The 72,089-nt window shown below is 37.5% G+C and overlaps 3 protein-coding genes and 1 long non-coding RNA gene across 4 annotated transcripts; all 4 read right to left on the reverse strand.

The window, feature by feature from the left end:
• Positions 1–971: 971 nt before the first annotated feature.
• Positions 972–16,983, reverse strand: LOC104100584 (dnaJ protein ERDJ3B-like). The gene is made up of 10 exons (XM_009607842.4): positions 16,721–16,983; positions 16,466–16,614; positions 15,469–15,595; positions 13,431–13,542; positions 12,692–12,808; positions 12,440–12,526; positions 11,404–11,463; positions 11,233–11,310; positions 1,683–1,754; positions 972–1,583 (listed from the first exon to the last, which is right to left on the reverse strand). Exons 1-10 carry the CDS (start codon positions 16,789–16,791, stop codon positions 1,425–1,427), a joined length of 1,032 nt encoding a protein of 343 aa, XP_009606137.1. The 5' UTR covers positions 16,792–16,983; the 3' UTR covers positions 972–1,424.
• Positions 16,984–32,783: 15,800 nt separating this feature from the next.
• On the reverse strand, positions 32,784–36,676 carry LOC138905872 (uncharacterized). The gene is made up of 2 exons (XR_011413594.1): positions 36,270–36,676; positions 32,784–33,403 (listed from the first exon to the last, which is right to left on the reverse strand). It is a non-coding gene; the product is annotated as an uncharacterized lncRNA (long non-coding RNA).
• Positions 36,677–41,501: 4,825 nt separating this feature from the next.
• LOC138906305 (uncharacterized) lies at positions 41,502–42,978 on the reverse strand. The gene is made up of 4 exons (XM_070194839.1): positions 42,827–42,978; positions 42,164–42,640; positions 41,690–42,016; positions 41,502–41,517 (listed from the first exon to the last, which is right to left on the reverse strand). Exons 1-4 carry the CDS (start codon positions 42,976–42,978, stop codon positions 41,502–41,504), a joined length of 972 nt encoding a protein of 323 aa, XP_070050940.1.
• A 684-nt stretch (positions 42,979–43,662) lies between these two features.
• LOC138906306 (uncharacterized) lies at positions 43,663–45,238 on the reverse strand. Its single transcript, XM_070194840.1, has 3 exons — positions 44,684–45,238; positions 44,254–44,621; positions 43,663–44,071 (listed from the first exon to the last, which is right to left on the reverse strand). The coding sequence occupies exons 1-3, from the start codon at positions 45,236–45,238 to the stop codon at positions 43,663–43,665; spliced, it is 1,332 nt and encodes a 443-aa protein (XP_070050941.1).
• Between the last annotated feature and the right edge of the window lie 26,851 nt (positions 45,239–72,089).

Raw genomic sequence — 72,089 nt, forward strand, 5'->3', positions numbered from 1 at the left:
TACTTGCAAATTCAAGTGTATTAGGCTGGTACCATGTTAGAGAAAGCTTATTTTAATGTGTACTGATCATGACTAGCAAATGTGACGTGTACTGACTATTCTATATGATACTCCGTCTCATGTGTCGTGTTTCTCTTTTACACGTCATTTAAAAAATATTATTTAGGAAATAAATTAGACTATTCTACCCTTATTTATGTCTTAAGATATAATCTCTCTTCATTTAATATTTATTCTATTTATGTGTTATCTCCATCCTCAAGAACAATTATTAGTAAGGGTAAAAAAGGAAAAAAATAATTAGTTTTGACATGAACTTCTAAAATAAGAAATAATTTGAGAACTATTTTTGGTAACCACAACTATTAGTATGAGACGGATGGAGTAATAAATAAGGGAGATGACAAAAAGAATCTAATCCTAACTGCTCAAATTGATAAAGTGCAAGATAATATAATCTACGGATACATGTTTAAATTTTATTCACTGACATTATAAAAAATATTTATGTACTTAATTCACTTATAAAATAATTACAGATAATTTTTTATGATAAATATTAATTGATAACTTGATGATTATGAATCTGCTATCACAATTTAAATAAAAATAACGATCCCTATTTTTTCACAATCAACGTTTATATTTCGTTTGGCTTTGAATTGCAAAACAAAAATGATTAAAATTTACCTTCGATTAGAACAGAAAATGCCAAGGTGATAGATGCAGTTCTGTTGTTAGTTAATATGGTATTAGAACAGAGAATAACTGCAAATGAAACAAACAGTAAAAACTTTCTCGCACTTGGTATTTACTATTTACGCCAAACCAAGCAACTTAACCCGTATTTACTATTTACGCCAAACCAAGCAACTTAACCCTGACAGTTACTCCTACAAATTAAAGTGAGAATACATATCATATAGCTATGATTAAATGATAAATGTATATGAAAGGCATAAGTCTTGCAATTCAGTATAAACACCACAGCATATTGAGAAGAAGACTTCGAAATTATGCAGCGGCTAATATGCAAGTCCCTCATCCAAATATATAGTACATGTAAATGACATTCCGAAAATTGTGCTAACAAATGTACGTACTTCAATCTACTCTATAGTCAAGGTCCAATACAATGTCAATAACACAATGCAGCAAATTCACTGCCAATCTGCTCAATCGTATCCTTGTTAGTCAGTTCAAATGGCCTGTAAACTACACCTCAAATGACTTGGGGAAAAATGCCTGGACACAATAGAGCCCCGAAAATTTGATGATGAGGACGCCTGGAAGATTACTGCAAGTTCCAATACATTAATGCAACGTTCGTAAACAAGAAAAAGTGTAAAGGGTTGAGATAAGGTCAACCCCCGATTCTTCTGAATTCGTTGCAGGGGAGAAAAAAGATCAGACTGTAGTATATCCTAAACAAGAATTTGCTTGATCTGTTTCTTCTGGTCCTCTGTTAATGATGTGGGGAAAAGAACCTCAAATTTAACATATAAATCGCCTTTCTTGTTACTGAAATGCAGTGGCATCCCTTCACCTTTAATCTTTCTCACTTCCTTTGGCTTAGTGATCCCCTGAGGAATAACAAACATGAGGAATACATTCATCACCAAAATTATCGGGTAACCTATATGAAACTGTAGCGCTCTTAGAACTGCATGGTAAGAATTTACCTTTGTGCCAATATCTACTAAATGGTCATCGAGATGTTTAATGGTCTTTTCGAAACCAACCAGCGCTTGCACCTGCATGGAAGAAAAAGAAAGTTTTAAGATCAAGTTAAAAGGTGAATCGAATATCAAAATAAATTAAATGAGTGATGTTAGTGATAAGTCGCATTACTAAGATTTTTCAATCGTATTGGATGGAAATTGAGTAAAACTTTGACCCCTTTAAGGTTATAATGCATGTAATTCTACTGATATTCATTTGGTTATTACCTATTACTCTGCATAAAGTATAAAGTGGAAACCTACAAGTGACTCATCAAGAATAACTTGTGAATACAAGTAGACAAACTGCCTATTTTTTCGGGCCATCAAAAACGACCTGAGGAACCATAGTCACCACCCCACCATGACCGTTCCTCGTTTTTTGGTGTTTTACGGCCATAAGACTATTTGTAGAACAAGTAGAAGACAAGTCTCACAAGCAAAATGGATCTGAAATATAGGTTCTTTAAAAGAGCATATTCACCTCTGCTCCGCTAGGACAAAGTTAACTGTGTTTCTATCTCCAATGGAGATTGAAAGATTGCTAACAAACTGAAGATAAGGCTACAACACATTTCAAATTAGGCGTTCACACATCATTCAAGCAATTTACTAATGCTCTTCTCCTCAAACTATCGATCACAGTAAACGCTCCAATCTCTTTTCCAGGAGCTAGAAAAGTCTCAGTGTAGTTTCATCATCCACCTAAGTCTTAAGTATTCATCATCCACCCTCTTCCTTGGTACAGTGAGAATTCTTCAAAGCAATTGGTGCATACTCCAACTCTAATTGAGCAATCCAAGTGGTCAAAGTTCACTATGGTCAAAGCATGCAAGGTTTTTGGGGTTAATGTGACTGGGTTTGAGCATGAATTGCTAGACATAATTTTGCGAATGGAGCAGAGAAGGCAACAACAAGTGCAGCAGCAGAAGCCATGCCATAAGTCAGGAAAAGATATCAAAAGCAAAGGGGAGGTAGAACGAAAAAGATTAATATGTGGGATCAATTATGACGGAAAAGAAAAACAGGCAAGTGGAAGTAGGGGCAGGTACTACAAATCCTTTTCAGGATGAAAGTAAAAATTTTGAGTTGGAATGTCGGGGGTCTGAATGACAACAATAAAAGGAGTACACTCAAATCTCTTTTACACATATGGCAGGCAGACTTAGTATGTCTACAGGAAATCAAAATAGAAGAATGGTCAGCTAGTCTCTTGCACCAGATATGGGGAAACAGGTGGATTGGTTGGGCTGAACTAAAGTCTTGTGGCACAAAGGGGGGAATTATAGTGTTGTGGGACAAAAGGCAGTGGCAATGTATGGATATCCGGGTGGGTACATTCTCCATCTCATGTATGATGGAGTCCCTTCAGGAGGACTTCAAATGGTGCTTCACTGGCATATATGGCCCTCATACCAGTCCTAAGAGAGAAGAATTATGGCATGAAATTGCTGGAATAAGGGGAATCTGGGATGGTCCTTGGGTATTAGGGGGTGATTTCAACGTATGCAGGTTTGAAAGTGAGAGGCTCACCTGTGTGAGAAGAACAAAAGCTATGAAAGACTTCTCAGAATTGATCCAAGACTTATGTATCATTGACTTGCCACTACATGGTGCTCAGTATACTTGGTCCAGGGGAGAGAATCACATACAAGCATCAAGGATAGACAGATTTATGATTTCAACAGAATGGAATGACAGCTTCAAAATTGTTAAGCAGATGGCCTTACCAAAGGTTATTTCTGATCACAGACCTATTTTGCTCGAGAGTGGTGATTGGGAGGCAACACCCTCATACTTAATTTGAAAACATGTGGCTTCAGGCTGAGGGGTTTCTTGACAAAGTGAAGGCTTGGTGGAAAAGTTATATAATTAGTGGTAGTTCAGATTTCATACTGGTTCAGAAGCTAAAGAATCTCAAAAAGGACATCACACACTGGAACAAAGAGGTCTTTGGCAAGCTAGAGGCCAGAAAGAACAAAATCTTAGACGAGCATCTCTCTCTTGAACAAATTGCTGAAAACAGAACACTTTCCACAGCAGAGAAATCACAGATGTTAGCGCTACAACAGGAGTATCAGCAACTGATAAAGGCTGAGGAGATCTCATGGAGGCAAAAATCCAGGTGTTTGCGGTTGAAGGAAGGGGACAGGAACACAAAATATTTTCAAAAGATGGCTAACTCTCATAGGAGGAACAACTGTATTGACAAACTCAAAGTAGGACCAGAGATTATCGAGGACAAAGACTCTATCAAAAGGGAAATTCTGGAATTTTATGAGAAACTATACACTGAACAGGAGAGCTGGAGACCTTGTGCTGAATTTGAAGGTCTAGCAAGCATTTCAGAAGAGGAGAAAACAGATCTTGAGCTGGCATTTCAAGAGGAAGAGGTCCTAGCAGTAATTAAGTCATGTGCTCCAGATAAGGCCCCTGGTCTTGATGGCTACACTATGTCATTCTTCCAGAAGGCTTGGGAGTTCATTAAAAATGATGTAATGAATGCACTTGATCACTTCCATCAACACTGCTACATGGTAAGGTGCACAAATGCTTCTTTCATAACTCTAATCCCAAAGAAAAAGGGAGCAATTGAACTAAAGGATTTTAGACCAATTAGTTTAATTGGCAGTGTATACAAGATTGCAGCCAAAGTTCTGGCAGAGAGGATAAAAAGAGTCATGGGGAAGCTGGTCTCTAACCATCAGAATGCTTTCATAAAAGATAAACAGATTACTGATGCAACCCTAATTGCAAATGAAGTCATAGATTGGAGGATGAAAAGTGGGGAACCAGGCATCCTATGCAAACTAGGTGTAGAGAAGGCATTTTATCAACTCAATTGGTCATACCTCATTACTATGCTAAAGAAGATGGGATTTGGAGACAGGTGGATTAGATGGGTCAAGTTCAGCATCACAACAGTTAAATACTCGGTGCTGATTAATAGGAGTCCAGTGGGCTTCTTCTCCCCTCAGAAAGGCCTAAGGCAAGGTGATCCATTATCACCCTTTCTCTTCATTCTAGCCATGGAAGGTCTTAGCAGAATGTTAGATAAAGCCAAGGAACTACAATGGATCAATGGTTTTGATGTTGGCAACATGACAACAAACTCAGTCAATGTCTCGCACCTTTTGTATGGTGATGATACCTTAATATTTTGTGGGGCTGAATCAAGACAAGTGCTTTACCTTAATATTACCCTACTAACCTTTGAAGCTTTTTCTGGACTTCATATCAACATGCTCAAGAGTGTTATATACCCTGTCAATGAGGTTACAAATCTGGCAGAGTTGGCAGATATTTTGTGCTGCAATACTGGCTCCTTCCCAACAACATATCTGGGACTTCCATTGGGTGCTAAGTTTAAAGCTACATTCAGTTGGGGCAGTGTGATTGAAAAATTTGAGAAAAGGCTAGCCTCCTGACAGATGCAGTACCTCTCGATGGGTGGTAGACTTACTTTGATTAACAACACTTTAGACAACATTCCAACATATACTATGTCATTATTCCCTATGCCTAGCAAGGTACTGAGACAGCTTGACAAAATCAGGAGGAACTTTTTGTGGGAAGGGAATAGTAAGGAACACAAATTCCACCTTGTAAAATGGTCTAAATGCACAATGCCTAAGATACAAGATGGACTGGACATTAAAAATTTGGCTACACATAACAAAAGTTTACTAATGAAGTGGTTATAGAGATACTCTCAGGAAAAACAAGCACTTTGGAAAGAGGTAGACACAGCTAAGCATGGAGCCCAAAGTCATTGGTGTACAAAAATCTCCCGAGCCTCATATGGAGTTGGACCTTGGAAATACATTAACAGACTTTGGGATGAATTCTATCAGAATGCCTACTTCTCTACAGGAAGTGGGACACTCATCAAATTCTGAAAAGATAAATGGCAAGGGAACTGTCTTCTAAAAGATGACTTTCCAAACCTCTATCACATCTCTTGTGATCCCGACTCATCCATTGCTCAATACAGGGAAAAAACAGTTGGAACATTCTTCTTAGAAGGTATACACAAGACTGAGAGTATGAGAAGCTGCTAAATCTACTGTCAAGGGTAGAGAATAATGGAATCAATGTTCATGCAGTAGACAAGCTAAAGTGGGGCAAGTCCAAGGAAGGTCTCTATTTTGTCAAGGCTGGATATACATCTTTGACAGCACAAAATGAAATGGTAGAAAGCTGGCCATGGAAGCTTATTTGGAGAACAAGAGCTCCTTTAAAAGTCACCTGCTTTTGTTGGACTGCACTACAAGATGCATGCCTCACTCAGGATAATCTAAGGAAAAAAAGCTTTCAGATTGCAAATAGATGTTACATGTGTCAGAACAATGAAGAAACCAACAACCATTTGTTTCTACACAGTCCAGTAGCTGCAGATGTGTGGAACATGTTTCTCTCAGTTTTTGGACTCAACTGGGTCATGCCTCGGAGCACCAAGGAAGCCTTTAGAAACTGGAACACATGGAAAGTTGATAAAATCATCAAGCAAATCTGGAGAATGATCCTTGCTAGTATTTTTTGGTGTTTATGGACAGAAAGAAATAGGAAATGTTTTGATGGTGTATCAACTCCAATTCACTCTATTAAGGCTAGGTGCTTAATGTTTCTTTTTAGTTGGCACAAATTGTCTCCTGTAGACACTCCTGATAGCTTTCTGAACTTTGTCAGAACCTTGGTCTTAAATTAGCATTTCTTGTATTAGAGTTGACTTAGTTCTTTTTGCTGTATTATCTTTTGTACTACTTAAGAGTGGCATGTGGGCCGGTTAGAACCGAGACCGTCCCAGGACTGCAAGCCCATATGGGCGGTGGGCCTAAACGGTCCTAATCGGATAGGACTGGGACCGTGGGGAGGTGGGCTGGGTAGTGGGCCGGTCCTATAGGGGAGACCCGCGAAACCGGGACCGTTTGGGACCGGGACCGGCTGAGAAGTGGGCCGGTTCAAGCGGTTCTAAACGGGCCTATCCGGGCCCAACGGATAATTTTAATAAAAAAAAATTGACCATTTGGCCATTTAAAAACTAGCCGTTTGGTCTGCCAAAATAGTCGTTGGCTATTTGCAAAATAGCCATTTAACCCCCCAAACTTTGTTTATAATTACACTTTTTCCCTATTTTCAACTATAAATACCCCCTCATTCTTTCATTTTTCTCACAAAATCATCAATCTCTCTCAATCTCTCTCAATCTCTCTAATATTCTTCTATAATTGCTTACTTAATTGTTACATTTTGTGCAAAATTGTGAAGTTGGTGAATTGAAGTCTTCAAGTTTTCAACGATAATTAATTTTCAACAAGTTGTTCGTCAATTCAGTAAACTCGTTCTAACTCTTAAGTTTTAATATTATAGTTTTGTTTGTTTTATTTACTTTGCTTGATTAATTAAGATGGCTTATTCCTTAAAAAAAATGTTTAGTAAAAATAAGGGAAAATCCAAGAGTGGTGAATCTAGTGGCCAATCTGTTCCTCCTCCACTTCCCCGGCTCCCCGACCCAAACCTGTTACCCGTCCTACACCTCCTATTCTTGATAGCGATAATAGTTTATTACAATTTACCGAGAGTCAATTTTGCCATAATATTGCACCCGGTGAACAATTAAACCATGAATATATGAATGCTCTTTATGGTAATCCAACTATTGATGAAAATGATGATGAAGAAATAGATTTTGATGAAACGCAACCGGATGACGATACACCCACTAGTCCTACTCCTGAAGTTAACCCAACTAATAATAATCCAAATGATGTCCCGTCTGACCCTCCTGTTACTGCCCCTACTTTTTCTAGACAACCTTCTAAACGGGCAGAAACATCTCTTGTTTGGCCATTTTTTACTCAACTAAAAGAAAAAAATAGGGCTAAGTGTAAAACTTGTGGCAAAGAGTTAGTTTTTAAATATGTTGGAAGTCGGGGGGAGGGAAGTTTGACTAGACACATATTGCTACACCCTCAAGATAAAGCTAGATATTTTCGTATGAAAGCTTTGGCCGAGGGGACAAGTGCACCTAGTCAGGCTGACCTTAGTACCGAGTCAAATCAATTTCAACCGGGAATTAACACTGTTACCGGTGGTATTTTATATTATGATCCAAAAAAAGATCGGAAAGAATTGGCACAAATGGTTACTGTTATGTGCTTACCCTATAGTTTTCCTTCTAACCCTCACTTTGTGCATTATATTAGAAAAGTTTATAATCCTACTTATAAAGGTTTTCCTCGCACAACCGTAAAGAGCGATATTTATAAATATAAACATGAATATGAACAATATTTGCGCTATTTATTTACTCATATAAATTGTCGTGTTGCTATTACAACTGATATTGGTAGAAGTGGTAATGACTGTGATTACCTTACTGTTACCGGTCATTGGATTGATGAGGATTGGATAATGCAAAAGCGCATTATTGCTTATAGAATAATTAATTCATGTCACACAGGGCAGTTTATTTCTAGCACGGTTACGGATATTTGTAGATATTTTTGCATTAGTGATAAAATAATGTCAGTTTCAATGGATAAAGCTACTAGTAACACAAATGTTGTATCCTTGCTTACCACTACACTAAGTCCTGCATTTAGTAACATTTTTCATGTTAGATGTATTTGTCATATTTACCATTTACTTGTGGGTGATGGTATGCGAATTTTAAATGTTAAAATTGAAAAGGTTAAAATGGCTCTTAATTAGCTTTTTTATTCAAACCGTAGAAGTAGACTTAGAGAATATTTTAAAAGATAAAATGAATTTGGCCTAAGAGAAAGAAAAGTTCCTAAACCTTGTCCGACAAGATGGAATTACATGTATGAAAGTTTAGTTGTTGCATATGAATATAGAAACCCCATAAACTCAACGTTTAATGCTCATGTAAGTGATGATGATGAACACCTTACAAATGCGGATTGGGCTAATGTTAAAATGCTTGTAGATTTTTTAGAAAAATTTCATATTGCTACAAATGAATTTTCTGGGCAATATTATCCTACTATTTCTAACTGTTTAGTTTATATTGCAGAACTTGCAAATTTATTTGATCATTTTTCAGAGGGTGGGAAAATTTATCAACTTGCTATTGATTCTATGAGAAAAAAGTTTAAAAAATATTTTTTCCATATTCCCCCTATTTACGGTGTTGCTGCATTGTTAAATCCTACTATGAAATTAGGAGGTCCTCAATTTTGGTATGAAACTGTTTATAATGGTTTAGCACTTGAAGATGAGGAGTTGTCTAAACTTCCGGACGCAATAGCCTCAATTAAAATAAATGTTCAAACAATTTATAATGCTTCTCAAGTTGCATTAAATCATGCTAGACCAAATGTTCCAACTCCTTCTTCTTCTAGTTCTCTATCATCTAAAAGAACTGCGGGAGTAAGAGCACTTGGTGCTTGGGCAGGGTTCGGGGGTTCTCAAGGTTCTAGTACTAGTGATTTTTCACAACTAAATGAGCTTGAAGTTTACTTGTCACAGGGAATTGAGAAAGTGAATCCCGACGGCTCCTTTAATATTTTGGAATGGTGGAAGGACAAAGAAAAACACTTTCCGATTCTTTCAAGGATGGCCCGAGACATTTTAAATATTCAAGCTTCAACAGTGGCATTAGAGAGCGCTTTTAGTCAAGCAAGACTTCAACTCGGTGATTATAGAGCGTCTATGAGGGAGAGCTTGGAAAAATCAGTACTTTTAAGAGATTGGATCCGTTCGGAAAGAAGAAATTTTGGACTTGCTGAATCACAACCAGAGGTAGACGAAGCTTACGAAGAAATGCTAGCTGAACTTGCGGAGGATGATGCTTCGCCTGGAAGCGGTGATGACCAAGCTTCTTTTCCGCCACTACCAACGGAAATTCCTCCGGACTTTGAAGGATTTATGAAATTTTTAAGAGATACCATGTAAATTAATATGTAACTTGTATTTTGGCACATCTTGATTAGTTTCTTTTTCTTCTCAATGGTGGTATTAGCACCTTGTTGTGCTTATTCCATGGGGGGAGGAAGACTAAGAAAGATATTGCCATGATTTTTTAATGCTATAATAAAATTATAACGCATTGCTTTGAATATCTCTTTAGAATATTTTTGTCTTTTTATATAGTATAAATATCTTAAGCTGTATATATAGTATAATATAGTGTATATATATATATATATATATATATCTTAAGATGTATATATAGTATAGTATATATATAAGCTTATATACATCATATAGTATATAAATCGAATATAGCTTATATATATTAAGATGTATATATAATAAATCGAATATATATATATATATATATCTTAAGATGTATATATAGTATAGTATATATATAAGCTTATATACATCTTAAGATATATATATATATATATATATATATATATATTAAGATGTATATATAGTATATAAATCGAATATAGCTTATATATATTAAGATGTATATATAATAAATCGAATATATATATATATATACATCTTAAGATATATATATATTATACTATATATACATAGTATATAAGCCATATTCGATAGTATACATCTTAAGATATAATATATATACATCTATATAGGTGAAAATTCTATAATATAATTTAAAAATTGCCTTAGATATTTTTATTACCATTTTTTTTCTCTAACTTGTATAAAAAAAATTTAAAAAATAGAAAGTATCAGTTGGGCCCACTTAGGCCCGCTTAGGATCGGGACCGGCCCACTTAACCCGGGACTGTTAGTTCGTGGTCTCGGTCCCGGGCCGGTTCCAACAAGAAGCCCGCGAAGCCCGGGACCACTTAGGACAGGCCCACCTAGGACCGGCCCACTTGGGACCGGGCCCGTGAAGCCCATTTAGGACCGGGCCCGGCCCACATGCCACCCTTAGTACTACTGCATCTTCTTGATGCCATCAATAAACAAATTACTTTATTCAAAAAAAAAAACATGGACCACCACCACTAAGGGTTGTTCCAACAGAAATATAATTTGGTCAATATTTTGTCTCAACACATTGAAACTCCAAGAAAGGATTTACAATCTAGCGAAGTCTTTATATTAACGAACAAAGTTTTCTGCAGGGTTAATTGAGCTCGACATCAGTGCCAGTCACCATGAAACTAGATACTTCTGATCCATTGAGACTGATACAACACATAAAAGAGGCATCTACACACTGTCGCTGCAGCACCATTAAATAATTTGCCCAATCATTCTTATATGTATATTATATCAGAGAGTTGCACAAGCATGCGCAATTGAGGGTGAGGTGGACAAAGACAAAACACAAAGGCTGGAGATATAGTGAGGTGCCTCTGCAGGAATTTTTAGAAGCTTGAATTAGAGGACATTTATCTTTGTGATTTCCAGACGGTCAATGTATGTTAAGACCCAATATTCCCAGCATTTTGTTATACTAATTTCTTACCTTAACTCTCCTTCAACAACGTTCATAGTTTGATAACGATGTTGAATAAATGGGCTTATATTCTCGTAAATGAATAGAAAATATTACCAGAGTAATAGTAACAGTTGTGTGTAGGTCATTTCCTTCCCTTTTGAAGCGGTCATGAGGAGCTGTGCGAATGCGGAACTGTCCCAAGAAATAATAAAGAAAAATATATGTCACACTCAAATTGTACATAAAAACAAAGTCCGTTCTGTGTAGCATGGGATAAAGTCAAACCTTCAAGTCTCCGGGTTCACCATCTATCTTAGGCTCACCATCCTCATAAAATACTACTTCCTGTCAAAAGAAATTTCTTATTATTTCAAAACAATGTTCCAAAGACTTATGAGAGGAGAAAGACAATCAACAATCAGAAGCAGTTTATTGATATTCCTGCTTTGGTGTAGTAGGACATGACAAGAGAAAAAACATTTCGAATAAGTTAGTGCTGCTCAAAGCCCCACAAGTTTCTGAAAATTAAGAAACAGTAACATTTATGTTGTTGAAGCCTCTTTAGAATGAAAGAACATATATCACCAAACAAGCGCTTATGATTCCAAACATGTGAACCCTAATAGCTGGAAAGGCCTTTGATAGTTAAATAGCTAGAGATTTATACTAAAAAGAGTGTATACAGGTCAATTTAGCAAAAATAAGCTGAAACAGTGAGAAATAGAATTTCATAAGAAAGACGGATCAGAGAAGCTCTAAGAAGACAATAATAAAAGGAATAAGTTGCTTTTACATTTGCTGCACATAGTTATGCAGACAAGAAGAAATGGATAATTGATCAACTTTTACTTAATGTTTCCTTTAATTCTGCTATATTGATCAAGCCCTTGCAAAAATAGGTCTCCGATGTACTGCTACCAGGCCATTTTAGGATGACCATGAGGTGCACTTCAGATCAACATTAAATTCGCCAGTCTTATTTATTAGTTGCAGAAACGAGGTTGACTGTAAGGAGCATCTCATATCAACATCTAGCAATGGCTAATCTTTACTAGTAGTTGCAGCGCTAAAAGACTCAAGTTCCTAGAGTGCAACATAAAAGTCAAGCTGACCAGAAGAACATAGAAAGTAAATTGCACTGTATATCATAATGAAGCTCCTGACAATACTAGCGGGCAAAAAGGGTACAAGGAAGTATGTCAAAGTGTGTACAGACAAGCTTGAGTTAAAAAAAGTTCATTGCAATGGAACGTTTGCTAACAAATTAAGTATCACTAAACCAAATTAAGCATATAAGTAAGAACTCAAGACGGGAGCTTACTTGTCCGTCTTGCATTCCTTTCTCGATATCTACAGTAATTTCATAGCCCTCCCTTTCAAACTTCACATTGGGGCATTTGTCACAGACCTAAAGAGCACAATTACGGAATTTAAGAAAATTCAGATGCTGTACTTTAAAAGTAGATGAAACACCACACAAAACTAAGTTTTATTTTCTCTGAACAAAGTTCAGGTGATTGAACTAAAGAGATGATGCTGTACATCTGTTGCATAAAGGATCAATAAAACACACCTGCTCTGTCATCTGCTGGAACATTCCCGGACCGATTTGTCGGTGATACACCTCATTGCGGCAGTTGCAACGCCTCTTACCAGGGGCTGGCTTTAAAACGTTTTTCTCTCTCCACACCTGTTTTATTCACCAAAACATAGGTATGAAAATGCTACAAGCCAATGTCACCAGAAAAGATAAGCTGGCTAAAAAGACATACAATTTGGTCACTGAAAAGCTCCTTTAATGGAGTTAGCATTTAGTATACTGATCAACAGAATAAGCTAGTGGAGCCCGTTTCATGACGCCCCCACAGTATCACAAAAACAAAAATAAGCAAGAACTTGCACTGTCTAACATTAGGATTTCAACCATTTATGTCAAATCACAATTCTAAATATAAAGGTTGTGCCCAAAAGGACTTGTACTTTCCCACCTTCTAGGGAACAACTTATATACAAGACGTATCTCGACCAGATGTGGGAGAAATAAATTTTCTGGCTTCTTTCAAATTCGGGTTGATTATTAGCTGTTAATAAAAACAAGGATGATATAGTTCAGATTAGGTTTTATAAATTGCAGAGAAGTGGGGATGTGCCTAAAGCTTTTAATGACTTTTTATAACAGAAACCATAAATGGTGTATTTTACTAATCCAAGCATGTTAAAGATTAGTGATAAAGGCCGCAACAGAAAAATGTCTGTATGCTAACTTGAGGAGAAGGCTTCAGCATTAATATACAAAATAAGTAAAGGATTACCTTCAAGGAACCCCCCATGTATAAATCTTCCAATGTTGCATCCAAATCAACAATCACATCATCTCCTTTGATAATTTTCTCTTCCTCTTCCATTGAGCCTCCGCCAAAAAACCTTGCAAATTACTGCTTTGTTAGCAAGAAATATTGCCATTTCATACCAACGGTAAGGGGCAAACTCTCCAATTCAGTTTTCTTTTAGTTCTCAAACTGAATAATAAAAGGAAATTATCAGCTTGTAACTCAAATTTCCCAGAAAATATCAAGCTTGAACTAGCCCGGACAGTGAGGATTGTTCCTACAGAATGCTAATATGAAAACCCAAGAAATTCTTCTCCCTCCACTATCTTAATACATTTCGGATCTGGTTTAATGTCTTCCACAGTACCAGATGACTTCTTCAAGCCACTGTATCATTAAGAAACTCTTTTTAAGCCCAAGCGTTATACTAGCTAGCAGGTAAACCGCCACATCTTCCACTGCAAGCCATTTAACCTCAAACGCTTTTTAAGTCAGAGTTGAGGGTCTATTGGAAACAACCTCTCTATCCTCACAAGGTAGGGGTAAGGTTTGCGTACACACTACCCTCCTCAGACCCCACGGTGTGGGATAATACTGGGTACGTTGTTGTTGTTGCTTCCTAAGCCAGATCTTATTCCACTCTATATCATTTATCTGCTTGCTTATACCAGATTCTCTTTGCATTTCTCATTTGTTGGAAATGCTAACTGAAAATAAATCTATCTAGGGCTCCTACTTCACCAAAACGCCCCAAAAAGAAAATTCAAAAGTACGTTCCATCACAGAAGAGTAAAAAGAGAAGGTAGTCAACATCCCAAGATTGTTATCCATATATAAATCATATAGCTTGAACGTAAACGAATTCACACTTCATTCTTTCATATCCATCAAAAATAAAATTTCATTGGCTTTCGCTACATTTTTCACATGAACTTACAAGTAACTGAGGTAACTTATACTGTATACAGAGATTTCGCTGGACAGCTAAACGGAGGGAAATAAGTTTATGTAGATGCCTATAACCTCAGGTTATGAATAATGTACCAGGTATGGAATACCAACCAATCTTTGGTGGTGTTGAATAATAAACTGTAAATTAAACCAAAAACATACTATTTAAAAGAAAAAATGATGAATACCCGTTCGCCGTACATAAATCTTAAGGTTACACTTATAACGAGTCAGTAATCAAATGAACAATATCCTTTTGACATAGCTTTACCAAAATCAGCTAGAGATTAGTCAATTAAAGCTGATGAATGAGTTAAAACCCAAGATTGTTATCCATATATAAATAATATAGCTTGAACGTAAACGAATTCACACTTCATTCTTTCATATCCATCAAAAATAAAATTTCATTGGCTTTCGCTACATTTTTCACATGAACTTACAAGTAACTGAGGTAACTTATACTGTATACAGAGATTTCGCTGGACAGCTAAATGGAGGGAAATAAGTTTATGTAGATGCCTATAACCTCAGGGTATGAATAATGTACCAGGTATGGAATACCAACCAATCTTTGGTGGTGTGGAATAATAAACTGTAAATTAAACCAAAAACATACTATTTAAAAGAAAAAAATGATGAATACCCGTTCGGCATACATAAATCTTAAGGTTACACTTATAACGAGTCAGTAGTTAAATGAACAATACCTTTTTGACATAGCTTTACCAAAATCAGCTAGAGATTAATCAATTAAAGCTGATGAATGAGTTAAAACTTAAAAGTCTCACCTCATGTCTACTTATATCTTGTAGCTTTACGCAAAATACAGATTATAGTTTGTTTCTTATAAGTTGTAAAAGTAGACAAGTTTCTCAATACAAAGTCGATCAATATCAATCAACTTCGCCTCAATCCCAGAAATAGTTTGAAATCTATATGAATCCTCTATACTCAGAGTTGCTGCGCACCAGGTATATTGCACTAAATTACGCAGGTACAATGACCAAAGAGAAAAACAGTACCAAATGAAGTTGGGGAAAGCATGGAATAAAGGGTATCAACTTACTGGCTAAATATGTCTTGCATGTTCATTCCTGAACCTCTGCCTCCGCTGGCAGCATGTTGTTTAAGACCTTCTTCTCCATACCGGTCGTATATATTCCTCTTTTCACTATCCGACAGCACTTCATAAGCTGTTAATCCCTCAAGAATATGAGTACCACAGAAAACTAATCTTTCAAAATTATACAATTTAGAACTAACAAGCCACATAAGTAACAATAACAACGCCTCAATCCCCACTAGTTGGGATGGTCTATATGAATCGTCTATATCCACATCACTCTATAGGCACCCATTATTTCTTTTCAAAAACTACTCTAAAAATATCATCTAGTCAGTTCCTAGTAGCGCCCATTATCACAAAATCTTGCAACAACAACAGCTATACCATCAATTATTTCCCTATATGAATCCTCCACTTCCACTCTGCTCTATAAGGACCCATTTAATTATGTTAAAATATCATCTAACAAAGCATTCAATATCAAAAAAATTGCAACAACAACAATTATGAGTCAATCTAAAACTAGTTTAGGTCAGCTGTGTAAACCCTACATATTCATTCCACTGTATATCAGCACATCTCATTGCATAAACAACAACAACACCTCAATCACAAGCTAGTTGGGGTTGGTTGTATAAATCCTTATTATCTAAATGCTCCATTTAGGTCCATAATATTTCAATACTATGCCCTTAAGGGTAATCTAACACTAGGGATTCTCTAATATACTCTAGTAATTATATCTCTAGAGGATTCAACTCTAATTTTACGGTTATAGCAGGTTACTTTTCTACTTTCCAGGTTACCATATCATGCTTGTTTCTAAAATTTACCTATGGCACACTAACGGTGCACAGAACTTAAAATCATCTCTAATATACTAAGAGTCTTCCTAGTAAGAACTACCTTCTAGCTGGTACCGCATATACAAATTTCTCATTGCAATACTCAATAATTTCTCTAATCAACAACTTCTAATAAGTTATAAGAGATATACCATTACTGATTTCTGCAAATTTCTTATTAGCCTCTTCATTTCCCTGGTTTTTATCAGGATGATACTTCAAAGCAAGCTTCCTATAAGCACGTTTGATCTGTTCGTCCGAAGCGCCTTTCGGAACTTGCAATATGTCATAATAACTCTTCCTGTAACGATTGAACAAATTTCATGAGAATGAAAACAAAGCACATTTCGCACACCAAATTAACAAACAAATACATAGTGAAATTAAATTAAATTAAAAATGCTTACGACGCAATGGCAATTAAAGTGTATGATAAACAGCACAATAAAAAGAGCAATTTTGATCTTCCGTGCGCCATATCGATTGATTCCCTAGAAAATCTAGGGTGTGTAAACAGATCTACTGCTCGAAGAAATCGAACAATCTGGAATTTGCTTTTTTCAGTTTGCAATTTGTTCTATGAGAGATTCAACAGGATTAACTGTCGTCTCAGTGAATTTTTGCTGAGCTGAACCAGGGACTGGGGCCCGATGGTTGAAAAATGAAATCTAGCGACTGAATTAAACTGCGACGTGGTTTTAATGCTAAGTAACCAATAAGAGACGACTCCAACATGTTTGCCCCGATAGTAAACGGCCACGTGTTACCGTGTCTAACCTTTTTTGAGCTTTCGGTGTTTGGGCTTCGCGAGTTGATAAAAACCCGAAAAATCGAATTAAACCGAACAAATAATTTTTAGGTTGGTTTGATTTTATTTTGAATTTTAAAAATCGATCAAATTTGGTTTGATTTTGGTTTTAATTAAAAAATAATCAAAAAAATCAAATAGCTATTTAAATTTATTATTATACCTATATATGTGTATATTTTTATATAAAATTTTTAAAATTTTATGGTACATATTAGTTGTTTGTATTTTTAGTCTAGTTTTTTATTATTATAATAATCTAATTATTTGCATTTACATTCTAGTTTGATTGGTAATTTTTTTTGCTGAGTACAAGAATTTATTTCATGTTAAAAATAATCGATTTTTAATTGACTACTTAAATTATTCATCACTGGTATTTGATTCAATTATCATCAATATATCTTGATAAATTATAGATTTATACATTTCTCAAAAAATAATTGGTTTGATAGTGTTACGTTGAAATTGTAGTCGCCAGAATATGTGTTTAGTAGTGTATGTCTCATATATAAGAAAAAAATCGATAAATAACCGAAAACCCGGCAAAAACCGACGAAAGCCGAATCGATAAAAACCACTAAATAATTTGGTTTGATTCCAATATTTGAATAACCGACTTACTTGATTTAATTTCTTTTTAGGGAAAGCCGATCCAAACTGAACCATGAACATCCCTAGTTCACAGACAACCCGTTTTGGGAACCTTGTTTAAGCCATTACCTAGATTTTTATAAATATAGCCACTTTAGAAACAACAGTTGAAATTGCAAAATTCACAATTTAAATTATATATTTTTATTGAAGTTTGGTATTTTGATTGTGCAGACAAACTTACTACATATATGTCTGAAGTTTCACTTTTTTATAATTTGAAATTCAAGGCTCATTTCTTCATGCTTGCAATAATGGTGATTTTTAGATGGTATTTTAATTTACTCCACGAAATCTAGTATATAAGAGTTGCTAGATGAAGAGAACAAGATTTTTCAACAACACCCACTTAATTTAAACTTATTTTTGATATTCGAAATTCAAAATTTACTCTCAAGTCCTGCCACAATGGTAAATTTAAGAGGAATTTTCAGAAACCACTATTGTTTAGTGGTTATTAATTTTCTATAGCTATCATATATATAATTACTTTCTATAGCTACTATTCAGTTGGTACGGTAGTGTATTCGCATGTATTCGCGTTGCTGTATTAATAAATATAACGACAAAAAATGCATAAAATCAGAGCAGTCCAGTTGTACGCACGTGTATTCACAAGTATTCGTGCCATGTATTCATGAATACAATGGTATAAAGCGCCTAAAATCAGGGCAATCCAGTTGTACGCGCATGTATTCACATGTATTCTGTCACGACCCGAAATTTTTCACTGACGGGACCGTGATGGCGCTTAACATTTTACTTGCTAGGCAAGCCAACATTAAAGAATCATTAAACCAATTCCTTATTCTCATTCAGTAATTAACAATAATTAACTAAGATAAAATATAATAAGTGCGGAATATCATAAAACTGTATTAATTACTGCCACCCGGATCTGGAGTCACAATTCACAAGCATTCTAGAATTTACTACAAGTAATAGTGTGAAAGAAATACAACTGTCTGAATGAAAGAAAACCGTAGGGCATAAAAGATAGACGGGGACTTCAAGGTCTGTGAACGCCGACAGATCTACCTTGAGTCTCCGGATAGCGGACCAATAATAAAATCTCGATCAACCTGAGCCGGTATCAAAATCTGCACAAAAAGTGCAGAGTGCAGCATCAGTACAACCGACCCCATGTACTGGTAAGTGTCGAGCCTAACCTCGATGAAGTAGTGACGAGGCTAAGGCAAGGCACCTACAAATCAACCTGTACAATTTAACAGTGTATATACAAATAACAGAAATGAAGAACTAAACAGGAATTGTCGGGAGGGGAACATACTGAGGGAAATACAAGATAAAGAACTACAATAGAATGATTACCGGAGCAGTCAATATACCATGAATCAATAGGAATAGTGAATACAGTAAGAAAAAATGCACGGCATCACCCTTCGTGCTTTTATTCTCGATCTCACCATAAAATTAATAGAAACGGCACGGCATCACCCTTCGTGCATTAACTCTCATATCATGGCACGGCATCACCCTTCGTGCAGTAACACTCACAATATGGCACGGCATCACCCTTCGTGCATTAATACTCACAATATGGCACGACATCACCCTTCGTGCATTAACACTCTCCCTTACCATAATGCAATACATAAATAATAACAGGGAGATAAAATAACAAGTACAAACCTTACTTCAACATTTGGTTCCATAATATCAATCTCAACTTTGAAATAAAAACTCAATTATCACCAGAAAATCCGTAAACATGATAAGAACGATAAATTGAACAACACTAGTATAACACGTAGCAATTTGGCATAGGAAAGAGACAATATAAGAAAAATAGAGAAACATGGAAAATAGGTAAATTGGCGGCGCATAAGTACTCGTCACCTCACATATACGCTGCTTACATGGATTTCACTTAGCAAGTAATCTAAGGTTCCTAATTCCCTCAAGTCAGGATTAGACACAACACTTACCTCGCTTCGAAGGCCACTTAATTCTCAATCACAGCTTTTCCTTTTGGGATTTACCTCCAAACCACTCGTATCTATTCAAAAATGACTCAATAATATCAAATACTGCTAAAGGAATCAATTATATTGCATAAATTAAATTTTTTAAATTTTCCTCCAAAAAGTCAAAAAATCGACCCGGGCCCGCTTGGTCAAAACCAGAGGTTCGGACCAAAATCCATTTACCCATTCACCCCCAGCCCGAATATATAATTGGTTTTGGAATCCGACCTCAAATTGAGGTCCAAATCCCCAAATTTTCGAAATTTCTAGTTTCTACCCTAACCCCTAATTCTACCATGAAAACTCTAGATTTTAGGTTGATAATTTAAGAAATATAATTGGTAATTGAAAAAAATGATTTAGAATCACTTACCAATACTTTGGGGAAGAAAATGACTCTTGAAAATCGCCTCTACCCGTTTGATTCTTGAAAAATGTTGATGAAATGGCTTAAATTCGTGTTTGATTCTGTTTTATGCACTGGGTGACAGTGTGCATCGCGTTCGCGAGGCCACTGTCGCGTTCGCGAAGGGTACTAGCTGCCAAGCCTTCGCATTCGCGAGATCCTGCTCGCGTTCGCGATGGTTACTCCCCCTGGCCTTCGCGTTCGCGAGGCATTGCTCGCGTTCGCGATGAAGGAACGACCAACACTCCCCCAAGTGTGCCTAACACTACGCGTTCGCGAGGAGCTGGTCGCGTTCGCGAAGGGTAACGCCCCCATCGCTTCACGTTCACGACAAAGCCTTCGCGTTCGCGAAGAAGAAAACTTCAGCTGCCCAATTTACTCTTCGCGTTCGCGAGAGTACCTTCGCAAACGCGAAGAAGGACATGCCAGAACACGTGCTGCAGCAAAATACCAGATTTTCAAAGTCCAAAATATCATGTGGCCTATCAGAAACTTGCCCGAGCCCTCGGGGCTCCAAACCAAACATGCACACAAGTCTAAAAACATCATACGAACTTGCTCGCGCAATCAAATAACCAAAATAACACTTAGAACTAAGAATTTAGCACAAAATCAAATGAAATTCTCAAGAACACTGTCAAATTTCTATTTTCTCAACTGGACGTCCGAATCACGTCAAATCAACTCCGTTTCTCACCAAATTTCACAGACATGTCTTAAATATCATAATGAACCTGTACCGGGCTCCAGAACTAAAATACGGGCCCGATACTAACAATGCCAAATATCAATCAATTTTTAAAAACAAATAATTTTTAAACTTTTAATTTTCATCAAAAATTCATAACTCAAGCTAGGAACCTCCGAATTCGATTCCGGGCATACGCCCAAGTCCCATAATTCGATATGGACCTACTGGGACCGTCAAAGCACGGATCCGGGCCCGTTTACCAAAAATGTTGACCGAAGTCAACTAAAATTAACTTTTAAGGCAAAAATTCTTATTTTCATTAATTTTCAACATAAAAATTTTCTGAAAAACTGCTCGGACTGTGCACGCAAATCGAGAAGGGTAAAAATGAGATTTTTAATGCTTAAGAGCACAAATTCGAGTTCTAAAACATAAAATGACCCTTTTGGGTCATCACATTCTCCACCTCTGAAAGAGTCGTTCGTGCTCGAACGGACATAGAAAAGTACCTGGGCTGGTAAAAAGGTGGGGATATCTACTCCACATATTAGACTCAGACTCCCAAGTAGATGCCTCAATAGGCTGACCGCTCCACTGCACTCGAACTGAAGGGTAACTCTTTGATCTCAACTGGCGAACTTGCCGGGCTAGAATTGCCATCGGCTCCTCCTCGTAAGTCAAATCCTTGTCCAATTGGACAGAGCTGAAATCTAACACATGGGACGGATCGCCGTGATACTTTCGAAGCATGGACACATGGAATACCGGATGAACAACTGCTAAAATAGGTGGCAACGCAAGCCTGTAAGCCACCTCTCCCACTCTCTCTAGAATCTCAAAAGGTCTGATATACCTAGGGCTCAACTTGCCCTTCTTTCCGAACCTCATTACACCCTTCATGGGTGATACCCGAAGTAATACTCTCTCTCTGACCATGAATGCAACATCACGAACTCTACGGTCGGCATAACTCTTCTACCTGGACTGAGCTGTGCGAAGTCGATCCTGAATAATCTTGACCTTATCCAAGGCCTCTTGTACTAAATCTGTACCCAACAACCGAGCCTCCCCCGACTCAAACCACCCAACTGGCGACCTGCACCGTCTACCATATAATGCCTTATAGGGAGCCATCTGAATGCTCGACTGGTAGCTATTATTGTAGGCGAACTCTGCAAAGGGCAAGAACTGATCCCACGATCCTCCGAAGTCTATAACACAAGCACGTAGCATATCCTCCAAGATCTGAATAGTACGCTCGAATTGCCCGTCCGTCTGAGGATGAAATGTTGTGCTCAACTCAACCTGCATACCCAACTCACGCTGTACTGCCCTCCAAAAATGTGAGGCAAACTGCGTACCTCGATCAAAAATGATAGACATGGGTACACCGTGAAGACGGACGATCTCCCGAATATAAATATCTGTTAACCGCTCCGAGAAATAGGTAACTGCCACAGGAATGAAGTACGCTGACTTAGTCAGCCTATCCTCAATAACCCATACGGCGTCGAACTTCCTCTGAGTCCGTGGGAGTCCAATAACAAAGTCCATAGTGATACGCTCCCACTTCCACTGAGGAATCTCCATCTGTTGAAGCAAACCACCAGGTCTCTGATGCTCATATTTCACCTGCTGACAATTCAAGCACCGAGACACGTAAGTAACTATATCTCTCTTCATCCTCCTCCACCAATAATGTTGTCGCATGTCCTGGTATATCTTGGCAGCGCCCGGGTGAATATAATACCGAGAACTGCGAGCCTCCTCAAGGATCAACTCACGAAGCCCATCCACATTAGGCACACAAATACGACCCTGCATCTTCAAAACTCCATCATCTCCAATAGTAACCTGCGTGGCCCCACCGTGCCACACTGTGTCTCTAAGGACAAGTAAATGAGGATCATCATCCTGCCGATCTCTGATGCGCTCAAACAAAGAAGACCGAGAAACTGTACAAGCTAGAACACGACTGGGCTCAGAAATATCTAACCTCACGAACTGGTTGGCCAAGGCCTGAACATCTAATGCAAACGGTCTCTCACCAACTGGAATATATGTAAGGCTACCCATACTGACTGACTTTCTACTCAAAGCATCTGCCACCACATTGGCCTTCCCGGGATGATACAATATGGTGATATCATAGTCTTTGAATAGCTCCAGCCACCTCCTCTGCCTCAAATTGAGTTCCTTCTGCTTGAATAAATACTGCAATCTTCGATGATCAGTGAATACCTCACATGGCACGCCGTAAAGATAGTGCCTCTAAATCTTTAGCGCGTGAACAATGGTTGCTAGCTCTAGATCATGAACAGGGTAATTCTTCTCGCGAACCTTCAACTGCCGTGAAGCATATGCAATAACCTTGCCACCATACATCAATACCGCACCCAGACCAATACGAGATGCGTCACAATATACTGTATAAGATCCTGAACCTGTGGGTAACACCAATACCGGTGCCGTGGTCAAAGCAGTCTTGAGCTTCTGAAAGCTCGCTTCACACTCATCTGACCACCTGAACGGGGCACCCTTCTGGGTCAATCTGGTAAACGGGGCTGCTATGGATGAAAACCCCTCCACAAATCGACGGTAATAGCCCGCCAAACCCAGGAAACTACGGATCTCTGTAGCTGATGTGGGTCTAGGCCAGTTCTGGACTGCCTCAATCTTCTTAGGATCCACCTGAATACCCTCTGCTGATACAACGTGACCCAAGAAAGCAACTGAACTCAACCAAAACTCGTATTTTGAGAACTTAGCATATAACTGGTTGTATTTCAGAGTCTGAAGAACGATCCGAATGTGCTGCTCATGCTCCTCTCGACTGTGGGAGTAGATCAAGATATCATCAATAAACACAACCACAAAGGAATCCAAGTAGGGTTTGAACACCCGGTTCATCAAATCCATGAATGCTGCTGGGGCATTTGTCAGCCCAAATGATATCACTAGAAACTCATAATGCCCATACCGAGTTCGAAAAGCAATCTTTGGAACATCGGATGCCCTAATCCTCAACTGATGGCAGCCAGATCTCAAATCAATCTTTGAAAACATCTTGGCACCCTGAAGCTGATCAAATAAATCATCAATCCTCGGCAATGGATATTTGTTCTTGATGGTGACTTTGTTCAACTGCCGATAATCTATACACATCCTCATCGATCCATCTTTCTTCTTCACAAACAACACAGGTGTACCCCAGGGCGAGACGCTAGGTCTAATGAAGACCTTATCAAGCAAATCTTGCAACTGCTCCTTCAATTCTTTCAACTCCGGCGGGGCCATGTGATATGGCGGAATGGAAATAGGCTGAGTGCCCGGAGCCAAATCAATGCAGAAATCAATATCCCTGTCGGGTGGTATCCCCGGCAGGTCTGCAGGAAACACCTATGGAAACTCATGAACAACCGGCACTGAATCTATGGAAGGAACCTCCACACTAGAATCGCGGACATAAGCCAAATAAGCTAGAGACCCCTTCTCGACCATATGCCGAGCCTTCACATAAGAGATAACCCTGCTGGCAGAATGGCCAAGATTCCATCTCCACGCTAATCGAGGCAACCCCTGCAAGGCTAAGGTTACCGTCTTGGCGTGACAATCTAATATAGCATGATAAGGTGACAGCCAATCCATACCCAATATGACATCAAAATCAACTATGTCAAGAAGTAAAAGATCTACACGAGTCTCAAGACTCCAAATGGTGACCACACACGAATGATAAACATGATCTACAACAATAGCATCTCCCACTGGTGTGGACACATACACAAGAGCACTCAAAGAATCACGGGGCACAACCAAATAGGAAGCAAAATAGGATGACACATAGGAGTAAGTAGATCCCGGATTAAATAGAACTGAAGCATCTCTACTGCAAACTGAAACAATACCTGTGATAACAGCGTCAGATGACTCAGCCTCAGGTCTGGCTGGGAAAGCATAACACTGGGGCTGGGCCCCACCACCCTGAACTACGTCCCTGGGACGGCCTCTAGCTGGCTGGTCTCCACCTCTAACGGCCTGACCTCCACCTCTAACTGTCTGGCCCCTACCTCTGGCTGCCTGACCCCTGCCTCTGGCTGGCTGAGCAGGTGGTGCAGCAACTGGTGCTGGAACCATGGCACGAGAATTCTGATGCTGTGAGCTGCCCGTTGCCTGAGGGCAAAATCTAGCAATGTGCCTCGGATCACCACAAGTATAACATAACCTCGGCTGCTGTGACTGCTGACCCTGAAACTGATCCTGTCGACCTGAATAACCACCTTGATAACTCTGGAGTGGAGGTGCACTAATAGGAGCTGGTGGTACACTGTAAGCTAGCTGGTCGGAATAATACATCTGAGGGCCACGGCCACCTGAGGCACCGTGGGATGCCTGGAGCGCTGAATGAAATGGCCTGGGAGGATGGCCTCTACCAAAAGTACTCCTGCCTCTAGATGAGGCATCGCTGAGCTCACCGGAATGATGAGGTCTCTTGTCAGACCCCTGACCTCCTTGAGTAATAACCATTTCGACTCGTCTGGTGACATTAGCAGCCGCCTGAAAAAAATCTCACTCCCGGTCTCCTTAGCCATCTGTAATCTGATAGGCTGAGCAAGTCCATCAATAAACCTCCTCACCCTCCTCTCTCTCAGTGGGAAGCAGAAAAATGGCATGACGGGACAAATCCACAAAACGGGTCTCACACTGAGTAATAGTCATACTGCCCTGTCGGAGACACTCAAACTGACGGCGCCACTCCTCTCTCAATGTGATAGGCAGAAACTTCTCTATGAAGAGTTGAGAGAACTGGTCCTAAGTAAGAGCAGGCAACCTTGCTGGTCTGGTCAACAAGTAATCTCTCCACCATTATTTGGCAGAACGAGTCATCTGAAATGCAGCAAAATCGACCCCATTGGTCTCCACTATACCCATATTCCGTAGAAGCTCGTGACAGCTGTCAATATACTCCTGGGGATCCTCTGAAGGAGCACCACTAAAGTGAACAGGAAAGAGCTCGGTAAACCTGTCCAATCTCCATAAAGCCTCAGAAGACATAACTGGCCCATCTCCGACCTGTGCCGCAATAACTGGCTGAACTAATCCGACTGGCTGAGCTACGGGAGCCTGATACTGGGGAGCTATCTGCTCCACAGCGGGACTGGTGGGAGTCTGGGCTCCTCCTCCAGCCTAAGACACTGCTGGTGCCATAGGAAATGTGCCAGTCTGGGCCACACTCTCCATAAGGCCCGCCAAACGGACCAAAGCATCCTGAAGTACTGGGGTAGCAATGAACCCCTCCGGAACCTGAGCTGGTTCGGCAGGAACAGTCTGGGATGGAACCTCCTCGTCAAGCTCTATCTGAGGCTCCACTATTGGGGCTGCTGCTCAGGCCCTAGGCTGAGCCCTGCCCCTACCTCGGCCTCTGGCACGGCCTCGGCCTCGACCTCTGCCCCGCGTAGGAGCTGTCACTGGAGGCTCTAGCTGCTGCTCAGCTGAGGAAGCGGTACGCGTTCTCGCCATCTGCGAGAGAATAAGAGTAAAAGAGTTCAATCAGTATTGAGAAAGCAAAATCGCACGACAGAGAAGAATATAAGTGAAACTTGTTCCTAAACTTCATAGCCTCTGGAAGATAAGCACAAACGTCTCTGTACCGATCCTCCAGACTCTACTAAGTTTTCTCGTGAATCGTGAGACCTAGGCAACATAGTGCTCTGATACCAATTGTCACGACCCGAAATTTTCCACCGACGGGACCGTGATAGCGCCTAACATTTCACTTGCTAGGCAAGCCAACGTTAGAGAATCATTAAACCAATTTCTTATTCCCATTTAGTAATTAACAATAATTAACTAAGATGAAATATAATAAGTGTGGAATATCATAAAACTGTATTAATTACTGCCATCCGGATTTGGAGTCACAATTCACAAGCATTCTAGAATTTACTACAAATAATAGTCTGAAAGAAATACAACTGTCTGAATGAAAGAAAACAGTAGGGCATAAAAGATAGACGGGGACTTCAAGGTCTGTGAACGCCGACAGATCTACCTTGAGTCTCCGGACAGCGGACCAATAACAAAATCTCGATCAACCTGAGCCGGTATCAAAATCTGCACAAAAAGTGTAGATTGCAACATCAGTACAACCGACTCCATGTACTGGTAAGTGTCGAGCCTAACCTCGACGAAGTAGTGACGAGGCTAAGGCAAGGCACCTACAAATAAACCTGTACAATTTAATAGTGTATATACAAATAACAGAAATGAAGAACTAAACAGGAATTGTCGGGAGGGGAACATACTGAGGGGAATACAAGATAAAGAACTACAACAGAATGATCACCGGAGCAGTCAATATACCATGAATCATCAGGAATAGTGAATACATTAAGGAAAAATGCACGACATCACCCTTCGTACTTTTACTCTCAATCTCACTATAAAATTAATAGAAACGACACGGCATCACCTTTCGTGCATTAACTCTCATATCATGGCACGGCATCACCCTTCGTGCATTAACTCTCATATCATGGCATGGCATCACCCTTCATGCAGTAACACTCACAATATGGCACAGCATCACCCTTCGTGCATTAACACTCACAATATGGCACGGAATCACCCTTCGTGCATTAACACTCATAATATGGTACGGCATCACCCTTCGTGCATTAACACTCTCCCTTACCATAATGCAATGCATAAATAACAAGTACAAACCTTACTTCAACATTTGGTTCCATAATATCAATCTCAACTTTGAAATAAAAACTCAATTATCACCAAAAAATCCGTAAACATGATTAGAACGATAAATTGAACAACACTAGTATAACACGTAGCAATTTGGCATAGGAAAGAGACAATATAAGACAAAACAGAGAAACATGAAAAACAGATAAATTGGCGACGCATAAGTACTCATCACCTCACATATACGCCGCTCATATGAATTTCACTTAGCAAGTAATCTAAGGTTCCTAATTCCCTCAAGTCAGGATTAGACACAATACTTACCTCGCTTCGAAGGCCACTTAATTCTCAATCACAGCTTTTCCTTTGGGATTTACCTCCAAACCACTCGTATCTATTCAAAAATGACTCAATAATATCAAATACTGCTAAAGGAATCAATTATATTGCATAAATTAAATTTTCTAAATTTTCCTCCAAAAAGTCAAAAAATCGACCCCGGGCCCGCTTGGTCAAATCTCGAGGTTCGGACCAAAATTCATTTACCCATTTACCCCCGAGTCCGAATATATAATTGGTTTTGGAATCCGACCTCAAATTGAGGTCTAAATCCCCAAATTTTCGAAATTTCTAGTTTCTACCCTTACCCCTAATTCTACCATGAAAACTCTAGATTTTAGATTGATAATTCAAGAAATATAATTGATAATTGAAAGAAAATAGTTTAGAATCACTTACCAATACTTTGGGGAAGAAAATGACTCTTGAAAATCGCGTCTACCCATTTGATTCTTGAAATTTTTTGAAGAAATGGCTTAAACCCGTGTTTGATTCTGTTTTATGTACTGGGCGACAGTGTGCATCGCGTTCGCGAGGCCACTGTCGCATTCGCGAAAGGTATTGGCTGCCAAGCCTTCGCGTTCACAAGATCCTGCTCGCGTTCGCGATGGTTACTCCCCCTGGCCTTCGCGTTCACGAGGCATTGCTAGCGTTCGCGATGAAGGAATGACAAGCCCTCCCCAGGTGTGCCTAACACTACGCGTTCGCGAGGAGATGGTCGCGTTCGCGAAGGGTAACGCCCCCATCGCTTCGCGTTCGCGACAAAGCCTTCGCGTTCGCGAAGAAGAAAACTTCAGCTGCCCAGTTTACTCTTTGCGTTCGCTAGAGTACCTTCGCGAACGCGAAGAAGGACATGCCAAAACACCTGCTGCAGCAAAATACCTGATTTTCAAAGTCCAAAACATCCTGTGGCCTATCCGAAACTCACCCAAGCCCCCAGGACTCCAAACCAAACATGCACATAAGTCTAAAAATATCATACGAACTTGCTCGCGCGATCAAATCGCCAAAATAACACCTAGAACTACGAATTTAGCACCAAATCAAATGAAATTCTCAAGAACACTTTAAAATTTCTATTTTCTCAACTGGACGTCCGAATCACGTCAAATCAACTCTGTTTCTCACCAAATTTCTCAGACAGGTCTTAAATATCATAATGAACCTGTATCGGGCTCCAGAACCAAAATACGGACCCGATACTAACAATGCCAAATATCAATCAATTCTTAAAAATAAATAATTTTCAAACTTTTAATTTTCATCAAAAATTCATAACTCAAGTTAGGGACCTCCGAATTCGATTCCGGGCATACGTCCAAGGTCCCATAATTCGATACGGACCTACCAGGACCGTCAAAGTACGGATCCGGGCCCGTTTACCAAAAATATTGACCGAAATCAACTAAAATCAACTTTTAAAGTAAAAATTCTTATTTTTATTAGTTTTCAATGTAAAAGTTTTTCGGAAACCTGCCCGGACTGTGCACGTAAATCGAGAAGGGTAAAAATGAGATTTTTAAGGCTTAAGAGCGCAGATTCGAGTTCTAAAACATAAGATGACCCTTTTGGGTCATCACATATTCGCGCTGTTGTACTCATGAATACATCAATAAAAAGCACCTAAAATCAGGGCAGTCCAGCTGTACCCGCATGTATTCACATGTATTCGCGCCATGTGTTCATGAATATAACAGCAAAAAACGCCTAAAATCAGGGCAGTCCACCTGTACGCGCATGTATTCACATGTATTCGCGTTGATGTATTCATGAATACAGTTGTACACGTATGTATTCACATGTATTCACGTTCGCGCCATGTATTCATGAATACAGTAACGACAATCCCTTAAACATAGGTATGTCCAGCTGTCTAAGAGAGAGGAAAAACATAAATAGCGTATTTCATGCCTTATTTCAGGCCTCAATGGTAGTATATATCATAAAATATTTATTTTGCTGTAAAATATAAAAGGTAGATATAGAAAATAATATTTTAAAATAATTTTGGTTTATAATAAACAGGATGTATACTTTTTATATTGGAGTTAAAATTTCCTAAATTTAATGCTAAAAATCCTTAACTGACTACGTGTGTAAAGTTACAATTCATGAAGCCCAAGCCCAGCTTAGTGAACAGGTTCAGCGTAAACCTTATCCCATATACAACCTATATATACGGGGTGAAATTCAAAAATAGCCAGATTTACAAGTGGTAATTGAAAAATAGCGACAGTTTCAAAATTCATCGAAATTTAGCCACTTTTCATGTAAAGATAAATCTGAACGAAAATATTGTTCAAAATCCGAAAAATATTCCAGCATAATATACTGGAGTTCCAGTATAATATACTGAACTTCCAGTATAATATATTAGACTTCCAACATAATATACTGAAGTTCCGGTATAATATACTGGGCCAGCATAATATGCTGGAAGTTCATAGTTCCAATCTCCAGTATATTATGCTGGAACTTTTCGTGTGTTGGAGTTCCAGCATAATATGCTGGAAGTTCATACACAAGTGCACCAATCTCTAGTATATTATGCTGGAACTTTCCGTGTTGCAGCAAAATAATGGCTATTTTTCAATGACTTTGCAGACGCTGGCTATTTTTTAATTACCAGTCCGAAAGCTGGATAGCCCGTACTATTTTATATACGTGTGTATAAAAAAAAGTTTCAAAATTTAAAAGTATGTATACAAAGGCAAAGTCATGATTTGAAGTTTATGCGTTCGAAATTCTCGTTCTTTTAAATTACTGCACCCAAAATTAATAATTTATACCAATGAATTTTTAAAGATAAATAAAAAGTTTGGACCAACGTTATTGGGTTTGGCCGAACCTGTAATCTATACGGATTGTAGTGACTAAAATCTGTTTTGGGCTATATACCGTGTTGTTAACATTGTAATATATTTAAAAGTTTTTTTTTTATGTAAAAAGTTGTATTTTAATTACAAGTAACTATGCATGAAATTATTGTTAATAAGTGGCAAAACTTGTTATGCACAGCTAGCAGCATGCAAGAAAAGAAAAAATGCAAGTATGCAACTATAAATCATAACTCAGTGATGAGTAATGAAGAGAAATGTAATTAATGCTCTTTTACAAATATCCATATAACCCAACGCTCTTTTTTTCGATCAGTTAAAGAAACAAAATTATACTTGTTCTTTATTTCGATTAGTTCAACACTTCAAACCATACGCTGCTACTTTCTTTGATTATATATTGATACTTCCATTATTTTCAAAGACTTGCTGAAAGGAATGGAGGTAGATTATTACTTTGCGGTTTTTATTTAGACTTTGTATCTATATTAAAGTATTTGTTAAATATATAAAAATATTTAATTGTGAACTCAGTAATTAAAACTAATTATGAGTTTGATGACAAATTTAGAAGCCATAAACTTTAAATGCTAACGTTGCCTCTGTTGCTGGTTTATTTATTTAATCTTTGTTGGTTTGTCTATTTAAACTTTGTTGTTCCTACTACCTCTAATAAGAGAAAGTCTTATCTAATCTCGGGAAAAAATTTACACTACTGAAAAAATTTATTAGGATAGTGTAGGTGTATCCTCTCACAAATAAATAAATTTACATGTCATTTTTCCTTTATTTCCCAACAAGCTGGGGATGTTATTTTACAAATCATAATTTTTGTAAAGTATGACTTTGGGAAAATGTATAGATAATTTGGGCGAATGAAGATTAATTAAGAGCAGGGGTTTACGATGACTGGTTGGAAATATTATTTTACATATCGTTAATTGTAAAATTTCACATGACACCCAGTTTTGCCCATCCACTGAATTTGTACCTACTTTTAAAAAAAGTTTAACTAATATCCAATTTTGAATAACTTCATATACATACACTTTTCTCATCTTTTCTACCGTTGTTTTCTTCTTCTTTGTGCTTACAGTTTCTTCTTCTTCTTCTTCTTCTTCTTAGTTGCAAAATAAATTTGTTAATTTTATTGTTATTTTGACGGTTTGATGATTGAGATTTATTCTTTATATATTTAAAAGTTATGTTTCAAATTTGAGCTAATTTGAAGTAGATTTGAGCACTGAATCGTGTATTGGATTGTTGAAATTCGAAGAACAAGTTTATCTTTGAGAACTTAAGATTCGAAATCTAAAATTGCATTCATCAATAAATTGAACTAGTTAGGATTCGAATTTCGGAAGTTGCATTTGAAAAATAGAAGAACTTCAAGTTTGATTTCTGAAGTTGCATTAAAGAGATTGAACTATTTCAGATTCGAATTTCTGAAGTTGTATTTGAAAGATAGAAGAACTTCAGATTTGATTTCTGAAGTTGCATTGAAGAGACTGAACTACTTCAAATCCGATCGGGTACACTTTGTAAATGTTGTGCAATACGAATATAACTTAAATGATGGCTGTCCCTCCTTAATTTAAGTAGGCCTATTGAAAAATACTATTAGGCTGAGTTTATTCATAAGGGATATTAGTTAACTTATTAGCCTATTAGTTAACCTTTATGCAGTGTAGGGAAAATGGATTTTCCTAATATTTCTTGTGGAAAGCAAATGACAACTAGGGTTAGCTATACATAGAATTCTCTACATTTTTCTAGATGATATCTAGGGTGTGAAAGCAAAGAAATTTAAATGATAAAAAATGCATTTAAATGTATAGAAATTTTGAGACATGGAAGCACATATCCCCCAAGCCTACCAATTGCACTTTTTATTTCATTTTTTTCTTTCTTCTCTCTCTCGTGAATCTTTGAAGTTTGAAGTACTTGAGTGCTATCTGTTCAAATCCAGATGCCAACCGTAGAAGAGAAGCTTTTGTAGAAATACAAATGCAAGAACTGTTTGAGATTTAATTTATAGGCCAAATACCTAGACAACCCCTTAAATTTGACTTCAATTTCTATTTTAACACCTTAACTAAAACTTGTATCTATTAAACACTTCAACATCATATAAATTATGACTATTGAACACGTCAGATGATGTGGCAAAAAGAGTGTGTCTCACCTCTCTTTAGACGCGTGAAGTAATACCAAAATCATATTTTTTTTCTTTTGTTTTATTTAAGAAAAGCATAGTTTTACATTCTTCTTCCTCCTCCTCTCTGAGTCACCATCCCCACCATCATTTCCTCATACCGACCAGAAAACTCCTTCACGCCATGAAAAAACTATGAAATTCAGCAACGACGGCTACGGATTAAATGCCCATTTCAGTAGATTTAATGAAAAAATAAACTGCACTGTGAAATTCATTAATTAAATTGTGAGCAGATGGGCTGAGAGAGTTAAAATGAACTGCACCGTAAAGCCCAAGATAGCAGAGATAACAGTGGTAGCGACAGCTGCATTTGCCTCTTGACAGTGGCGTTTTTGGCTAGAGCTTTGTGACTTCTTTTTTGGAGAAATTTTACCTTAATTGTCGTCTTCTTCCTCTTGAGATTTGTTTAATAGATTGGATCTCAGATTCTTCAGACGCCATGTTTGAATGCTTGGAAGTTTCTGTCACACCTCTTTTTTCCCGAGGGGGATATGGAGTTTTTTCAATTAAAGTGACATAATCGAAATGGGATTATTTATTATATTCAGAGTCACCACTTGGGAATAATTTATAATGTCCCAAGTCACCGGTTTATTTTAAATCCCAAATCGAGAAAGTTGACTCTGTTTTAAAGTCTGCGAAACCAGAAAACTAGGTAAAAAATTTTGTTAACCCGGGAGAAAGTGTTAGGCATTTTCGGATTCCGTGATTTTAGTACGGTCGTTTTTAATCATACATGGCTTATTAATTGTTCAATTATGTATTTTTAGAACCTATGTGCATTTACTGCTTTTAATCATGGCGTTTATAGATTTACCTTAGGAACAGATCACATGTGTGTAAATCCATTTTATTTGAGGCGCTAAAATCATGTCACGCGTACGTGTACACAACTAATCACGCTTTATTAATTATTAAAGATTTTTGGCCAAAGTCGCGCGAACGCATACCTTGATTTATTTTGAGAATCGTAATTATGTCACGCGAACGTGTACACAATCACGATAGTGGATTTAGAATGCGCCTAAAGCATTTTACGGAGATTTGTGACCTTTGTATAACTAAACCAACGATCTCTTTCATTTAGATTCTAACAAACATGTGCTATCAATTCACGCACTCCTCTTGTTGGCGTGACAGAAAATGGCTTAAAATAACTTAACCATATGAAATTGATTAACAAGGCAGTTGGGTTTAAGCTTAATGAGAGGGTGTACAGAATTACACTAAATAAATTCTAATTGAATGACTATATATTTTCAACCAACATTTGGACTATAAACAATTTACAAATACCGTGTGGTATTTTGTTTTATGGCTTTTTGAGACCTGGGCCACAATATGATAGGTCCAGTAAGACCTATTCTCCACCAGGTCTCTTTAGGTTCTCAACAATTGAGACCTGATGCATTTGATTTTACAGCAAGCTTTCAAGATGGGCCAATTTAATATACGGCCCAAAAACATAAAGTGGGGCGATTCAAGATAGCCAAGTCCAGAAACATATAATTGTTACTACTCATCTAGCCTAACACCATGCTTAAACATAATAAATATTGATTCTAATCTCATATAGAAGGCTCATACATATGTCAACACTTCAGGATTTCAAACTCAATAAGGAAACAAATCAGAAATTACCATATTGGGTCTCTAACATTAACGCAAGTAGACCCAAATTTATATAATGAACCCATTACGTCAAAATCTTATTCGAAAATCAGCTACATTGTCAGTCACCATTTTCTATTTCAAATATTTTTTACAGCATGAAACTCAACTTGTGATTAGTAAATTACAAACTCCATATTAAAACAAAACTGAAACTAATGAGTAATATAGTGCTACATGTGTTACAAACTTCTGATTCTATGCTTTGATTTCAAGTTGAACTATCACAAACTTCTCCAACAAATCCTTTAAACCTTGAAAAATAGCGATTCTTTAGATGAAAAGAGATGCTCGAACTATGACCTAGTCTGCAAAAGACATAATTCCTAATACAAATACTCACATGATTTCAAATCAGTTTTTAGTCAGCTTTCGTGAAGGCACAATGGAGTTTGACTCACTTTGATGCTAATCATCAAGTAACTGACAACTTGAACACTTAACAGAAGGCATACTGGTAATAAAAAGGACGTTTATCAGGAATAAAACAACCAAACGAGATGAAAGTCATGCAAACTAGATTTAGTAAATTCAGATATGAATTCAACATGATTAACACAAACTTCATCCATAAACTCAAACAGAAAAGAGCATTGGTTCGAACATAAGTGATTAATTACTACAAGGAGCATTTATCAAACACATAAGTAACCCATGATTGCAGATTTCTTGACATTATGATACTTAAATAACTGATACATAAAAAAAAGATTGAAATTAATACCTTGATGCAGCAAAGCAAAAGAAAAAAATAAATCTCTAATAACTGGGAAGAAGCGGCAGTAAGAAAACAGCAGCAGAAAACTAAAAATACAATAGCTTCAAACTCAAATCAGAAGTCCCAGCAACATGAAGTAAAACTAGTAAAAATGGATAGGAAAAGCAGCGTGAAAACAATTTTTTTTTTTTAGCTTTAAACTTAAAGAGAAGGAAATCAGAATGAAAATGAGGAGAATCAATTTATGAATTTCAGGGGTCCTCTCGTGTGTGTCTTAATGAAGGGATGAGAGTAAAATGGAAAATGAAGAGTGAATTATGTGGGTGCTCTCTCTCTGTCTCCTAAATGCAAAAAGATAGCTCCTTTTATAAGGAAAAAATCTGATAGCTCACCTCACATGTGCCGTCCCTAATATTCAGGAGAAAAGAGCATCTTTCTAACCAATTTTCTACAGCTATCCTTTTCTATCTAATTTCAGCATCTTTTTAAAACTAAAAATGGACAGTTGTTCAATATCTAGAAGCTTCTTGTATGCTTATCTGAAATTTCCCTATTTTTTTACTTTTCAATTGACCCCCGTAAGTTCTGTTTATTACCAATAGTCACACCAAGAGAATTACACTTATAACCAAAAAAATGAAATACAAAAACATCCAACCATTTGACAAATAAACATGCCCTGATGTCTAATTAATTCACAATTGATTAAATTGACAACTTATGCAATTAAACCAATTAACCTAAAATTAAGCTACTAATTAATAAATCAATCCAAACATGCAAAATAAAATTAACTAAACTCGTTTTCAAATGATTATGTAATTGAAATAAAACCCTTAAGGCAGCCTCGTTTTCAACTTGGTCAAAATAGAACAAATAAAAAAATAAAATAAAATAAACAAAAAAATGAGAGATATTAATCCGAACCTCGAGGAAGAACAGTGAATGAAACGAAACAGCTAGCAATGGTGGTGAAAAGCCTCGGCCGGACTCCGATGGCTTCGAATCGGACTAAAACTCACATTAATCAATTGCTCTTGATAAGAGTAATTGATCAATGTCAGTTTTAAAGTCACAACGATCGATCATTGATGGAAAAAAAAAAATCAGAAAGAATAAAGCTAGATATTCTGGCCCTTTTTAGATCTAAAATTCGAGGATTTTGGGTGGTTCTTTGGAGAAATTGAAGGTAGATTTGGATTGAGGATGAAGAGAGGAGTATAGGGTGTGAGTTTTAGGGGGGTTTGGAGGCCGGCCGCCGGCTAGTGGGGTGTGGAAATTTTGGGGCGGCTAGGGTTAGGCTTAGAGAGGAGGGAGATGAAAGAATGAAAGGGATCTCTAGGGTTGGGGGGGAGGGGTGGTGGTGTTTGGACAGTTAAATGGGAAAGGGGGAGGAGTTCTCAACCACTGGATCTCGAATTAATCAACGGCTGAGATTGAATTAAAACCAAACGACGTCGTTTGGTCTTGGGGGGAAGCTGGACCGGGTGACTGGTTTGGGTTGGGGCGGATTGGGGGTTTTGGACCGCTAGAGTTGGCTCAATTCTCATTCTCATTCTTTCTTTCTTTCTTCTTTTCTTGATTTTAAAAAAAAATCTTAATCTAATTAATTAAAAACCTAAATCAAATCCTAAATCCAATCTAATTTATAGAATTGAATTAATTATCTATTTTTAATATTAAAATAATTAATTAACTTAAAGCTAATTTAAAGGGAAATACTAATTTTAAAACTAAAAGCTAAACATGTAAAAATCACCATTTTGTTTTGTGATTTTTATTTATTAAGGCAATTAACTCATGTATTTAAATCCTAAAATTTAATTAAGATCTAGAAATTCTATGCAATGAAATGTTGAACATTTTTTTAGTATTTCTATGATTTTAAGATACTAAATATGCAACTAAATGCGAACAAAAATTAAGAAGAAAATTCCTAAATTTTTTATAAAAATAAAAATAATTTAGAAAAATCTAATTTTGAATTTTGTAGGAGTATTTTTAGTCGGGCAAAAATCACGTTCTCACAGCTGCCCCTCTTTGCTCGGAAACACGAAGAGTTTTCAGGCAAAGATAAAGTGAGCAAATACGAGCAATTTTTGCCCGTTTGGATATTCCATGAGAAGCGTTTTGGAAAAGTTTGACCGAACCTTGCTTCGGAGGTTGTCTGCATATCCTTGGCTAAAAAGAAATCAGGTTAGTGAAGTTCTGGAAGTTTTGGTAGCTGGGACTACCGAGAAGCTGTGATTTCACTGCTGTTGCTGCTGCTACTACTTGCTGAACTCCTTATTATACCAAAATCAATATGAAAAGAAACTAAGCAAGTCTATCAACTATGAGTTACAAGATTCCTATCTATAGGTCTCCAGAAACTTGATCTTGAATCTTCTACAGTTCTGTTATGCATCTCTAACTGTCGACTCACATTCTTGAGGCGAGCTTCTGCTACTTCTAAACTTGAATTGACCCTATTCTTCAAACGGGCCCCTGCTACTATCTTGAAACTTGAAATAAATTTTGAAATAAATTTTGAAATGACTTCCCTCGTTCTCCAGGTGGGTGCCTGCTACTGACTTGAAATTTGAAATAGATTCTGAGATGAATTCCCTTATTCTCCAGGTGGACGCCTGTTACTAACTTGAAACTTGAAATGAATTCCCTCATTCTCCAGGTGGGCGCCTGTCACTAACTTAAAACTTGAAATGAATCCCCTCGTTCTTCAGGTGGGTGCCTGCCACTGACTTAAAACTTGAAAAGAATTCCCTCATTCTCCAAGTGGGTGCCTGCCAGTGACTTAAAACTTGAAATGAATTCCCTCGTTCTCCAGGTGGGCGCCTGCCACTAACATGAACTTGAAATAAATTCACTCATTCTTTAGGTGGGCGCTTGCCACTGACTTAAAACTTGAAATGAATTCTATCATTCTCCAGATAGGCGCCTGCCACTAATATGAACTTGAAATAAATTCCCTCGTTCTCCAGGTGGGGGCCTGCCACTGACTTAAAACTTGAAATGAATTCCCTCGTTCTCTAGGTGGGCGCCTTCCACTGACTTAAAAATTGAAATGAATTCCCTCGTTCTCGAGGTGGGCGTTTGTCACTAACATGAACTTGAAATAAATTCCCTTGTTCTTCAGGTGGGCGCCTGCCACTGACTTAAAACTTGAAATGAATTCCCTCGTTCTCCAGGTGGGCGCCTGTCACTGACTTAAAACTTGAAATGAATTCCCTCGTTCTCCAGGTGGGCGCCTGCCACTGACTTAAAACTTGAAATGAATTCCCTCGTTCTCCGGGTGGGCGCCTGCCACTGATTTAAAACTCGAAATGAATTCCCTCGTTCTCCGGGTGGGGGCCTGCCACTGACTTAAAACTTGAAACGAATTCCCTCGTTCTCCAGGTGGGCACCTGTCACTGACTTAAAACTTGAAATGAATTCCCTCATTCTCCAGGTGGGCGCCTGCCACTGACTTAAAACTTGAAACGAATTCCCTCGTTCTCCAGGTGGGCGCCTGCGATCATAACAACATAGACAAAACAAAGAAAATTTTCTACTCCAATTTATACCAGGAACATTCATGAGTGTTAGTTGAATCCCATTATCCAGGAGGGTCTTGAAAATTTAAAACTAGATCCCATTATCCAGGGGGGTCCTGAAAACTTAAAACTGAACATATCTGGAACATGCTTTCCTCATGGAGGATTCCTACAGAGTAAACAAAATTTCTTGCCCCTGTTTCAATCAAAGAAAATCTTGTCAGTTTTGAAAATATGGTGGTTAGTTTGTGGCATCCTTGCTGAAGGTGTCTGCTTCTGCCACTACCATTCTTCATTCTGATTAGTTGCTTCGGGCTAACAAAGAATTATTTGACCTTCTGATCGAACCTCGACCATAAAAAACCTCTGAACCCGAATCCCTTACACTCAACTTGTTGTATGGCATTTTTATTCAGACAATTGTTGAACCTCTACCTTTCCTCAAAATTCACGAATCACTTGACCATCTGAACTTCAATTACCACCACATTGCTAATCTGACTCATGTCACTTGTGATGTGCTTGGCCGAATTTCGCTTGGTACAATTAAAAAGCTGGTAATGGGATTTGAAGTCCTTTTTCGCTTGCTTAACAAAGACTAACTTGATAGAGACTTAGAAAAATAGACCCAAAAGAAACGAAGCGAAGTGACTTCGAGAGTTAGGAATAAAGAGGAAAATTTTGAACAGAGATGACTATTTGAAAAAGAATGGAAAAGAGACTTATCTGAATAAAGCAGTCGGCTCCAATGATCATGACATGCATTTCAGATTGATAAGCCTAATCCATCCAACTAATCACATTTCAATTCATGCCATGTTTTCATACTTCAAAACCGGGATTTTCATAATTCAATTTCTCTGTAAAGTCATGAACCTCATTCGGCTTGTAGTTCCCCGAAGGGTTTGCACCAGCAAACCTCTCTCATTTGCTCATATCTTAACTCACCGTCGCCTTACAGTGCCTGTAAGGGTTTTCACTAATAAGACTCTCTCATTTTGAATTTTCTCTCGACTCACCATAGCCTTACGGTGCCCGTGAGGGTTTTCACCAATAAGACTCTCTCATTTATTCATTTTTCCTTATGCCCATGAATAAGATGCTACCCATGATGTAAATCATACCTCTATCTCACTTGACTTGGCATCCTCAAAGATTGATCAGAAGGTCTTTCTTTGGACTGTAGTGTAGGTTTTTGGACAGGAATAGAAAGAAAGGGTGGCACGAAGGCTCAAAATAATTTAAGATGAAAGGGTTCAAAATTACAACTTTTGAAATCAGATCTTTTTGCAAGATTAAAACTTCTGCCCCAGTTTCTTTGAATATGGAAAATTTTAGATTTTTATTTTGATGGGACCGAACCTCAGAGTAAGGCTGCCTACGTATCCTTAAAAGGAATCAGGTCAAATGTAGTTCAATCTTAAGAGTTGTTTTGTTTTTGTTGCTTTTTTTAATCTTTTTTTCTTTTCTTTTCTTTTTTTCCTTCTTTTTTCTTTTGTTTTTCTTTCTCTTTTTTCTATATTCTTTTTCCCCCTTTCTTCGCTTTTATATTTTCTAACTCTACTTCTGATTCCAAAAGAGGGATATGAAAGAAAATAAATAAGGCTCAAAAGGGGTAACAAAGAGTAAAGGTGTTTTGGGTAGCAGAATAAAATGTCTTCGTCATTCCAACTTTGAACATGCCAAGTACAAAATGCAATTGAAGATAAGCAAAGAAATCATACATAATATCTTTTGACTACATCAGAATTGATAGCCATATCCGCACATTTACCTTCTATGTCTGTTAAATACAAAGCACTATTGGGCAACACCTTTGTCATAATGAACGGCCCCTGCCAGTTTGGGGCGAACTTGCCTTTAGCTTCAGCCTGATGTGGAAGGATGCGTTTCAATACCAGCTGGCCCACTTCAAATTTTCGGGGACGCACCTTCTTGTTATATGCTCTTGCCATTTTTTTCTGATACAATTGACCATGACATACTGCTGCCAATCTTTTTTCATCAATCAAACTCAACTGCTCTAGCCGGGTTTTGACCTACTCATCATCATCAATTTCAGCTTCAGCAACGATCCGAAAGGATGGAATCTCAACTTCCGCAGGTATAACTGCCTCAGTTCCATATACCAGCAAATAAGGAGTTGCACCTACTGAAGTGCGAGTAGTAGTGCGATAACCCAGTAAAGCAAAAGGTAACTTTTCATGCCATTGCCTGGAACCTTGCACCATCTTACGAAGTATCTTCTTTACGTTCTTGTTAGCAGCCTCAACAGCTCCGTTTTCCTTAGGACGATACGGAGTGGAGTTTCGATGCATAATCTTGAACTGTTGGCATACCTCTTTCATCAAATGACTGTTGAGGTTAGCAGCATTGTCTGTAATGATTACCTTGGGAATTCCAAACCGGCAAATGATATTTGAATGAATAAAATCTACCACCGCCTTCTTGGTCACAGACTTGAAAGTTACAGCTTCGACCCACTTGGTAAAGTAATCAATGGCCACCAGAATAAACCTATGCCAGTTTGACGCTGCCAGCTCAATTTGTCCAATGACATCCATGCCCCAAGCAACAAAGGGCCAAGGTGCAGACATTGTGTGCAACTCAGATGGCGGGGAATGAATCAAATCACCATGTACCTGGCATTGATGACATTTGCAAACAAAGCTGATGCAATCTCGTTCCATGGTGAGCCAATAGTAACATGCTCGAAGAATCTTCTTTGCTAAGACATACCCACTCATATGCGGCCCGCAAACTCCGGAATGTACTTCAGCCATGATAGTCGAAGCTTGTTTAGCATCTATGCACCTTAGCAATCCCAGATCTAGAGTCCTCCTGTACAAAATTTCCCCGCTCAAGAAATATCCACTAGCCAGACGTCGAATGGTTCTCTTTTCATCACCCGTGGCATGTACCGGATATACCCCCGACTTGATGTATTCCTTGACATCATGGAACCAAGGCTCACCATCAAGTTCCTCTTCAACCACATTGCAATAGGCATGCTGATCACGGACCTGGATATGCAAAGGGTCGACATAAGTCTTATCCAGATGGTGTAACATTGACGCCAGAGTAGCCAAGGCATCAGCAATCTCATTATGAATCATAGGAATATGTTTGAATTCTACTAACCTGAATCGTTGACAAAGATCATGCAGACACTATCGATACAGTATGAGCTTCAAATCCCGAGTCTCCCATTCTCGCCGAATCTGGTGAACAAACAAATCAGAATCTCCCAGAACTAGTATTTCCTGGACTCCCATATCTATAGCTAACCTCAAACCCAGAATGCATGCTTCGTACTCGTCCATGTTGTTGGTGCAATAAAATTGAAGCTGGGCCGTCACAGGGTAGTGACGCCCTATTTCAGAAATGTGTACATCGCCTATTTCGACACCTTTCATGTTAGCAGCTCCATCAAAAAAGAGTTTCCAACCCGACTTTTCATTATGATCAACCTTGTCAACATACATCACTTCTTCATCAGGAAAATAAGTCTTCAGTGGCTCATATTCTTCATCCACTAGATTCTCAGCTAAGTGATTGGCCAAGGATTGGTCTTTCATCGCGGTCCGAGTCACATAGACGATGTCAAACTCTATGAGTAAAATCTGCCACTTTGCCAATCTTCCTGTGGGCATAGGCTTCTGAAAGATATACTTTAGAGGATCCATGCGAGAAATGAGGTAAGTAGTGTAGGATGAGAGATAATTCTTCAACTTTTGTGCCACCCAAGTCAGGGCGCAACATGTCCTTTCAAAAAGAGTATACTTAACCTCATAAGGAGTGAACTTCTTGCTGAGATAATAAATGGGTTGCTCTTTCTTGCTCGTGATGTCGTGTTGACCCAACACACAACCAAAAGAATTATCCAGGACCGTCAAATAGAGAATTAAAGGTCTCACCGGCTCCGGCGGGACCAACACAGGTGGGTTTTACAAGTAACTCTTGATCTTATCAAATGCTTCTTGACACTCATCAGACCACTTAACCGCATCATTCTTCTTCAGCAACTTAAAGATGGGCTCAGAAGTTGTCATGAGTTGAGCAATAAAACTGCTAATGTAGTTTAACCTCCTGAGTAGGCTCATCACCTCGGTTTTATTCTTTGGTGGTGGTAATTCTTGAATGGATTTGATCTTTGATGGATCCAATTCAATACCGCGTCATCTGACTATGAATCCCAATAGTTTCCCAGACGGGACACCAAATGCACATTTTGCCGGATTGAGCTTGAGGTTGTATATGCGGAGCCTTTGGAAGAACTTCCTCAAATACCCGACATGGTCGGTCTGCTTCTTTGACTTTATGATCACGTCATCTACATAAATATCAATCTCCCTGTGTATCATGTCATGAAATATGGTAGTCATTGCCCTCATGTAAGTTGCCCCAGCATTCTTCAATCCAAATGGCATTACCCAGTAGCAATATGTCCCCCATGGCGTGATGAACGATGTCTTTTCTGCATCTTCCTCATCCATCAGCATCTAGTGATATCTTACGTAGTAATCCACAAAAGACCCAATCTCATGCTTGGCACAATTATCAATCAGAATGTGGATGTTTGGTAATGGAAAGTTATCCTTTGGACTTGCCTTGTTGAGATCACGATAATCAACACATACCCTGGTCTTACCATCCTTCTTTGGTACTGTCGCCACATTAGCTAACCAAGTGGGATATTGAGTGACCCGAATGACATTTTTTCCAAGTTGCTTTGTGATTTCTTCTTTAATCTTCACACTTATGTCAGTCTTGAACTTTCTTAATTTTTACTTGACAGGAGGGAATGCAGGATCAGTTGGCAATTTATGAACTACCAAATCAGTGCTCAAACTCGGCATATCATCATACGACCATGCAAAGATATCTTTGTATTCAAATAGTGCTTTGATTATTTCTTCCTTGATTTGCGGTTCCAGATGCACACTTATCTTGGTTTCCCTGACATTATCTTGATCTTCTAAATTGATTGCTTCAGTTTCATTCAAATTAGGCTTGGGTTTTCCTTCGAAGCGTTTTAGATCTCTACTGATTTTCTCAAATGCTGCTTCTTCATCATATTTTGTTTCATCATCATACTCTACTTCTTGGATTATTATTTCAGAATTAGATTGGCTTTTAAGATTTGGCTGAAAATTCCTCATGCATGTCATGTCATTGAAACCAACATAAAAAGAACTGTACAGAAGAAAAAAAAATGAAACGCTATCAGGAATAAAGTAAAACGGGAAATTGTATGTCATTGAAAATAAAAGGATAGAAGGGTTTGTACATCAAAACAAGAGGAAAAAAAAGAAAAAAAATCTGGATTACAACCGTGGAATAACCCATATGACAGAAAGGAAAACAAAGCAAACTACCAAAACTCCTTCCGGGTGGGGAGATGAGTAGCTTTCCAATTGCTAAGCTTCACATTTGGCCCGACGAGCTGCACATCTGCGTTACTGGAACCTTCCCTAGTTTCTACCATATTAACCTCATCAAACAAACTCTGGAACCTCGTGATCAGCTTTTCATCAAAGTTGACCACAGGTTTCGGGACTGATGATATTGGACGCTTTGCGGCCCATGGCTTGACAAAAAACTTGGAGATGTGTGGAATAGGCTTAGGGAGTGACCATACCTTCCGTTTCAAATTTTTAGCCCTTTTCACGTCCTTCCCTGTGAGTGTGAATCCCAAACCAAAGGTACCGAAACTTTCATGTGGATACACCGGATGCACAATACCCTGTAAAGATGAACCCAGACCTTTGCCCGGCACAAAACCATTCTTCAACATTTCATTGCTACCATGACGGACGTGGAGGGTAGCTTCGGACCTGGAATGTATTCTCCCTCAGGAATCTTCTCGACAGATACTGTTTCGAAAGTTTGATAGACCCAAGGCCCTTTATCATCTTCAGCTTTAATAAATGGAACAGTCGTGTCATTGTAAGCACATAAGTTCTCATCACCGTGCACAACTATTTCCTGCCTGTCCCATTCGAACTTTACCATTTGATGCAAAGAAGATGGGACTGCCTTGACAGCATGTATCCAGGGCCTTCCCAACAACAAGTTGTAGGAGACAACCATATCTAGCACTTGGAACTCCATAGTGAACTCAACTGGCCCTATTGACAATTCAAGCATTATATCACCGACAAAATATTTTGCTCCTCCATCAGAGCCTCGAACACATACATTGTTCATGTGGATCCTTTCAGTGCCAATATTCAACTTTTGCAAAGTGGACAGAGGGCAAATATTTGTACTAGAACCGTTATCAATCAGTACCCTTGAGACAACAGAAGCCTCGCACTTCACCGTGAGATAAAGAGCTCGGGCTTGTTCAGTACCCTCCATAGGAAGTTCATCATCTGAAAAGGTGATCCTGTTTGCTTCGAAGATCTTGTTAGCAATCTATTCCAAGTGGTTCACCGTGATCTTATTAGGAACGTGGGCCTCATTCAAAATCTTCATCAGGGCTCTGTGGTGTTCATCTGAATGTATCAGCAAAGACAAAAGAAAGATCTGAGCTGGTGTTTTCCTTAACTGCTCCACAATAGAATAGTCTTGCACTTTCATCTTTTTCAGGAACTCTTCAGCCTCTTCTTCGGTGACCGGCTTCTTTACTGGGATTTGACCATCCTTGAATGGCTTGTCCTTCCTCAGTTCCTCTGGGGTAAAACATCTCCCATAACGAGTCAGTCCTCCAATTTCATAGACTTCTTCCTCTACTTTTTTCCCTTTATATGTCACTCTCACTTGTTTGTAATTCCACGGGACAACCTTTGTGTCGACCATTGGCAATTGGGTCACTGTCTTAATAACAACAGAGGTAATACGAGCCCCTTCCACGGCTATGACAGACTTGCTGATCCCTGGCACGACCACTTTTGGCTTTTCCTGGCTCGCTCTAATATCATCTGGAGGCCCTTTTACAACCAATACAAGTGGTTTCACGTTGAGCGTACTTAGCTTCTCCGTCACCCCTTCAACTATCAAGGGAATTGCTTTTGCATAATCTGGAGCCTTAATTGAATTAGTTTCTCTAGCACGGATCATCATAACAGACTTGGACGAATTCTTAGGCTCCCCATCCTTATGAACTATCTCAATCATATGTGTCTTTGCATGGGCCGTCAATGGATTTTGGTTGATGTTTGGTGCCTCTGAGCTCTGGACCATAATTTGATTTGTATCAATAAGCTCTTGGATTGCCCTCTTCAAATGCCAACACTTTTCTGTGTCGTGCTCTAGGGCATCAGAACAATATGCGCATCTGAGGGAGTAATCAAGGTTCCTTGGAGGTGGATTTGGCATCTTTGACTCAATCGACCTCAAGACGTCCAACTGCCTCAACCTTTGAAACAAACTGGTATAGGACTCTCCAAGAGGGGTAAAGGTTTCTTTCCACTGCTGCCTCTCTTTTCTATAATCTGGCCTTGGTCGAAAGCTTGGACCAGTAGGGTTTCGGTATGGTTATGGGGGTAGCTAAGGATTTTGTGGAGTTGGAGCATGCCATTACGGGTAAGGAGGGGGTTGAGCATATGACTGTGCATGATGAACATGGTATTGGGGTGGTCTGACTGAATATTGAGGGTCTTGTGATGGGAAATAATGTTGGGATGGATTATATGGAGCTTGGGTGTAGGCTTGAGGTTGGGGTTAATGTTGGGTGTACTGGTGAGGCGAACCCCTTGGGCCACGCCATGATCTAGAGACAATCATAGTGACATCATCTTCCTTCTTTTTGCCTAACAAACTTCCGGTGCCACTTTAAATTGCCCGTGTGGTTGCTTTTATGGCGGAGTAGCTCATGATCTGGCTTGATTTGAGTCCCTCTTTCACCATTCCTCCTATCTTTACCACATTATTGAAGGACTTACCTATGGCTGAGATCAAATGGCCAAAGTAAGTAGGCTCTAGGGCTTGAAGAAAGTACTCGACCATCTCATTTTCTTCCATTGGAGGATTGACCTATGCAGCTTGCTCTCTCCATATGAAACCATATTACCTAAAGCTTTCATTAGGCTTCTTCTCTACCTTGGTCAAAGATAGGCGATCCGGGACAATATCTATGTTGTACTGAAAGTACCAAGCAAAGGCCTGAGCCAAGTCGTCCCATGTGTACCACCTGCAAGCGTCTTGGTGGGTGTACCATTCCAGAGCCGCCCCACTCAAAATCTGACTGAAATACGCCATTAATAATTTGTCTTTCCCACTGGCGCCTCTCATCTTGCTGCAAAAGCCTCTCAAATGGGCCACGGGATCTCCATGTCCATCGTACAGGCCAAACTTGGGCATCTTGAACCCAACGGGCAGTTGGACATCAGGGAATAAGCATAAATCCTTGTAAGCCACACTTACTTGGCTTCCTATCCCTTGCATGTTCTTCAAAGATTGCTCTAAACTCTTCACTTTCCTGAATATCTCATCTTGCTCCACGTTCTTAGACGGTTTCTCGGCTTCAACAGGTGGCTCAAAGTGACGGGTGTAGGGATAAGGATCCAGGACCTTGAAGGTTGGTTCTGGAGCATAATAGTGAGCATCTGGAGCTTGGAACGCGGGTTCACTAGAGGAACAGTGGAGGGTAGCTTGTGGATGAGCTACAAAAATATGAGCCGATGTCAAAGTAGGGTTTGAGGTTATTTTGGCTGGTGGAGCATGGAAAATTTGGGACGAGGTGCCATGGTAGTTGTGGTAAGGGGTAAAACCTGGTGCATGTTGAGGGGAAAGATCATCGGTAATGGGAACCTGGGCTTGTGACAGTGGTGGAATGGAAGCATGGTTTTCTGTATAGTTAGTAAGGAATGAAGGTGGAGGGTATCCCCTGATCTAGGCCTGATACATTTCCGCCATTTGATGTTTCAACCTATGGACCTCCTCTTTTAATTCAGACTCCGATTCTACAATCTCCCTCGGCGAATCAACAACACCTGTATCTGATTCTTTGCTAGTCATGGTTGTCTTGCGTTTTGACCTGGTGTTATATGGATGACTTGCCAGAATGCCAACAAACTAACCACCTAAACAGAACCTGGTCCAATGTACATCCAACAAACTTGTTAGTTTTGAGACGCTTCACATATAGGAAATCGCACGTTGGGATGCAATGCACCTAAACAGTTAAACGCTTCTACCACGTGTTTGAACGGTTGCATGTTTCATCCCGGCCTTAACTAACCCTTTTTTCATTCCGCACCTCTTTTCTCTTACTTTTGCCTCCCTTTAATTGCTCTTGATTTTTCTTATTTTGTTTCTGCCGCTCTTTATTTTTGCACTCTCTTTTTCTTTTTTTGTTTTTGCCACTCTTTTCTTTCTTTTTTTTCTTCACTCAATTAGTTTCATGACTATGATCGAATCCTATGGGGACTGTCTACATATCATAACACCGCATGAATTAGATCATTACGTAGTTCAGGGATATAAATGCGAAATGAAATAAAAGAAACTTTTTGGGTTTTTCGATATTAATAAAAGACATCTTTTTGGATTTTTCTATTACAAAGACTCGGAAATACTGATGGCTAAAAAAAACATATAGACTCGAAAGAAATAAAGTACAGACTGAAAACCGAAAATCATGAATACATAAGAGCCTCGAATGCTACTCCGGGGGCCCGCAGGATATCAGTCGGTCTCGATGCGGACCTGCGTGCAATTTCTTCTTGAAGGTGCTCCAGGTCAGCCATCACCTGGAGGACAAATGTCATCACGGAAGCAAAGAACATGGATCTAGTTATATCCTCACATTCATGGCACTTCATTACAGCATAATCAACTATTTCTTTGATTCTCATCGTGATGATACCCTTTTCTTGAAGCAATTGTCCGATTTGTTGTGCACGGGCCTCCAAAACCTGCGTGGTCATGTTATTTTGGTCCTGCAACTGTCGTATATCTTCTTCTAATTGGCAAATCAATATGTAGAAATGCTCTCTTTCTGCTTTGAAGTCCTTCGTTTGCTGAACCATTTCATTTTCAAGGATGATCAGCTTCTTCCTTAAAGTTGTGACTTCTTTATCGTATCTCTGCTTCAGTTGGTGAGCAAACCTTGTCTGTTCTTCCGCACTTTTTGCCAACTGTGCTTGAGCCTTCAACAAGTCTTTCTCGGCCTTTGTCAAGTCGGCCGCATAATCATGCACCTTTAACCTTAATTTTCTTATGAGTTTTTTTATCCTTCTCACTCCTCACAGGCGTTTCAGCAGCTATCCTCATGTCCCGGAGTTGGTGCTCGGAGTGCCTCATTCTCTCGGGTCAACCTTCTCTTTTCACCTTTGGCCATTTGTGCCTGTAAGTCATTGTCAAATGTGAGACTTCTCAACTTTTCCTCTAAGGCATAGATGGTGGCTTGATATTTCTTCTCCTTTTCTCCCAGGCCAACCGTTCTTGGACCTTGTCATCAAAAGCCTGAATATGAGGTCTTTTGGCGGGCCTTTCGGGCTCGGGCTCATTATTAACGCAATACCTTCTCTCGAACCATGTGGCGTAACCTGGATCTACCTCACCTCTCGCAAGATCTTGTACCTGGGTGTCCTCTTTCAAGTATCGGCAACCATTCCAAGTTTTCTGGATTAAAGCCTCGGGGAGTGGGGCTTCAGGGTGTAGCTCAATGACTTGGTCACTCAATTCTTCATCTTCGAGCACCACTTGGTATCTTCCCAACTGTCTTAGGACTCTCTGCGGTGCATACAGATGGACACTTCTCAAGTCCATCAACAACAAATAGATCTTTGTGGCTGTCATGTGTATGACTTCCCTTACCGGGAGCCATCCCACAGTCCATTCAATCTGATTCGCCTTTAGAGTTCTTAGGTAGGAGATCCATGCTTCATACCTTTCTGGAGAGTTGTAATCTTTTACCCTTTCCTCATAACTCTTGATGAAGTTGTTCTTGCTCGGGCCGTAACTCATGAATTTTGGGTGATGGCAGAGATGTTCAACTAACCACATTTGCAAAAGAATATTACACCCTTCAAAAAATGTCGCCCCGAACTTACACAATGTCAATGCTCGATAGATGTCCGATAATATAAGCGGAACAAGCGTGTGATCTTCTTTGGTAGTGAGGACTTGTGCAATTCTGGCCATGCGGATATCAGTTATTTTTTTTTCATTTGGGAGACCATAATGCCCAGAAACGCCACTATGAAAGCAAAGCGACGATGAATTTTACAGGTTTACTTGTTCTGATTGTTATTCAAGCCATTTTCATGTGCTTCAAACCCATTTGAGTGCCCATATCTGGAATACAGGAAGTAGAAGGAGCAACATCCATTGTTTACGTTGTTCTTCCTTATTTGTTTACTGATATTCAGGATATCAAAGAATCGGTTCACAGAGGGAGGCCTTGGTTATATAAGTTGCTGATTTCTCAAGTCCCGACCGAAACCAATATATCTGGCTATTTCCTCCAAGGTGGGAGTGAGCTCAAAATCCGATAAGTGGAAGACATTGTGGACGGGATCAAAGAAAGTTACCAAGGCTTTGATCAGATCATCCCGGGGTTTGACCTTAATAATATCCATAAGAGCACCCAAATATTTTATTACCCAGTCCTAACCATCTTTATCCAAATCGTACCACCATATTTGAAGGTGCAGTGGAGCCTGCTCCACAACAGTTAATGGCGGGTTCTGGGCGGTGTTCATTTTGTACCTGTGAATAGTTAGGGTTAGGGCCGACTCTAGTTCAAAAGACATGCCAGTGGACTCTTTTGTAAACCAAGTTTTCAATTTTCCAAGAGAAAAACAAATCAGAGGAAGGTGGCTATTTATGCAAAGATGGCTATTTTTGCAATAATGGCCCCTTCGCACTTTCAAATAAAGTTTGAGGCCAGGGAAAAAGCAATTCATGGAAAAAGTGAAGTTCCATTGACAGACATGTCCGTCCTTTGCGAAAATAGCCCTTTGATAATTTAAAGATATTCTAAGGCTATTCCGACAAAAACGGCGCAAGACGCAACCGAAGCTGGGTCGGCTTACTCTTCTGACCAAAACAACGGACACATTTTTATTTTTGGGGTTTTTTCTTTCTTTCTTTCTTTTTTTCCGAAAATTGGGGCCAGAACCGACGAGGTTTGCCTACGTATCTCACATCCAGTGAGAATCAGATACGCATAGTTTGGTCAGTTTTGACACAACCGGGAAAACATGATATTGACTCTTTTTTCATTTTCTCCAAACATTTCGGCAGAGTTTAGGAACTTTTTTAAATACCAAAATTTTCAGAACCGGGTCAATTTCTCTCTCCTCCCTCACTCTTAGTTTTTCTCTTGATTTTATTTCCCTAGCCGATCGATATGCAAGCCGAAACAAATAAATGCACAAATATCACGTAGGATACATCAAGATGGTTTTTTATTTCGGGTACATCTGTCCTAGACGGACCCAACCCCTGTGTTGAGTCCCCAAAGTTAAATGCACGTGATGCAAACAAACGTTCCTACTAGGGATCCGGCATGAGGCTTTGTTATTCTAGGTTTAAACCTGAGGGTGTGTTCTAGACATGGCTTACCCAAGCGGACAGCTCGAGCCGAGGTAGGGGCAATGTACCAGGAGCACGAAAGTCTGCCCGGCCTAGTTGCTGATCCAACCTCGTTCTATTTGGTACGACCTCTAATAAAAAAAGTGGGCTACGCGTACATGTGCACCATATTTTTAGAAGACTCGGAAGGCAGGCGTAAGAAGACAGTTTAATACAGTTCAAATAATATCAAAACGGTAAATAAGCGGCAATTAGTACATTAGGCTTACAAATACAATAATATCAATAATTAAGAAAGCCAAGTATAAATCACATTAACAAGCTCGAATTCTGAACCCTGAACCAGAGATTCTGGGTTCGATCCCCATTAGAGTTGCCAGAACTGTCACACCTCATTTTTCCCGAGGGGGATAGGGAGTTTTTCCAATTAAAGTGACATAATCGAAATAGAAATATTTATTTTATTCAAAGTCGCCACTTGGAATAATTTATGGTGTCCTAAGTCACCGGTTTATTTAAAATCCCAAATCGAGGAAGTTGACTCTATTTTAAAGTCTGCGAAACCAGAAGACCAGGTAAGAAATTCTGTTAACCCGGGAAAAGGTCTTAGGCATTCCCGCATTCCGTGGTTTTAGCCCGGTCGCTTTTAATCATATATGGCTTATTAATTGTTCAATTAAGTATTTTTAGAACCTATGTGCATTTACTGCTTTTAATTATGGCGTTTATGGATTTATCTTGGGAACGGATCACATGTGTGTAAACCCGTTTTATTTGGGGCGCTAAAATCATGTCACGCGTATGTGTATACAACTAATCGCGCTTTATTAATTATTAAAGATTTTTGGCCAAAGTCGCGCGAACGCATACCTTAATTTATTTTGAGAATCGTAATTATGTCACGCAAACGTGTACACAATCACGATAGTAGATTTAGAACGCGCCTAAAGCATTTTACGAAGATTTGTGACCTTTGTATAACTAAACCAACGATCTCTTTCATTTAGATTCTAACAAACATCTGCTATCAATTCACGCATTACTCTTGTTGGCATGACAACAAATGGCTTAAAATAACTTAACCATATGAAATTGATTAACAAGGCAGTTGGGTTTAAGCTTAATGAGAGAGTGTACAGAATTACACTAAATAAATTCTAATTGAATGACTATATGTTTTCAACCAACATTTGGACTATAAACAATTTACAAATACCATGTGGTGTTTTGTTTTATAGTTTTTCGAGACCCGGGCCACAATATGATAGGTCCAGTAAGACCTATTCTCCACCAGGTCTCTTTAGGTTCTCAACAATTGAGATCTGATGCATTTAATTTTACAGCAGGCTTTCAAGATGGGCCAATTTAACATAAGGCCCAAAAAATAAAGTGGGGTGATTCAAGATAGCCAAGTCCAGACACATATAATTGTTACTACTCATCTAGCCTAACACCATGCTTAAACATAATAAACATTGATTCTAATCTCATATAGAAGGCTTATACATATGTCAACACTTCAGGATTTCAAACTCAATAAGGAAACAAATCAGAAATGGCCATATTGGGTCTCTAACATTAACGCAAGTAGACCCAGATTTATATAATGAACCGATTACGACAAAACCATATTAGAAAATCAGCTACATTGTCAGTCATCATTTTCTATTTTAAATGTTTTTTACAGCATGAAACTCAACTTGTGATTAGTAAATTACAAACTCCATATTAAAACGAAACTGAAACTAATGAGTAATATAGTGCTACATGTATTACAAACTTCTGATTCTATGCTTTGATTTCAAGTCGAACTATCACAAACTTCTCCAACAAATCTTTTAAACCTTGAAAAATGCTCGAGCTATGACCTAGTCTGCAAAAAACATAATTCCTAATAAAATTCCTACATGATTTCAAATCAATTTCTAGTCAGCTTTCATGAAGGCACAACAGAGTTTGACTCACTTTGATGCTAATCACCAAGTAACTGACAAGTTGAACACTTAACAGAAGGCATACTGGTAACAAAAAGGACGTTTATCAGGAATAAAACAATCAAACGAGATGAAAATCACGCAAACTAGATTTAGTAAATTCAGATATGAATTCAACATGATTAACACAAACTTCATCCATAAACTCGAACAGAAAAGAGCATTGGTTCGAACAGAAGTGATTAATCGCTACAAGGAGCATTTATCAAACACATAAGTAACCCATGATTGCATATTTCTTGACATTATGACACTTAAATAACTGATACATCAAAAAAAGATTGAAATTAGTACCTTGAAGCAGCAAAGCAAAAGAAGAAAATAAATCTCTGATAACTGGGAAGAAGCAACAGTAAGAAAACAGCAGCAGAAAACCAAAAACACAACAGCTTCAAACTCAAATCAGAAGTCCCAGCAACATGAAGTAAAACCAGTAAATAATGGAAAGGAAAAGCAGCCTGGATGCAGAAATAGAGCTCTCTTCATTCACCATTAAACCAATTGACCTGAAATTAAGCTACTAATTAATAAACAATCCAAACATGCAAACAGAAATTAACTAAACTCGTTTTCAAATGATCATGTAATTGAAATGAAACCCTTAAGGCAGCCTTGTTTTCAACTTGGTCAAAAAAGAACAAATTTAAAAATAAAATAAAAAACAAAAAATAATAGATATTAATCTGAACCTTGAGGAAGAATAGTGAATGAAATGAAACGGCTAGCAATGGTGGTGAAATGCCCTGGCCGGACTCCGATGGCTTCGAAGTGGACTAAAACTCACATTAATCAATTTCTCTTGATAAGAGCAATTAATCAATGTTAGTTTTAAAGTCACAACGATCGATCATTGACGGAAAAATAAAATCAGAAAGAACGAAGCTAGGTATTCTGGCCCTTTTTAGATCTAAAATTAGAGGACTTTGGGTAGTTCTTTGGGGAAATTGAAGGTAGATTTGGATTGAGGACGAAGAGAGGAGTATAGGGTGTGAGTTTTAGGGGATTTGGAAGGCCAGTGGGGTGTGGGGATTTTGGGGCAGCTAGGGTTAGGCTTAGAGAGGAGGGAGATGAAAGAATAAAAGGGATCTCTAGGGTTTGGGGGGGGGGGTGTTTGGACAGTTAAATGGGAAGGGGGAGGAGTTCCCAACCGCCGGATCTCGGATTAATCAACGGCTGAGGTTGAATTAAAACCAAACGACGTCGTTTGGTCTTGGGGGGAAGCTGGAGCGGGAGACTGGTTTGGGTTGGGGCGGATTGGGGGTTTTGGGCCACTAGAGTTGGTTCAATTCTCATTCTTTCTTTCTTTCTCCTTTTCTTGATTTAAAAAAAGATCTTAATCTAATTATTTAAAAACCTAAATCAAATCCTAAATCCAATCTAATTTGTAGAATTGAATTAATTATCTATTTTTAACATTAAAATAATTAATTAACTTAAAGCTAATTTAAAGGGAAATACTAATTTTAAAACTAAAAGATAAATATGTAAAAATGACCATTTTTTGTGATTTTTGTTTAATAAGGCAATTAACTCATGTATTTAAATCCTAAAATGCAATTAAGATCTAGAAATTCTATGCAATGAAATGTTGAACATTTTTTTTTGGTATTTTCTATGATTTTAAGATACTAAATATGCAACTAAATGCGAACAACAATAAACAAGAAAATTCCTAAAAAATTTATAAAAATAAAAATAATTTAGAAAAATCTATTTTTGAATTTTGTAAGAGTATTTTTAGTCGGGCAAAAATCACGTGCTCATAGTTTCTTTTAGATTGAAGTTTTAGGAATATGAGATTAACAGTATGATCATTTTGCTTCTCGGTTTAACTGGAGAAGATAGTGTCCATGGCGGCTATTGGTGGGAGGCAATAGAACCGATGGAGAAATGCGGAGAAGACGATGGAATTGTTGGGGGAATTTATGTATAAAATAAATCTTTTTTGTTTTCAAAACTTCCTTTTGACTATTTGGGCCCAAATGCCACGTGTCTCCCTCTTATTTGTCATTTTGCTAAGTCATCCATGTGTGAATTACACGCACCTTATTATTTTTACTAGTTATGAGTAAAGTGTTTGATAGCTCCACTTTATATAATATTAAAGTGTTCAATAGAAAAAACGCTAAGTTAAAATGTCAAAATTGAAACTGGAGCCAAGTTTAAGGAGTCGTACACCTATTTGGCCTAATTTATATATATAGGCATTATGAAAAAGTTTATATATAATTTTAGTGTGTGGTAATTGGTTACTTATTTTCTTCTAGGTTAGCAAATTGTATTTAGTATAGACATTTACATGTAATTATCTGTGAAATCACTTAATAGTGTGAAATTTGTTCGTATTGTTCATATATATACATATAATTATTTAAGAATTGTGAGATCTTAGGTTCAAATTCAAACGGGAAGTAATAGGTAATTTCTTCCCATATGTTTAAGCTTTGACCAATAGAGTTACTTGATACTTGTACTGGTGGAAGGTAACAGATACCCGTAAAATTAGTCAAAGTACACGCAAACCGATTTTTTCTTTCCTATACACTATATGAAACCTTATAACTAAAATTGTCCCAGTTTTAGAAATTACCCGCCCTAAATAAGATTTGCTTACAATTTATATACAATCCAATATTAGTGCCTTAAATTAGGGGGATTAAATTATACCATTTTCCTTTTTCTCTCATCTTCTCTTTCCCTATTTTCTGCCGCCTCTCTCCATGTACTATCCATTATTAGTGTCTTAAATGAAGAGATTTAGTTATATCCTTTTCCTATTTTCTCTCATCTCCTCTTCCTATAAGCATAAAAGGTCAATTAAAAAAAAATCGTTATCATATATACAAATACAAGACAGATTGAAACCTCAAGGTTTTGAATAGCAGATTCAGGCCAATTCACTTTATTCGCCCAACAAATCACTTTAATTCTTGCAGCATAGAGACGACAACTGTAACGACTCGACTTGTCATTTTAAGAATTAATGCCCCGTTCAGTGGCTTAAAGTCTCGAAATATTTTGTAATATGTATCATGAGCCGTGGGTGTGGTCGAGTTTGATTTTCGGAAGATTCAAAATTTAATTAAAAGAACAATTCTTATTTAGAAGCTTAAATGGAAAGAGTTGACCGGAGAGTTGACTTTTGAATAAACAACCCCGGAATGGAATTTCGATAATGGCAATAGCTTCGTATGATGATTTCGGACTTAGGCGTATGTTTGGATTTGGATTTGGAAGTCCGTAGAACAATTCGACACATTTTGGCGAAAGTTGAAAAATATAAGATTTTGAAAAAATCCGACCGAGGGGTGAATTTTTGATAACGAGGTCGAATTTTGATTTCGAAAATGGAAAAAGATCCCTTACATCAATTATGACTTGTGTGCAAAATTTGAAGTCATTTCAGATTGATTTGATACGTTTCGGCACAAAATATAAAAGTTGAAAGATTTGAAAACTTACAATTCGATTCGCTGCGCGATTCGTAACTCCGGCATTGTTTGATGTGGTTTGAAGCCTCGACTAAGTTTATATTATATTTTGGGACATGTTGGTATAGATTGAGGTCCCGGGGGTCTCGGGTGGATTTTGAAAGGTTAAAGGAGCAATTCGGACTTGGAAGAAGCTGCTGGAAAATGGCAGCAGCTGTTGGATTCGCACCTGCGGAAATTTGGGCGCAGGTGCGACCTCGCAGAAACGAGCTGGACAGAGCTGGAGGAAGGTCGCAGATGCGGACAGCCTTCCGCACATGCACAATCGCAGGTGCGATGTTTGCTACGTAGAAGCGAAGAGGCAACGCAGAAGCGGAAATGCTGCGCACCTGCGATCAGCACAGAAGCGAAAATGGCTCTGCAGGTGCGAGCTTTGTGGCTGGGCAGTGACATCGTAGAAGCGTGCATTCTCTCGCAAAAGCGAGCACGCAGGTGCGAAAAATCAGTCAGCAGGTACGAAACTGGGCAGAAACATAAGGATTAAACTTGGTCATTTTTGGCATTTCGTTTTGGAATTTTTGGAGCTCGGATTTGGGCGATTCTGGAGGGATTTTTCACAAGCTTGGTTGGGGTAAGTGTTCTATATACTAAAGTGATTATATTTCATGAATCTATGATTATATTCATCATTTAGTTTAGATTTAAATGGAAGAAATCAAGATTTTTACAAAATCTTCCAAAAACGAAAATTTAAGATTTGGAGGTCGGGTTATTATTGGACGATAAAATTGGTATGGTTGAACTCGTATCGGAATGAGTGTTTGGATTTAATAAAAATTATGTCGGGTTCCGAGGGCGGATCCCGCGTTGACTTTTGTTGAATTTTTGGAATAAATTTTTAAGTCGACGTATTATTATCCAGAATTATTTTCGATGAATTTTAATGAAGTTTTAAAATTAATTTGGATAGATTTGAGCTTTCCGGAGGTCAATTCAAGCAAGAAGGTGATTTTGGAATATCGGCATAACTTCAAAGAGGTAAATGTCTTGCTTAACCTCGAGTGGGGGAATTGCCCCTTAGGCATTGAGTCTTATGTGCTATTTGTGAAATGTGAAAAGTCGTGTACGCGAGGTGACAAGTACGTACTCGGGCTTATACGTGCAAAATTTACTGAATTAAAGTCTTATGCATTATTGTGTAGTAAATTGAAAAATTGTGAAAAATTATTAAATCATCTGTTTGCCATGCCTAAATCCTTATTGTTGAATTTGTTTTTATATGATAATTTGATGTGATTTTTACTTGAAATATTTATGAAATTTCGTGAGTATTGTTGGTTTAACATTTTTGGAAATTAATTCCAATATGAATTTTCTTATGCAAATAATTAATTTAAGCGAGTTTAAGAATAAGTGTTAATATAATTATCTAAATTTGCATCAATGAAGGTTTTACTTTATGCTGAGTAATTTCTATCTCTATTGATTATTTTTGGGTGTTATATACATAGTGTGGAGCCTTGGGCTATTTATTGTGAAATTAATTAATTTTTGTTATATCTTTGGAATTTGGTTGTGACCATTGGGCAAATTGTGATATGAATTGATTTTATTATGTTACCGTATTAATTTTCCGTGTAAATTGTTATGTTGTGTGAGTTATTATTTTGGAAAGATAAGGGTGGCATTTCACCGTTGATATTATGTTGGTATAAGGGTGGCATTTCACTGTTGTTGTATTTGTTAGAATATCGTCTGGGCGGAGCGATAAGGGTGGCTATAGGAGCGATAAGGGTGGCAATAGGAGCGATAAAGGTGGCTATTGATATTTTCTGGGCAGAGCGATAAGAGTGGCTATAGGAATGATAAGGGTGGCAATAGGAGCGATAAGGGTGGCTATTGTCAGGGACGATATGTGATGATGTGGGGTTGTGGTATTGATAATTTTCATGTGATGTTGTGATTTTCTTGTGTTTATTTTTATACCTTGTGCAATTTGTCTTGTTGTTGGTAAATTGATAACAATCTGATTTATGTTGAAATTGAGAGCCTCTGGCTATTGCCAGGCGGATTATAAAATGAAATGTGGGCACGAGATACCGTGAGTAAATAATGAGAATATTTGGCACGTGAATTGTCCGTGCAGTTGTGATATGAAATGTGGGCACAAGGTGCTGTGATGAAATGATAATGATAATTGGCACATGAATTATCCGTGCAGTTGTGATATGAAATGAGGGCATGAGGTGCCGGGAAAATATGATGATTTAATTATAGGTACGAGGTGCCGTGGAAATATAAAAATGGGCTGAGACCCGTGTTTACGAAAAATATGAAAATGGACCGAGACCCGTATTTTTATGATTATGAAATGAGGTGTCACATGGTGACTTTTTAATTGAAAGAATTATATTCAAAATATTTATTCAGAAGGATTTTTACTTAGAAAGTATTATATAAAAGAATTATATTTGAAAGATATTTATTTGAGGAAATTATATTTGAAAAGATTTATCGAAAGAATTATATATGAAAAATAATTATTTGAGAAAATTATATTTTTGAAAGAGAGTTATCTGGAAGAATTATATGTGAAAGACATTTATTTGAAGGACTTGATTTAATTGGGTGTAATTGTGTTTATTAATTGTTGAGTGATATTAATGGTATTCTTGTTGTTTGTTGTGCATATCACTGGTTATTTTATCCTGCCCTTATTATTATTTATTTTCTATTATTTTGTATATTATATTGCACAGGTTATTAGACTAGTGAGTGTCTTGACTGTATCTCGTCTCTACTCCATTGAGGTTAGTCTTGATAATTATTGGGTACCGACTGTGGTGTACTCATACTACACTTCTGCATATTTTTGTGCAGAGCCTGGTATTGGAGATATCAGACTTGAGCAGAGTTAAAGCGCGATCGTAGGGATTCAAGGTAGAGCTGTTTGGCCGTCGTAGTCCCTTGGAATCTTTTCATTTCATTGTATTGTTAATTTGTAATCAAACAATATTGTATATTCGGTCCTCGTGATCATTCCATGTATTCAGTTAGAGTTCATGACTCATTACTACCAGTCTTAGGAGGTTGTATATCGTAATTATTTCAGTTGTTAGTTTTGATTAGTTTAAAAAAAAGGCTTCAAAAGGTAATCTAAATCGGCTTACCTAGTCTTAGAGACTAGGTGCCATCATGACGCCTGTGGTGGGATTTTGGGTCATGACAAGTTGGTATCAGAGCTCTAGGTTCATAGGTTCTAGGAGTCACGAACGAGTCTAGTAGAGTCTTGAGGATCGGTACGGAGACGTCTGTACTTATCTTCGAGAGGCTACAGAACTGTTAGGAAATTTCCATTTCTTTCATTCATGTCGTGCAGAATTTGTTGAATTTGGAATTTGAGCCTTTGTATCTCTATTCTCTCATAGATGGTGAGGACACGTGCTACCGGGTTAGCTGAGCAGGCATCCGCTCATACTGCTAGGGCTGCAAGAGGTCGGGGCCGAGATAGAGGCTGAGGTAGAGGTCGAGGAAGGGTACGTGCTGCGACTAGAGCACCTGTCAGAACAATAGTTGAGGAGCCACCAATAGCTCCAGTTGGGGGATAGGTACCAGAAGCACCTGTTGTTACCCCATGACTTCAGGAGACTTTAACACAGTTCCTGAGTATGTTTGGTACATTAACTCAGGCGGGATTGATCTCTATTGCACCAAACATTTTGCATATTGGGGGAGTAGCTCAGACTCCTACCACAACTCTAGAGCAACAGGTTCACGTTGGTTTGGTTCCGAGTATAGTACCGGTACAACCTGTTATTCCGGTTCGGCATGAGGTCAGGTCAGAGGCATCAGAAGAAGAACAAAAGAGACTTGAAAGGTTTAAGAGGTATAGTCCACCTACTTTCAGTGGCACGGCTACAGAGGATGCCCAAGGATTTCTAAAAAATTGTCATCGTATTATCCGCACCATGGGTATTGTGAAAGTGAGCGGAGTTGCCTTTACTACATTTCAACTGTCAGGCGCAGCGTATCGGTGGTGGCAAATCTATGAATAAGGTAGACCAGTCGATGCCACACCACCAACTTGGGCTCAATTTTCGGAAGTGTTCTTGAATGAGTTTGTTCCCCAGACTCTCACAGATGCGTGGCGCACAGAGTTTGAACGGTTGCGTCAGGGCACTATGACAATGTCAGAATATACTATCAGGTTCAGTGAGTTAGCCCGTCATGCACCTATCTTAATTCTGACAATTAGAGAACGGGTCCGCAGATTCATTGAGGGGCTCGATTATGATATTAAAATATGTATGGCTCGAGAGTTGCAAACGGATGCTCCATTTCAACAAGTAGTGGAGATTGTAAGGAAGATTGAGGGTGTTTTAGGCGAGGAAATGGAGTCTAAGGAGGCTAAAAGGTCTCGAAGATCTGGAGGGTTCAGTGGATTTTACTCTTCAGCTAGAACCCATTATAGCGGAGGCTCGAGCAGTCGATTAGCTCAGTCCGCACATCAGATTACTCGGGGTGCTCCAGTTTATAGTGCACCACCGATACGAGATTCTTACAGTGGTTATTTCAGTTATTTGGCACAGACTCAGTACAAGCAGCCGCGACCTCAGAGGGGTTATTATGAGTGTGGTGATACTAGGCATATCATGAGCGATTGTCCCGGACTTGGGAGGGGCGGATTTCATCAGAACACTCCAGCTACAAGCTTTATTCCAGTGATACTCCACGTGCACAGTCAGCTAGAGATGGAGGACAGGCAGGTAGTGGGCACCTAAGAGGTGGAGGCCCTACCCATTGATATAATCGCTATGTTTTGGCTGAGGCTAATATACGAGATGGTGTCGTTACAGATACGATCCTGATTTTATTATAAAAGGATATTTTTCTTAATTTGATTCGGTTCTGAATATTGAGGTGAGTTCTCATATTATACTCCACTTATGGGTGAGCTTCGTAAATTTGTGATCCACTTATATGTTTATCCATGTGGGGAGATTTAAAGATGTGAGCCCGTATATGTCATTTTATTTTTGGTACACCATTGAGGGCTATAAGCCCAAAAGTAATTTTTATTATTTATTACAGCGGGTTAAATGTGTTTCGAAATAATTGATTCCAATTTTTATGAATTATATGTCCTACTGGTATGAGGGTACATTATATGTTGTGAAAATTGTTTATGAAATATATTGAAAAGAAGAAAGAAAGGAAATTAAAAATTTCAGTTAGCACAATGTGCAAAATCCTTGTGATTCGGAGTTGAGGACGAGATCCTCGCATTTTATATATGATGTGAAATATTTAAACCGGGATACAAGCTGCGGTAGAAGTTATATAAGGACGAGGTCCTTGTGGTGAAATATTTATGAGTTTAAAATTATCCCTTTGCGAAAATTAATTGTACAATAGTATTAATAGGGAGTTATGCCTGTTAGGCTTATTTGGTATTTCTTGTATATTTTTCTATGCACATTCAGCCATTTTCGTGCTGTAAGCATTGAGTTTTAACCTATGAGATGAGTGCCCATGTGGCGTTAAATGTGACTCATTAATCCGAGTAAGCAATCATGAGGTATTCATGCCTCACAATCTGTTGTCAGTATTGTGAAAATTCAAAATGAGGTAGTGATTAATATGAGATTAATTGATAATGCTGGAACTAATTATGAACAGCTTTTAAGACCAGAGATGTGGTGATGAGCATACATATGATGTGCTTCATGTCCTGATATCATTATGATAATGCAGTGCTTGTAATGCTGAGATTGGTGTTATTGATATATACCTTGTGGTGTTTTGTTGGGTTGTGGATGTATTGTTAGGAGTTGTTTTGATGTTACTCTGGCAGGTGGGTAGGACCAATTACAGGGGAGACTCTGCCGAAATTTCTGAAAAATTTGGGAGTTAGTAAAATTTGAAGTATTGAGAATTGCAAAGGAAGAGATAAATATGTTATGTGTTTGAGGGCGAATGATCCTAAGCGGGAGAAGAATGTAGCAACCCAGAGAAAGTTTTGAAGTACTTCAACACTATCTAGAAAGTTGATGTGTGCGTAGGCACGAGTAGCTATAGCCAGTTGAGACTAATACCGTGCGTTGTTGTGAAAAAAAAAAAGCAGACCTTTTGAAATGTTGGAATGTAAGAAATTGATCTTAAAATTTACAAATATAGATAAAAGAAATAATCTCAAATGAGATGATGTTGTCGGGCTTATGTCAAATGCGGTAACGTGGAATCAACCGTGAGTTTATCTGTAAAAGTAAAATTATCAATTTGGTAACCTCAGAATAATTCTTAGAACGTTCGAGGACGAACGTTTGTTTAAGAGGTGGAGAATGTAACGACCCGACTTATCGTTTTAAGAATTAACGCCCCGTTAAGTGGCTTAAGGTCTCGAGAAACTTCATAATATGTATCATGACCCATGGGTGTAGTCGAGTTTGATTTTCGGAAGATTCGGGATTTAATTAAAAGAACAATTCTTATTTAGAAGCTTAAATGGAAAGAGTTGACCGGAGAGTTGACTTTTGAACAAACGACGAAGAGAATGGAATTTCGATGATGGCAATAGCTTCGTATGATGATTTCGGACTCAGGCGTATATTCGGATTTAGATTTGGAAGTCCGTAGGGTAATTCGACACATTTTGGCGAAAGTTGGAAAATATAAGATTTTGGAAAAGTCCGACCGAAGGGTGAATTTTTGATAACGAGGTCGGATTTTGATTCCAGAAATGGGAATAGCTCCCTTACGTCAACTATGACTTGTGTGCAAAATTTGAAGTCATTTCGGATTGATTTGATACGTTTCAGCACAAAATATAAAAGTTGAAAGATTTGAAAACTTATAATTCAATTCGATGTGTGATTCGTAGTTCCGGCATTGTTTGATGTGGATTGAAGCCTCGACTACGTTCATATTATATTTTGGAACATGTTGGTATAATTGGTTGAGGTCCCGGGAACCTTGGGTGGATTTCGGAAGTTTAACGAAGCAATTCGGACATGGAAGAAGCTGCTGGAAAATAGAAGCAGCTGTTGGATTCGCACCTGCGGAAATTTGGGCGTAGAAGCGAGCTAGGCAGAGCTGGAGGAAGGTAACAGATACGGGCAGCCTTCCGCACATGCGCAATCGCAGGTGCGATATTTGCTACGCAGAAGCGACGAGGCAGCGCAGAAGCGAAAATGCTGCGCACCTGCGATCAGTGCAGAAGCGGAAATTGCTCCACAGGTGCGAGCTTTGTGGCTGGGCAGTGACCTCGTAGAAGCGTGCATTCTCTCACAAAAGCGAGCACGCAGGTGCAAAAAATCAGTCCGCAGGTACGAAACTGGGCAGAAACATAAGGATTGAATTTGGTCATTTTTGGCATTTCGTTTTGGAATTTTTGGAGCTCGGATTTGGGTGATTCTGGAGGAAATTGTCACAAGCTTGGTTGGGGTAAGTATTCTATATCCAAAAGTGATTATATTTCATGAATCTATGATTATATTCATCATTTAGTTTGGATTTAAATGGAAGAAATCAAGATTTTTATAAAATCTTCCAAAAACGAAAATTTAAGATTTGGAGGTCGAGTTATTATTAGAATTTGATAAAATTGGTATGGTTGAACTCGTATCGGAATGGGTGTTTGGATTTTATGAAAATTATGTCGGGTTCCCGGGGGGTCCCGCATTGACTTTTGTTGACTTTTTGGAATAAATTTTTAAGTCGACGTATTATTATCCGGAATTATTTTTGATGAATTTTAATGAAGTTATACAATTAATTTGGATAGATTTGAGCTGTCCGGAGGTCAATTCAAGCAAGAAGGCGATTTTGGAATATCGGCATAATTTCAAAGAGGTAAGTGTCTTGCTTAACCTTGAGTGGGGGAATTACCCCTTAGGCATTGAGTCTTATGTGCCATTTATGAAATGTGAAAAGCCGTGTACGCGAGGTGACGAGTACGTACTCGGGCATATACATGCAAAATTCACTGAATTAAAGTCTTAGGCATTATTGTGTAGTAAATTGGAAAATTATAGAAAATTATTAAATCATCTCTTTGCCATGCCTAAATCCTTATTGTTGAATTTGTTTTTATATGATAATTTGATGTGATTTTCACTTGAAATATTTATGAAATTTCGTGAGTATTGTTGGTTTAATATTTCTTAGAAATTAATTCCAATATGAATTTCCTTATGCAAATAATTAATTTAAGCGAGCTTAAGAATAAGTGTTAATATAATTATCTAAATTTGTATTAATGAAGGTTTTGCTTTATGCTGAGTAATTTCTATCTCTATTGATTATTTTTGGGTGTTATATACATTGTGTGGAGCCTTTGGCTATTTGTTGTGAAATAAATTGATTTTTGTTATATCTTTGGAATTTGGTTGTGGCCATTGGGCAAATTGTGATATGAATTGATTTTATTATGTTGCCATGTTAATTTTCCGTGTAAATTATTGTGTTGTGTAGGTTATTATTTTGGGGAGATAAGGGTGTTATTTCACCATTGATATTATGTGGGTATAAGGGCGGCATTTCACTGTTGTTGTGTTTGTTGGAATATTATCTAGGCGGAGCGATAAGGGTGGCTATAGGAGCGATAAGCGTGGCAATAGGAGCTATAAGGACGGCTATTGATATCAACAACTTTATGTAAAAAGATAGTATTTATAACTTCAATACAAATTTCTTATAATGATTCATACATTATACAACTATTTTTAACTTTCATACAGTATTCAAATAAAAAAAATATATAACTACAACATAATACAACTTAAATACAATTTACATACAACTATAATACAACTTTAATGCAATTTCGTAAGTATATTATATGTATACACCTTAAATATAATTTACATACAATTATAATACAACTTTAATACAATTTCATAAGTATATTGTATGTCATATTTTCTTCTTCTTCTTCTTCTTCTTCTTCCTCTTCGATTTTCAATCTGAAATTCAGCCAAAATCAAGTCTAAACCAAACACCTTTAAAATTGAGATATAAGCTCAAATGAATATGCTCAATTGTTTACAACAACACCAAATTCAAACAAATAATAGTTTTTGAAAACCCAAATTCGAATTCAAAGCTTCAAGCTTTTTAATGGTTGTCAATTGTGGATAATCAAACACCTTCAAATTTATTGATTGTCAATTTTAATTCGAACATCAATTGTGCAACATGAAAGAAATTTTCTATGTTGAAACTCTATAGTAAAACGATTGAAATCTATTGATAAATTCCATTAAAACTCTATACATCAAGAAAGCATAAAAAACAGAGAACATCAAAAAAAGAAAAATTAGGAAAAAAAAGCAGAGAAGGAGAGATGAGAGACGAAGAGATAGAGAGAGATAGAGAGAGAGACGGAGAGAGAGAGAGAGAGAGAGAGAGAGAGAGAGAGAGAGAGAGAGGCATGTATAAAGGGATGGGAAAACTGATATTCCTTATTCAATTCCTAATATAAAGGGATAACTCATTTAAAACTTATTTGTATATAATTGATAAATTGCATATGACAATGTAATTAAGTTAAAACTTGATTAGGGAGGATAATAAAGTTTCATATGTAGTATAGGAAGGTAAAAATCCCTTATCGAAACTTTGTTGGGTTATAACCATCTCCAACCAAGCGGGAGCCCAATTTTCTGAAATTTATTTTGTTTCGAAAGCAAAGGCTTTTAAAAGGCGATATCGTGAAGCTAAGCATTTTACTTAATATGTGATGAAGCGTAAGTCTAAGACATGAGGCATAAGTCTCAATGGATTTAAAAAATTTTAATTTATAAATTAATAAAATAGCATAATAACAAAAAAATATAAAAAGTACATCAAAAATTTAAAAATAAAAAAGATTTAAATAAACTCATAAAATACAAAATATCTATCATATTTTTATAAGTATAAAATAATGTACTATTATTAACGTTATTTTGAGATACAAAATTATAATGTCTTCAGTTTCAAACAATTAAAAAAATTATAATTTCTTAATAAATGTTATCAAACTACACATTTTATCTCCCTAAAAACAGATAATCAATAAATTTAGTTCATTAATGCTATAATTTAAAACATGACTCCTTCATGAATAAATACAAAATTACTTTCAAATAGTAAAATAATAACAGTCTCATAATTTTGAGAGACGTAAGATTAAGACATGGAGACTAATAATAAGTGAAAATATAAATTTCGGCTATCTATTTTCAAAAGAAATGTTCAAATGATATCATTCTTATAATGTTCTCAATTATTAAATTAGCAATATTAGGCCTTACTATTTGAATTACTCTCAATATTCATATATCTAAATGAATAAAACTTTTATCATTCATTTGTTAAAAAAATTTGAGGATCTATAGTGCTAATAGGGAACCCAACACATGATTTGCATAAGAATTGTTAAGTAAGCCCGGACATTGAGCGTTAGGCGTATTTAGAGAGTATAGTCGGATGGTTGGGGCGTAAGCCTTACAAAACTAGGCCTCACATATGAACCTCGTGACGATTTACAAGCGTTTCACCTAAAAAATCATTTTAAAACATAGGTTTCGAATTCGAGTGGCTTGCTATTTATGCTTTTTATTGGAAGCATAATCATTAACCGGAGGGTGAAATATTGTTCGTTCAGTGACATGAATTATTATTTCCATTTCTTATCAACCTGCTGCTGAAACTGTTTTTTTTTTCTTTTTCTTTTTAATAAAAACGTGGGCTGTAAAATTGTGTATTTATACTAGCTAGCAAATGAGCAACTATAGACAAAATAGGAATTAAATTCTAAATTTAGCAAGTAGCAAATACAAACAAAATAAATATGCATGACCACACAAAAAGCTACCAAAAGTGGAAACATTTTCCTACTATTAATAAAAGGGAATTTGAGCTGCCTCCGGTAAATAATTGAGCTGCATCCGGTTTCAATACGGGTCATAAGGGTATTTATGTTATTTTATTGAAATAGAGCAATACTATTGGCTGAAAGAATTGATTACTGTAACTTCCACAATAAAATTTCAATGTGTTGACCATTTTGCCCATCTTTTGATATGCTATTTTAGCTAGAGTCCTACACGTGCCATCTGCCAAGTTATGTCAGCCATTATATTTAAAATATTTATTTGGAAGAATTTTTACTTAGAAAGTATTATATGAAAGAATTTTATTTGAAAGATATTTATTTAAGAAAATTATATTTGAAAAGATTTATTGAAAGAATTATATTTGAAAAATAATTATTTGAGAAAATTATTTGAAAGAGAGTTATCTGGAAGAATTATATGTGAAAGATATTTATTTGAAAGACTTGATTTAATTGGGTGTACTTGTGCTTATTAATTATTGAGTGATATTAACGGTATTCTTGTTGTCTGCTGTGCATATCACTGGTTGTTCCATGTTGTTCTATTGTTATTTGTTTCCTATTATTTTGTATATTATATTGCACAAGTTATTAGACTAGTGAGTGTCTTGACTGTACCTCGTCTCTACTCCATTGAGGTTAGTCTTGATACTTACTGGATACCGACCGTGGCGTACTCATACTACACTTCTGCATATTTTTGTGCAGAGCCAGGTATTGAAGATATCGGACTTGAGCAGAGTTAAAGCGGGATCGTAAGGATTCAAGGTAGAGCTGCTTGGTCGTCGTAGTCCCTTGTAGTCTTTTCATTTCATTGTACTGTTAATTTGTAATCAAACAGTATTATATATTCGGTCCTCGTGATCATTCCATGTATTCAGTTAGAGTTCGTGACTTAGTACTACCAGTCTTGGGTGGTTGTATATTGTAATTATTTTCGCTGTTAGATTTAAAAAAAAAAGGCTTCAAAAGGTAATTAAACCATCACGATGCCTGTAGTGAGATTTTGGATCGTAACACTAGCAAATGAGCAACTATAGACAAAATAGGAATTAAATTCTAAATTTAGCAAGTAGCAAATACAAACAAAATAAAAATGCATGACCACACAAAAAGCTACAAAAAGTGGAAACATTTTCCTACTATTAATAAGAGGGAATTTGAGCTGCATCCGGTTTCAATACGGGTCATAATGGTATTTATGTTATTTTATTGAAATAGAGCAATACTATTGGCTGAAAGAATTGATTACTGTAACTCCACAGTAAAATTTTAATGTGTTGACCATTTTGCCCATCTTTTGATATGCTATTTTAGCTAGAGTCCTACACGTGCCATCTGCCAAGTTATGTCAGCCATTATATTCAAAATATTTATTTGGAAGAATTTTTACTTAGAAAGTATTATATGAAAGAATTTTATTTGAAACATATTTATTTAAGAAAATTATATTTGAAAAGATTTATTGAAAGAATTATATTTGAAAAATAATTATTTGAGAAAATTATTTGAAAGAGAGTTATCTGAAAGAATTATATGTGAAAGATATTTATTTGAAAGACTTGATTTAATTGGGTGTACTTGTGCTTATTAATTGTTGAGTGATATTAACGGTATTCTTGTTGTCTGCTGTGCATATCACTGGTTGTTCCATGTTGTTCTATTGTTATTTGTTTCCTATTATTTTGTATATTATATTGCACAAGTTATTAGACTAGTGAGTGTCTTGACTGTACCTCGTCTCTACTCCATTGAGGTTAGTCTTGATACTTACTGGATACCGACCGTGGCGTACTCATACTACACTTCTGCATATTTTTGTGCAGAGCCAGGTATTGAAGATATCGGACTTGAGCAGAGTTAAAGCGGGATCGTAAGGATTCAAGGTAGAGCTGCTTGGTCGTCGTAGTCCCTTGTAGTCTTTTCATTTCATTGTACTGTTAATTTGTAATCAAACAGTATTATATATTCGGTCCTCGTGATCATTCCATGTATTCAGTTAGAGTTCGTGACTTAGTACTACCAGTCTTGGGTGGTTGTATATTGTAATTATTTTCGCTGTTAGATTTAAAAAAAAAAGGCTTCAAAAGGTAATTAAACCATCACGATGCCTGTAGTGAGATTTTGGATCGTAACACTAGCAAATGAGCAACTATAGACAAAATAGGAATTAAATTCTAAATTTAGCAAGTAGCAAATACAAACAAAATAAAAATGCATGACCACACAAAAAGCTACAAAAAGTGGAAACATTTTCCTACTATTAATAAGAGGGAATTTGAGCTGCATCCGGTTTCAATACGGGTCATAATGGTATTTATGTTATTTTATTGAAATAGAGCAATACTATCGGCTGAAAGAATTGATTACTGTAACTCCACAGTAAAATTTTAATGTGTTGACCATTTTGCCCATCTTTTGATATGCTATTTTAGCTAGAGTCCTACACGTGCCATCTGCCAAGTTATGTCAGCCATTATATTGGGCCCACAAGAACGATGGAGTCCACTGCATGTACTTTTTCCTTATTGACTATTGATTTAATTCATCAGAATTTAATTCTAAAAATGAAAGTTGAACTTCAAAATTGATCAGTTGGTAAAAGTATCTCCACCCACGACTGTTAGGTCCTGGATTCGAGTCATGCTGGAGGAGAAGTGTGGAAACATTATAGATCCTCCTAATTTGGGAGGGATTTTTAAAAAAAAAAACTTCAAAGATTAAGAGTTTTTCAAGATCTGTTAATGGACTATGGAAAAAAAATTAACTTTCTGATTTGTTGAGCCTTCTAAATAATATACTATATTGCTATATTCAAACCGTAAAGAAAAAGTTTTAAGGAGGTTTTTGACTTTTCTGTGTTTTAACTTGCGATGCAAAGTTAGTATGACAACATAATTGAATTTAATTTACGCATACCATACATGTTACACAAAAATTATAATAAAAGAGAATATTTAAAATATGAGAACTAAAATGTCAAAAAAGCAACCCGTTAGGAGAAATGCACCTATTTTCTTATTTTACAGTCATTTTCATGGTCATATCTGGTTAGGAACTTACGTAAAAAAAATGTAAAGTAATATGTGTTTTTTAAACGAAAGCAGAAATAAAAAACATTTCAATGAAGATAAAAGGGGGTTATCTTTGTGTAATTCTCTCCAAAAAAAATAAAAAAACTCATTGAATGAAATAAGGTCATTATGCCAAGTGGCATGTCACAAATAAGCATTATACTAAAATTGAGCAAGTAACTTCGAATAAGCATGTTGCAGCTCTCCTAGTTTTCTCCTTTAATGTTTTTACAGCACACCTATAATAGATAATTTGGCATGATATGCAATGCAAGTGATACGTCACTTGGCATTAAGACTGAGGTTAGCTTTTGACGTGAAATTAAAGCATTTCATAATTTTTCAATTTGACACAAAGGAAGTACAAAAGTCAACATTATAAAATCGCTAACATGTAATATTTACGCAACAGATATCTCTAAAGGAACTAAAGTTGTCTGTTTATTCAGTTGGTCTTACCAATAATGCACCATCTAAAACTCAAAATAACAAGCACAAATTTAAAGTAAGTTAGTTGTGATTAACTAAGAACAGTCAAATTAAGTGCAAGAAAGTATTTAGACAGCTTGTGATTACCATTGAATTATAGAATGAGAGACGCACAATTATGATATATATTCAAAGTATTCATATTCCTACGCTTTTTTCATAGTTATAGAAAAGTAATAAATTTCTCTAAACTTCCTTTTTTTCGTTACGATGGAGGAACACAATCTAAAAATATTAGTTTAAAGTGTCAAAACTGTCTTTATACAAAAATTTAAAAATCAAACGTTTCCTAGCAAAATGTAAAATCAAATATGCATAAAAATTTGATGAATGAAAAATGATACTGTAAAAGGAGAAGTTCCCGATAAAGTCACAATCTAACTCATTTTCTTACGGTTTTTGAAGGAGACTGCACTTAGTCAACTAACATATGATGCTATTTTTGTGTTGATATTATTGGTTTGATTTATGAAGACCTATCTTAGTATCTATTTCAGTTGTCCATTAATTTTTTCAATTGCATTAGTCAATGCACTTACTAAGTGCATTTCGATAATTGTGCTTTAAAATTTGCTTTTGTTAATTCGATAAATCAATAAAAATAATTAGTTAATATAAAAAATATTTCCTTACCATATTTTATTAAGTAGCTTTAAAAGCTTTTCATATTGTTCAGGAGGAACATTAATTTTATTATGATGGTTTTGTAAATTGGAGTTCGTTTGATTTTTTTTAAACATAAGTCTGCCACTTATTGAATTTAAGATATAAAATTAAAATACTACTAGAATTATCTTTAAGGGGGATAGATTTAAAAAACTTTCAAATATTGGGCCCGTGCCACGGGCCTGCCCTCAC

The sequence above is a fragment of the Nicotiana tomentosiformis genome, chromosome 2 (genome assembly GCF_000390325.3).
Source record: "Nicotiana tomentosiformis chromosome 2, ASM39032v3, whole genome shotgun sequence".
NCBI classification, from domain to species: domain Eukaryota; kingdom Viridiplantae; phylum Streptophyta; class Magnoliopsida; order Solanales; family Solanaceae; genus Nicotiana; species Nicotiana tomentosiformis.

Coding starts and splice junctions, on each gene's coding strand:
- LOC104100584 (XM_009607842.4), bottom strand. CDS start 16,791: ATGGCGCACGGAAGATCAAAATTGCTCTTTTTATTGTGCTGTTTATCA. Junction 11,464..12,439: donor AAGGAATGCAAGACGGACAA/GTAAGCTCCCGT, acceptor TTCTTTTGACAG/GAAGTAGTATTTTATGAGGA. Junction 11,311..11,403: donor GTGAACCCGGAGACTTGAAG/GTTTGACTTTAT, acceptor TTCTTGGGACAG/TTCCGCATTCGCACAGCTCC.
- LOC138906305 (XM_070194839.1), bottom strand. CDS start 42,978: ATGAGCCTACTCAGGAGGTTAAACTACATTAGCAGTTTTATTGCTCAA. Junction 42,641..42,826: donor GATAAGATCAAGAGTTACTT/GTAAAACCCACC, acceptor TCTTTTTGAAAG/GACATGTTGCGCCCTGACTT. Junction 42,017..42,163: donor GCATGCATTCTGGGTTTGAG/GTTAGCTATAGA, acceptor TCAACGATTCAG/GTTAGTAGAATTCAAACATA.
- LOC138906306 (XM_070194840.1), bottom strand. CDS start 45,238: ATGGAGGGTACTGAACAAGCCCGAGCTCTTTATCTCACGGTGAAGTGC. Junction 44,622..44,683: donor TACCCTCCACGTCCGTCATG/GTAGCAATGAAA, acceptor TCATCTTTACAG/GGTATTGTGCATCCGGTGTA. Junction 44,072..44,253: donor CCCACCCGGAAGGAGTTTTG/GTAGTTTGCTTT, acceptor TCTTCTGTACAG/TTCTTTTTATGTTGGTTTCA.